Source organism: Dendrobium catenatum, unplaced genomic scaffold (assembly GCF_001605985.2).
Source record: "Dendrobium catenatum unplaced genomic scaffold, ASM160598v2 fragScaff_scaffold_1395, whole genome shotgun sequence".
NCBI lineage: Eukaryota > Viridiplantae > Streptophyta > Magnoliopsida > Asparagales > Orchidaceae > Dendrobium > Dendrobium catenatum.
Window position 1 is genome coordinate 843,286 of NW_021319857.1, and position 72,055 is coordinate 915,340.

At 32.6% G+C, this 72,055-nt stretch overlaps 1 protein-coding gene across 3 annotated transcripts; it reads left to right on the plus strand.

The window, feature by feature from the left end:
* Positions 1-17,114: 17,114 nt before the first annotated feature.
* LOC110099877 (uncharacterized WD repeat-containing protein C2A9.03) lies at positions 17,115-51,881 on the plus strand. Of its 3 annotated transcripts, XM_020827178.2 has the most exons (11): positions 17,116-17,342; positions 33,667-33,722; positions 35,270-35,435; positions 35,718-35,885; positions 35,965-36,051; positions 36,961-37,095; positions 37,254-37,364; positions 48,361-48,452; positions 48,535-48,640; positions 49,203-49,289; positions 51,207-51,881. In XM_020827178.2, the coding sequence occupies exons 2-11, from the start codon at positions 33,718-33,720 to the stop codon at positions 51,618-51,620; spliced, it is 1,371 nt and encodes a 456-aa protein (XP_020682837.1). In that variant the 5' UTR covers positions 17,116-17,342; positions 33,667-33,717; the 3' UTR covers positions 51,621-51,881. The 3 variants fall into 3 exon arrangements, with proteins under 3 accessions (XP_028555652.1, XP_020682837.1, XP_020682838.1); XM_028699819.1 differs by lacking the exon at positions 33,667-33,722 and having other exon boundaries at positions 17,115-17,342; positions 35,693-35,885; XM_020827179.2 differs by lacking the exon at positions 33,667-33,722 and having other exon boundaries at positions 17,117-17,342.
* Positions 51,882-72,055: the final 20,174 nt, after the last annotated feature.

Here is a 72,055-nt window from a genome sequence, read left to right on the forward strand (position 1 = left end):
AAGATAACATAAGAACACCAAATTTTATAATGGTTCGATCCAACTTGACCTACATCTACTCCCTGGAGACTCCTTCTCCAGGTATTGCACTAAATAATAGTGACTCTCCTTTTGCCCCCACAACAAGATGGAGAAGCCCTTACAAACTCTTTTCCACCAACCTGATGAAATAGAGAATCATCTCCTATTACACTCTCCAAGTGATGGAAGCATACCCTCACATCCTTTTTCACCATCTTGGTGAAGGCAGTGAATAATGATCCAATCTTGAAGATCTTCTCTTAAGAGCATCCAAAGAAGTTGGGTAGAAACTTGAAGAAGACAAAAAGATCTTCATTTTATGCAACCTTGAGAATCCCTCACAACTCCCCTTCATTAGATCTCTCACTCTTTACTTATAAAATTTCTACCAAACACACTTTCAACAGTCCCTCTCAAGAGAAATTCAAAGTGAAGGATATATATGACAATTTTAGAACCCTTTATATACAAAACACATACAAACTATCCAAAAACTAAAATTTTCAAGAGAATCATCCTACATTCGTATTGTATGATCATGGATCATCCGGTACGAATAGTAAAAAAAAATCAAGGCTTCATTTGGCACAAACTTGGATGAACTTAGTTTTGTACACTATTAGTCATCTCTATGAACGAATATCATACTACATGAATAGTTTAAAAAATAAATGTGTTTGTTCAGTATGATCTGGGATGAACTTAGTTTTGTACTATGTCAATCATCTGTATAAAGGAAGATAGTACTATATAAATTGTTCAAAAAATAAATGTGTTCATTCGGTATAATCCGATATGAACCTAATTTCATACACTATTAGTCATTTGTATAAATTTAGATCATATTATATGAATAGTTCAAAAATAAATGTGTCCATTTGATACAATTTGGTATGAACCTAATTTTGTACTCTATTAGTCATCTATATGACTAGACATCATAGAGTAAGAATAGTTAAAAATTCAAGCCGTGATTTGATTAACTACAATCTGGAGGAAAAATATTTCAAATTGCACAGTACAATTAGATATCATATAGTACGATTAGTCTTAAAAAAACTTATCACTCTCCCCTTGTGTCACACTTGCTTAGACTCAAGAAACCAAAATAAAGATACACATACTATATTACATGAAATCCTATTCTACCTTATCTTGAAGACTTCAGTAATCTGGAGTAGTATATAATTTCCTTGAAATATTAGTATACATAGAAACAAACAAAATTACCCAATATGTACTAGGAGACACTAAAATTAGAAAAATAATAATTTGTTATCATCAAAAAGTATAATCTAAATCTAGATTTCTGATTTGTAACAATCTCCCCCTTTTTTAAGGAATGAATAATTATTATTTGAATTTCAAGTTAAAGTTATTTTCTCCTAAGCTCCCCCTCAATGAATGAAAAAAAAAATTATAGGGAAAAATAATTTTGTCCTTTTTTTTTAATTTGATTTTTCAAAAAGAAACACAAAACACATTTCTAAAATAAACACAAAACTTTTTTGTTTAACAAACACAACAAACTCCCAAAACATGCAACAAATACACAAGGCAAACAAAAAAAAAACATAAAACCTACTAAAAAAACAAACACCAAAATACAAACACCTGACCAAGAAGACTTCAAGCAAACACAAACTACCTCCCCCTTTTGATATCAACAAAAAGAGGAAAGAGAAAAAATCCCCTTAATATGAAAGCTTTTATGGATGAATCAAAAAGTTGATAAGAAAAATAATTTTTAAATTTGCAAGACCAAAAATAAATTTCTGATGCAAAAAAACTAATATTTTAAATCAAAGAACAAATAAGATAAGAAAAATTGATAATGTTCAATGTTCATTCTAGAAAGCAGAAGTATCAAATAGAATAATTATCACAAAAATAATTAAATAAAAATAAAGTATTTTCAAGTTCAATGGTTAAAATTATTATTGAATTTATGGATTTTCTAAGAATTAGATATATAAAGGAAAGAACTAAATGTAGTATGGGCTCATTTTATGCCTCTTTATCAACTAGAATTAAGAAATTTTTGTTGATGCAATTACATATCTTTTGAATTTGAACTTTAATTGGTGAACATTGTGCATCTTTTTAGGTTGGGCTCATTTTGTGCCTCTTTTCAAATTTAGCACACTTTGTACATCTTTTGACATTTTGTTCTTTCCACAACAAAAATCAGTAAATCATAGCTTGTGTGAATATCTTCCAAATAAAAGAAAAACCTTCTTGTATTAGGAAGATAAAGCCACAATACAAAACCTAATAAATAATAATAAAATCAACACATTGAACAAGAAAATAAAAGAAAAATAAGTCACCTTTTTGCAACAACTATAACTATAAGATAAATGTCTATTAGAACATGAAGATGATCTCCTTATCTAAATCTAATCATAATTTGAATTAATTTTTGAGGAAAAAAATCTAAGGAAATAACTATTAATGAAAATAATTTAAAATTTTTATCCTTTAGATCAACATTTTATATTAGTCAATAATAACTCATAGAAAATTTAAAAGGAAGAAAAATCAACAACAATCAAACCTTTTTTTAAAAATTAATATTTTTTTAAATAACATAGACTTAAACATAAAGATAATACTACTAATCCAAAACAAAAGCATCTAACTAAAATATCATAAGTACTAAATTAATAAAATATACAATAATTAAAGACCAAACTAAAAACTTGAAGGATCTTGATCTAGACGAGGTTGTGGAGGACTGAACTGGGTAAAGTAGTTTTTAATGGTAGCTACTTGAATATTAAGTGAACCAAACTATCCTTTCACCCAGCTTATATCCTCATTGTATCTATAGTCTTCCTGGTCCAAATGAGTCTAAACATGATTAAATCACTGATCTATATGTGATTTAAGGCGATCAAATCTCTGTATTAAATCTTGGTAGAATTAATACTCAAGTCCAGGAGCATGAGTAGGTGTAGGTGCTAGAGCAGGTCTTTCTTCTTCATTAAATTCATCTCCCTCATCCCCTTGATCCCGATGGGAAAGAATGCAAAATGAAGCATCTATAAAATATATAGGCATATTATTTAGGGGATCGGGATGAATAAAATTGTATTTCTTATCAAGGATGTAAGAAATCAAGTATCCTAAGACCACATTCTTCTTCCTTCTAGTAGTAGGGAGTCTGATGTCAGTAAGGTTATTGATGTAGTCCATAATCAACTGGGCTTCATCAAATGGAGTGTTTGACATTATATAGTATGTTACCATACTAAGCAAAGGAGTGATATTAATTTCATCACCAGCTTTAGGAATAATGAAGGTTCTTAAAACATGCTAGTTGATTCTGGCATTTTGATTCAAAGTATGAACAAGGGGTATGTGTTGGATTAAAGGTATACCCCTAAGAGTTTGATTTACATTGGGCCAATCAAAATCATTTCTTGAAATCATAGAATGTGCCCTAACACCTTAAATTCTAAGATGTAAAAATGTGCCTAAATCCTTTTTAATGAGGACTTAACTTATTTCCCTAATTAACATACATCACACTAGTGATCCTTAGTGAAGTATGATTTGGGTATGCCTCTAACCAATTCCTTTTGGGTAATCTTCCTAAGAATTTTTCATACTTTTATGATAAAGTCTTATATGACATTACCAATATTCATTAGCAATAGTTTTTAAACAAAAAAGCATTAGAAGATTTAACATGATTCAAATCAATCATGTAATAATTATTTACCCTATCTCTATGTAACACAACAACTCTATTTTGGCTTATAATGCAGCTTGTAGAAAAAAATTTTATGTTAAAACCCATATTAAAAATTGACTAATACTTAGTAAGTTATATTTTAAGCCTTCTACCAATAAGACATTTTCAATCAAAAAATTATTTATGTTACCAATCATACATGAACCTACCACTCTCCTAATGGTGTTATCTCTAAGTATCACTTTACCTCTATTCTTGACCTACAGAAATATAAATTGATTTGCATCTCTAGTCATATGTTTTGAGCATCCATTGTCTAGGTACCAAATGCTCTCACGAGGGCTTGTATGAGAGCATTTCTACAAAATTATCAAATATTAGACTTGGAAACCTAAATAAATTTGGGTTCAACTCCTTACAATGATAATCCATATGCATGTTTGATAATCCATGTGCATGTTTCATCTTAGGTTTCCATAATAAATGTGTTCTATTTATGAATAGTGCAAGTGTGGGAAATATGCCCTAACATTACACATGAAAAATATTTAGCACCAGTAAAATGATTTAATAATCTATATGAGTTATAATATATTTTCCTAAGTTTTGAACTTGTATGCTTTTGGTTAGGATTATAAATTGTTCAAGTGTGGGAGCTGACTTGTTTTCCTTACAAGATTTCAATTTTATTTAAAGATATGAGTTTGCATTTCCAAAATCAAAATTTCAATCTTCAAATCATGTTCCATTTGATCAAATTCACCTATAAATACTTTAAAACCATTTTCATGTTTTCAAAAGTTTATGCTTCTTATTCAAATCATCAAATTGATCTAGCAAAGCCATGTGATTGATATCTATGTCTATATAATCATTCCTAAGATTTTCATGCTCTTTCTATAAATTCAAATACTCAGTACTAAGATTAGCATGTAATTTTTTAAGTTTCCTGTATGAATTATGAATTTTCTTAGAAACTTTAAATAATTAATCATAGTATAGGTTACAAACCTTCTCTTGATATGAATGATCAAGTTTATATGTCATTAAACACAAATTTATAACCTCCTCTTCTGCTTCTATTTCTGAAGAGTCTAAAGCTGAGTCAGCTTAAAAAACTCTTTACATTCTTTTCTTACCCTTCTTAATGTTAGTTTTCTCCTCAACTTTCTCCTTGTTAGGATTATCTTTGAGATTTGGGCATTCACTCTTTATATGTCCAGGATTTCTACATTCATAACAAATTACTCATTAGTAAATTTTTTATTCTTATTGAACTTACCTTTGTTCCAATGCTGTTGTCATCATTGTTTTCTCTTAAGAAAATTTTGGAATTACTTAGTCATAAGTGCAATAACTTCTTCATCCTCTGGTATTGATTGATCACTTTATGAATCATCAATTTTCAAAGCTATATTTCTCTCTTTCCTTTTGTCACTTGTATTGTATCTTTGATTCACTTCTTGCTCGTAATCAATAAGTGATCCAAGAAGATTGTCAATAGAATATACATTTTGATCCTTAGACTCAGTTATGACAGTTATCATTGCATCAAAATCAGTAAGTAAATAATTAAAAAATTTATTAACTTTTTTGAATTTATAAGTTCTCAAACTAAAATACGTAATGAGGTAATAATCTAAGAAAACCTTGTATACATATCAAAAATTGACTCATTTAGTTTCATCTGAAATAGTTCATAGTCATGTAATAAAATGTTCAACATAGATTATTTTACCTCATTTATTCCTTCATATGTTATGAAAAGCCTATCCCAGATTTCTTTTCCAATTTTACAAGTAAAAATACGCATATAATCCTTAGATTTTAAAGCACAAAAAAAGTGTTTAAATATTTTTCATTTAACTATGTTAAATCTCATTCTTCTAAAGTCCATTAAATAAATTATATTTCAATTCTAAAACCATCAATAATTCTAATAGGTTTAGTATAACCTTCTTATACAAATATCCACATGCAAAAGTCAATAGATTATAGAAAAGAAGACATGCAAGTTTTCTAAAAATTAAAAACAAATGTTATCAAATAAAGGTGGTCTAGTTATCGAATATCCTTCAACAATATTTTGTCTTCCAATATTAGCCATGATCATTTTTCAAAAAGTAGTCTAATCCTTAATTTTTTAAATTGGCTCTGATACCACTTAAAGTTTGTGTAGGTTGTTAGACCATATAGAACTGTTTGAAGGCAAACCAAGAGGGGGAGTAAATTGGTTATCTAAAAATTTCTTTGATTTTTGAAAAACCTTTTATATTTTTTTAAAAAAATTAAATCACTCATCCTGAAACATATAGTTGTTTATAGAAATAATTATCATAGAGGATTTTTTAGCCACAAAATTTTAAATGATGAAAATAAAAAATACGTGAAAAATTAAAGACAATAGAAGAACCCCAAATTTTATAGTGGTTTGGTCTAACTTGATCAACATCCACTCCCTGGAGACTCCTCCATGTAGCGCACTAAACAATAGTGACTCTCTTATTTCCCCCACAATAAGGTGGAGAAGCCTTGACAAACTCTGTTCCGCCTACTCAGAGTGGAAGAGAACCATCACCTTTGACACTCTCCAAGTGATGGAAGCATGCCGTCATGGCCTTTTTCACCCTCCTAGTGAAGGTAGAGAACTTTGATCCAATCTTGAAGATATTCTCTCAAGAGCCTCCACATAAGTTGGGTAGAAACTTGAAAAAGACAAAGAGATTCTCACTTTGGGCAACCTTTTGAATCCCTCACAACTCCCCTTCACTAGATCTCTCACTTTTCACTCAAAAAATTTCTCCCAAACATACTCTCAATGGTACCTCTCAAGAGAAATTTAAAGTAAAGGATAGTTGAAACAATTTTAGGACACTTTCTATAGAAAACACATAAAAACTATCCAAAAATTGAAATTTTGAAGAGAACCATCCTACATTCATATTATACGATGGTGGATCACCCATTATGAATATTTTAAAAAAATTAAGGCTTCATTTGGTACAAACTTGGATGAACATAATTTCATACACTGTCAGTTATTTGTATGAATGAAGATTTTAAGGCATAAAAAGTTCAAAAATTAAATCTGTTCATTTAGTATGATTTTTGATAAACTTAGTTTCATACCCTATCAATTATTTATATGAAGGCATATCATACTAGGAAAATAATTTAAAAAATAAATATGTTTATTTGGTACAATCTAGTATAAACCTAATTTTGTACACTATTAGTCATCTATACGAATTCAGATCATACGTTACGAATAGTTCAAAAATAAATGTGTTCTTCCTATATGATTTGGTACGAACCTAATTTTATACTCTATCAATCATCTGTACGACTTGATATCATACAGTATAACTATTTAAAAAATTCAAGCCAGGATTTGATTAACTACATACTAGAGGAAAACATGTCAAATCATACAGTATAAATAGATATCAAATTATACTATTAAATATCGTATAGTACGATTAGATATTATATAGTACGATTAGTCTTAAAAAAAATTTATCACTCCCTCCTTGTGTGTGTTTATGGTACCAAATTACGATCACACTTGCTCAGATTCAAGAAATAAAAATAGAAATATACAAACTCTAATACAATAAATATTATTCTACCTTATCTTGAAGTCTTCAGCAATCTAGAGTATATGATTTCCCTAAAATGTTAGTATACATAGAAATAAACAAAAATATCCAATATATAGTAGGAGAAATAATAAAATCATAACAATAATATTTTATTATCATTAAAAATCACAATCTCAATCTTGATTCCTGATTCACAACAACTTTCAATCAGGTTATAACTAGTACTTTGAGGCTTCAATAAAGTTATATATGACATTCTTAGGAGAAAAAGGAGCCTAAGATTATCAAAATATTTCCATTGGTTGGTGAGATAACTTAACATTTAGCTATGATTTTTATTTGAAAATGCTCATAATCTATAATTCATGGAGCCTCCAAACTCTCAGAATTAGAATATTAGGACACCATGAGCTTATGTTTTAAAATTTGAAAATTTTTGTTGAGTTATGGGCATTTAAATTTTTAGTTCATATTTGAACAGGCTAATTTCACGCATTTTTTACCCTCTGATCATGGTTAAAGTGTAATTGGATAGTTCATAGTGTGTTAGATGGTCAAATTGCTCAGCTACACTGCTACATCGGGGGGCAGAGTAGCAAATTCTTGATCGTATGATTGCCCACGACCTGATTCGACCATCAAATCCATGGATCTTACGTGTTTAAGTGAGCTTCTAGCCAGGCGACATGTGGCACAAGACATAGTGCCATGCTATCATTTGACCTAATTATTGCTAATGATTAGACATGACGGTAGCAACCATTAAAATGAGTTAAAATTTATATTTAATGCCTAAAACATTGAATAATATAGTGGACACTTTAATTTTAAAATATAGCACAAAACATAAAATGGTAACTATATACCTTCCCTAAATTAGTGGTCAAGCTTAAATAAGTAATAGGGAGACTAAGATAATCTATATAAAAAAAAAACTATGAGTCCAAAATGGAAGGATTGGACTTTAAAATTAAATAACACACTTTGGGCTTACAGGACAACATTTAAGATATGTATTAGAATGTCTCCAAATAAATTGATCTTTGGAAAGGCCTATCACTTACCTTTAGAATTAGTGCATAAATAATTTTGGGTAATAAAATAATTCAAATATGATTTTAATGATGCTAAGGAGTAAATATTAATATAGTTAATTGAGTTAGAGGAATTTAGAAATGAGGCTTATGAGAAAGCAAAATTGCATAAGGAGAAAATTAAGAAGTGGTATCATCATAAACTTATTAGGAAGGAATCTAAGCCTGGATAAATGTTCTTCCATATAATTTAATATTAACATTTTTCCATAAAAATTAAATTCATGTGGTAAAGACCATTTACTATGCTAAAAATGTGTATATTTCAATTATATCAGTTATATTCATGTTGATAGTTTTATTATATGCTTTTATCAATCATTACGATGAGTATAAATGTTTATCAATATGTTATATCATTCTATATAACAATCAATTTAATGCATTATCATGTAAATAAAATCATAAGTATAATTATGAAGATCAAAGCACGACATCCAGCTTTAATATGATATTTTCATCCTTACATCTAATATTTATCATATCTATCCCTCTTCCAATCTCATCTTATCTTTCATTTATTTTTATTAATCATTTATTTCAAAGGTCGCTTTCAATAATTAATTAAGAGTTGTGATCCTCTATCGATTGGTGTAATTTTTTTAATTTGTTATATGCTACAACTAGGATTATACTACCAATATTTTATTTAAAGAAAAAACCAATCAGTCCACCCATATGAGTAGGGTAATATATTTTAAGATCTAACTCATATTAATTATAGTGTTAGCAGCTAGCCTTCATTTCTTACATGCAAATATTATCTTTTTTTTATATATAATGTAAGTCAATATCATATATGAAATGCAGTAATTTATAAAATGTAGGTAAATCTATCAAATTTGTATACTATACATCTACTTTAGAAAATCACATCTTCCATATTATCTAGTGAAAATTTAATATGTTCTAGTCAAATGCTCATATTGTCGGCATCTATCACATACCAAAAGTTATAAGGTGAAAGTTTATTAAAAATTAATATGTTACAACTTTTGCAAGTTATAATTAAATTATAATTGTTAAAACACAAATTAAATAAAAAGTATTGAAATCATAAGTAAGGTTATGGTTTCTTAAAGAGAAATGAACAATTTTTCTAATAGGACGGACTGACAAAATTGACTTTAAGACCTCCAAACACATATTTTCTTTCTCCTTCTCCACTATTTTCCCTTAAATGAATTAAGTAAATGGAAATGAATAGTATGCTAATGGTAATGAAAATAGATATTTATATTAAAGTAATCTTAGGATATAAATATAATTTTTGTTAATTATTCCTTTTTTAGCATAAAATCCTTACAAATTAGATTTATAGTGACTCCTAAAAATTTATTTAACTGGGTCAAAATATGATATATTAAATAGTGGAAGAAAATTTATTTTATAAATCATCATTTGTGGATATAAAAAGAATATAAATATGAAGTCTGAATCTAATTTGAAAGATAAAATATTCCTAGAAATAGATATACTAATCTATATGAAAGATAAAATATTCTTTTATGAGATGATGATGCATTTTGTGTCCTTATGTGTGACTTTTCTATGGGTGTAGGCCCTGATGTATTTTCTTTAAGTGTTATTTTTTTCTTTATTAAGTGTTACTTTTCACTCTTATACATTCATGCTTCCATTTTTAATGCAGGCTCATTGTTATCCATTTCTAAGGTTTACTCTTAAAGTTCTTTAAATACTTCTTCTTACTAGAGATACTCTTTATTCAAGGATTCATGCTTCTCTTCTAATGTAATATATTTTTCATTTAAGGACTTATTCTCTTATTATAATGAAATATACTTTTCACTTAATGATTCATAATTTTTATCAAATGCAATATGATCAATCTTTAAGTTTGAATAATTATTATTAAATTGGTATGCTCATCTTTCAAGGTGGAATATTCTCCTTTAAGATGTAGTAGTACTTTTTCAGTTTTATATACAAATCATGCAATTATTCTGATAAAGATAATACTTCATCATAAGATAATTTGTATACTTGATCACTTTTGGAGTCACCAACATTTTCATTAGCCATTAAGCATAAGTTTGTTACCTCCTCTTCTATCTCAATTGTTGCAAATCTGGACCCAAGTACTGTGATTTTGATGATAACAAACATCATTGTTTCTTGACTACTGTTATTCTTGCATATTTATTTTAAGTCTATAAGTTGTTCTTCCAATCCTTTGGCATTCTAGGGTGATCCACTCTAGGAAATTGTATTCCAGATGTTGCAAAAGTTTGTCTCCTTCACAAATAGGTATAACTTGATGTGCCTTTGATGCACTTTCATGGTATCAGTTCTTATATATATATATATATATATAACTTTAAAAAGTAGGTACATTTTTTAATAGAGTTTCACTACCCTTTCCTTTTATAATTGCTACTGCGCTTTCACTACACTTTTGCTACCCTTTCATTATGTTTTCACTATGCCTTAGATGTGTTTTTTTTTTCTAAAAAGAAAAGCACCTTTAAAATGAATACAAAGAAAAGTGCATCCGAAGAGGAGTAAAAGTACAACAAAAGGGGACTAATAAAGTAGTAGCAAAATGCACAGTAAACTGTGAATTAATGTGCAGCAGCCAAAGCACAAAAAAAGCATAGTGAAATCGCATAAAAAATGTAGCCTAAGCACACCAAAAGTGCAGTTAAGTTGCATTTAAATCATAGTTAAAGCGAAGTGAAATAATGGAACAAAATATTAACTACGCTTTGGCTGCGCTTTCCTTTCTTCTTTTACTTAGTTTTATTCTTAAATTTTTGCAAATGCCTCCATATGTTCACCCAATTATTTATCGTTGCAACCTTCTAAAATGTTTGTGACTCATTTTTCAAAAACATTCACAAAGATGTTGAGAACATTTTTAGGACTTTGAACATCTATTAGTTTTTAAAGTTTCCACCATTCCAGTAAAATATACCTCTATTATACTAGCTACTTAAATTCTTGGATACCTCTAAATAAGGCTTCAATATCAAAGGTCATTTGCTGAGATTCACATCTAATGAGGTGGCTCAGCTCACAGGTTAGATTTCAAAAAAGAAATTTTCTACATACTTCAATTTTTCCATTTACTTTCTTTAGTTAATTTAATAAAAAAAACTTCTCACAGGTTTGCCCAATACAGGTTCTCAGATCATATGGAAGAGAGATCCAGTTACAGGAGTTTTATCAATTGATGTAAAAAATGAAATGATAGAACTAAATAGATCAATTGACTAAGCAACTATGTTAAAGACTTTTATAATTTTTTTTTTATTTCTTAATTATTTTTTCACTTCAATAAATTAAAACCCAAAGAAATCTTATGTCTATAGCAAGTAATGTAGATGAGTTCTCGTCTATTAATTGGGCTGGGAGTATTAGGGAAGTTTTTGTTCATGAATTTAATAAAATTGCCACCATGTTTTCTAAGGAGAAGCCAATTGGTTACATAAATGGTTTTGTACCTCTCCTATTAATGAGTCCTAAGTTCATTTAAGTCTAATTCTTCTTATAAATTCTTTTTATAATTCATTACCTAATATTACTTTACTTTGTCTTTTACACATAGGTTCCTAGAGCACTTATCTCTTAATACCCCTAAGTACCCATATTTAAGTCCACGTTTTCTTAGATGGGGGGAAATACATACATTTCTTATTCTGTAGAGAAGGCTAAAGATTCATTTGCTAACTTGAAGGAAAAAAAGGTACATATTGAGATTTATCCTGGAGTATATTTACATTAAATTTTTTCCTTACACAATAACTAAAGTGTAGTGAATGCGCAAAAAAAGTGCACCAAAAGGTCAGTGAAAGCGCAGCTAAAATGCATCAAAAGCGCAAAACATTTAGTGAAAGCATAGCGCTTTTGCTATAACTATAACTACACTATTGTTGTCCCAATATCTAAGATTAGATTTGCTAGCATTAGTATAATTTTTGTGCAGATCTTTCATATCCTCCAGGGTGTTACTCAAGAGGAAGCAGAAAATAAGAATGCTTATATAACTGCTATTGATAACCTCCAAATTCAAACTTCTCCTCAATCTCCTCACCCACACCAAAAGGATTTTCCACCCATGGCCCTCTTTCTCCCCTACAATTCTACCCACACCCATGGAGACCCCCCTCTAGCTCAAGGTGAGAATTGGGCTAGTGTTCAAAAGAAATTACTTGGTGCCCGCCAAAACATTTGCAAAATAATTTTAGTGAATTTGGGCACCAGGCTTGATCGACTTAAATAAAAAGTTAATTCTCTTGAACACAAGCTCATCCATCATATATGAAATGCATCTTTGTCATCCTCAACTATATATAAGGAAGCACCCCCCCCCCCCCACTTATACAATAAAGAAAAATAATAAGAGATGATATGAAACCTCCCCCAACTCCACAATAAGCATCTCCCAACTTATAATATAATTTTTATTGATTTATTTAAAATATTTCCTCAACCTGCAAATAACACAATGGAATATCTAGGGAGGGATTTCCTTAGTATAGATAAGCAAAAATTTATGGATGATTTCTTTAAAGTATTATGACAAGTAAGATTCATTCAATTTAAATCATTTACTTCAATTTAAGCTATTAACATTTTAAACTTTGAAACCGTAGAAAAAGAGTAGCTAAAGCACAATAAAAAGGGTCAAAGGGTAGTGAAAGCATAAAAAATCACAAATAAAGTGCAGTTAAGCTCTAGCTCTATCATTGAACTATACTTTAATTACATTTTGACTGCGTTTACCACGCTTTTGTTGTATTTTCACTACACTATATATACGCTTTACATGCATTTTTCATTATATTCACTAAGTTTTTTTTTTTTTTTGCAGGGGTGACATTATTTTTTCTTCTGGTAACATTGTGATATTGAGAGCTAGTCTTGATGACTTAGTTACTAATAATACTTAGATAACAACCATTTAAATGCATTTGCTTTATTGTTATATGAAAAGAATAAGCTTGTAACTAACTTGTTTCAACCCTTCTTATTCATCTCTCCAATACACAGGGTTAGTATTTATGTAAAATATTATATATATATATATATATATATAATTTTATTTTCTCAATATTAGCAATATCTTTATTAATTTCTTACAAATATACAAGGAATATAATCACTCTGCCCAATTATACATCCACGTATGAATTAGGGTTCAATGAAGGAAAACAATCTTCTAATTCAACCCATCATCCACATTAAGTATTGGACCCTTCATGTATGCAAGCTAAAGGGAAAAATTTAGAAATTTTATGATTCCTTAACTAATCTGCAACACAAGTAAATTCTTCTAGCAATCAAAAGTTAAACACTTATAGTATGTTAATTCTTTTCTCGATATGGCCAGTGAAGTAATATTTGTTCTTTATTTTGTTCAGATAATATATATATATATGAGACACGAAAGGATCCTTTTAATCAAATATAACAAAATGGAATATACAAAATATATGTGGACTTCTAGACTAGACGAACAGTGTTGATTGCAGAATATTAATCTACAAATATATGGAAAAAGTTATTCTTTAAAGAAAACTGGATTGGATAGAGGAAGAATTGTATTGTTTCTATTTTTCCTATTGATTTTCCTCTTTTTGTGATGTCAAAAGAGGAAGAATTGTATTGTTGTTGTTATGTTGTTGTTTTGTTATTCATTTGTTGTTTATATATGTTTATCACCTAAGGGGGAGTTTAGAGGAAAGCAACTTTTTGAAAATATAAAAAATAACAATATATACCATCATAAAAAATGAAGAGATTATTGCAAACATGATCCAAGCATTGTAATTTTAATGATAACAAATATTATTTTGTCTGTTACAACTTTCTCCTATTTCTATGATATTCTATTTTTGTTTTGTGCGTACTAACGTTTCAGGAAATTAGTTCATCATTCACTTGTAATTTTTATCAGCTCAAGATTGGTAAACTAGGGTTACAATTTGTACTTTTAAATTTATTATATATTTTTCCCTTCTTGAGTCGTATCATGTAATTGGGCGGATATCTTTGCTGAGTAACCTTACACACACATATGGGGAGTGGAAAAATATTTTTTAGAGTGTTCTTTTTAAGTAATTAGTATTGTATAATTTTGGTTTTGTACTATACAAATTTGTTTCATATTGTATGATTTTAATTCCTGCTGTACGAACTGTTGTGCTATGTCAAAACCCTACCAGCTAGAGGTTAAGAAAGATACTAAATATAATACTGATTGTACAATATAATTTGGTTCATATTATATGCCTTAATTAAAATCTTTCTTAATTAACCCTTCAATCTCAGGTAATCAAATCATGGATAATTATTATGATCTATCGTACTGTACAATACAATTTGTACAATACAATTGATAGTGTACAAAATTGGTCGTCCCAGAGATTATACCGAATGAAATCTATGATTTTTGTACAAATCGTATTGTATGATGTTCATAGTGCTGGACAATTGACAGTGTACAAAGTTAGCCATCCTAAGGGTCATTCCAAACAAACAGAAGAAATTTATATAGTTCGTACAGTATAATATTTTGGTCGTACTGTACAAAATGTTATAAAGGATGAATAGTTCGTCTTCACGAGCTTGTTTGACGAGTCTGAATTACACTAATTGTACTATACGAATAGAAGATAGATCTCTTGAAAATTAGAGTTTCTTGAAGCCTATAACTTAAGGTTTTCTAATACTTCCATTAGGAAATCTTTAGCTATTGAGACTTCTTGAAAGAGAGATTTGAGGGAGAGAAGATGGAGAGCTTTGTGAGAAAAGAGAGGGAGATTTTGTGTGGGAGATGTTGTGAGGGGATTCACAAGGTTACTCCAAGCAAGAACCTTGCCTAGTATCTACAAGCATATGCCTGTATTCTCTATGGTTATAGAGAAGAAGTTCTTTAGCAAAGATTGTGGTTCTTTGACCATCACCTAGAGGGTGAAAATAGAGTCGTTCTCTAAACATCCCTTGAGGATGAAAAAAGAGTTGTGGTTCTCTGTCCATCACTTGGAGGGTGAGAATAGAGTTGAGGTTCTTTACCTGTAAAAGAGTCATGGTTCTCTGTCGTACCGGGGTGGTGAAACAACATATGTACTGGCTTTTCCACCTTACTGTGAGAGTAAAAGGAGAGTCACTACTATTTAGAGCAATACTTGTAGAGGGAGTCTCCAAGGAGTGGAGGTAGATCAGGTTGACAGAACTACTATAAATTATGATGTGTTCATTATGATTATTTTCAACACTTTATTTTTAGCAATTATATGCGTGGTTGAAAAATATGATTTATTTCATTGTTAAGAAATTTACTTATTTATGTATCCATTGTATTAATTATCGTGTGTGTTTGAAAATGTTTTAAAGAATTTCTTTTTTCCTAAAGAATTTTTTTTAAATATTTAATTCACCTACCCTCTTGGTTAGTCTTGGGCTAGTTCTTAGAGGTTTAATAATCTTCACAAACTTTTAATGGTTGCTCCGGACTAGTTACGCCCTTGCTCCTCCTATTGCCTTAGTGAGTCTTGAAGCCTCTCTTAGAAGAGAGGCTTTTAGGTCAAGTCCTCGAGGTACTCTACCTTTTCTAGGAAGGAGAAAAGGAGCTGAGGTTCTCTGTCTTCTCCAAGAGGGAGAAAAAAGGAACTGAGGTTATATGGCTTCTCTATGAGGGAGAAAAAAGAGTCAAGGTCTATTGCCACACTAGAAGCATGACATAGCGTTAGACACTCTGTCGCATCAGGTTTGGAGAAAATGTGTATGTAAGGGCTTCTCTATCTTGCTGTGTGAGCAAAATAAGAGTCACTTTGCAATTAGTGCAATACCCGGAGCGGAGGACTCTAGGGATTGGACGTAGGTCAATGTTGACCGAACCACTATAAAAATCTCGTGTGTGTTTTTTCTTTTGCTCTTTTATTTTTCTAGCATTTTATTTCTGTTATAACTGCTTGGAAAAATTGGTAATTATTGTTTCGTTTCATAAATCAATATATCATCATAGTTAAATCAATATTTTTGATTAACATGTCTGCTTCCGCAATTAATTAAAATTTGGTATTTTCAATTTCTAAAACTTTTCAAAAATATTGTCGTTGTTATTTTGAAGTTGATTTTTTTTAAAAAAATTACCAATTCACCTCTCCTCTTGGTGAGCATCAAGCTAGTTGACTAGTTCCTTAAGGTTTAACAACTTTCACGAACTTTCAAACTTGGGATAATTTAGAAATTTACTGATAAGTTGATACCCTCAACAGTTCCAAAGCCAAATTAACTTCTAATTCCTGAACGTTTCCTTACCTCATTTCATCATTTGTGTCTTTTGAGCATTCCACCTCCGTGAATATAGCGTAAGTTATTCCTCATTTTTTTCTTTATAAGCAAGTATCAAAAGTTCTAAATATTTAGATTTTGAAGCTTTCATGGATTTTTTCTTAAAATGGAACGCCTCTTAAAAAAGTATAAATTGTAGGTCGGATCAAGTCGATCAGGCTGAAAAGTCAAATAAAAATGAAATACAATTAAAAAATTCACGTGTCTCATCCACGAGTCAAGATTTAATTGAAGTCCAAATACAAAGCTATGTCCAACTCGAGAACAAATAATTTCTCTTCAAAATGTCCCATAAACTAAATAGAAGTTTTCAAGTTTACAATGAAGATGATTTGACAAGCGTCTGCCATTTTTTTTAATTAAATAGTGATGCCGTGGGCACTTTAGTAAACTGGCGAATTTTATTGATGGCTGGTCAGTCTCTTTCTCTGTTCTGAGTTTGGACGAGCCTTAAGGGGCAGAAAGCCCTAATTGTTGAGATTCGGCAGGGTCTTGGATTTCATCAGATTTATACAATCCATTACCGGTTATCGTCATCTGATTCTAAAGTTCTTAGATGCAGATCGTTGCCTTTTGTGAGATCTAATTATTTGGAGCCTGCAACAAGTAAGAAAGGCGTCAAATTTTGCAGAATTTCCGTTTCATGCTGCTGTTTTAACTTTTGGGGTTATGGAATATTGATTATTTTTGGTTCTCTTTTTAACGTAAGATTTTTTTTAATATAATAATAATAATTTGTTTTTTAATTAGAGATTTTCTCCTCCGGAGATTAATCGACGGCTATGAAATTTCTGTTATGATTTTCTGAACTGCGGTTTTGAGAGAGAGATCTTGATGTTGTATTGACGCTGTAAAGCTCATGTTATTTGTTTTGGATATAAAGATAGCAACCTTTGATTCATTTGGGAATTTCATGTAGGTATTTTATGAAATCTGAAATATGGCATTTGCTTAGCCAATTTTTGGATGGTTCATGTTCACATCCACTGAAGACTAGTTCTTCTTTATTTTCTGCATTCTCTGAATGACACTGCGAGATGGACAGTAGGCAAAGATTATAAAATCATATACTTGGATGTTGAGAAGTTTGATTGTCTATCTATTTTTGTAAAGGTTGTTTATTGGAATTTCAATGTGAGAAACCTCAATTTCCCTGTTAAGCTACCACTTTTCTCCTCCCGTTGATACTTGTGCTTGCCAATCAATCCAAAACTCATCCACCTTTTCCACGAGTGTGTCACACTCCAACCCAATAAAACTCCTACAATGTAATGGACCAAATTAAGCTGAGATGCAACATATTAGAACTTCAATCAAGCATTTCTTTAAACATTATATTTGTATCTTTCATAAACAAGCTCCTCTCAGGACTAGGATCTATTTAAAAAGTTATCATTGTCTATTTGCATCACACATAGAGCCAATAATAAATCATTGAAGAATAATAACATAATTAAGAAACATAGACTGCCATTTACGTGATTGTACTATGGACATCCAAAAAGATTCATTTAATAATAAGCATGATCATCAATTAGGGTACATCTAGAAAATTTACATGTAAACCATAATTACAAAAGAGATCATACACAATCAAATGTTACCTTTCAGATTATTAACCAAAATGTGATATATCACTACTTCTCAAATACTTATCCTTTCTTAAATCCAAAAACACATTCATATACAATAGGTTAAGCAATAAGCCCAATAGGTTACATGAATCTTACTATTAAATTTAGTGTACACAAAGGCATTAATTTGTATAGTTTCAGCTTATGTCATTGATTTAAATTGTAATTATAGATGCAATTCTTGTTATGCTCATGTTAGGACATCATATTCATGTTCTTATCATGCCATAGTAATTGCAATTAATGCTTAAATATTGAGAAAACAATCATGTAAATATGCATGTTTATCATTCATATAAAACTTATGATAACAAAGTTCCATACTTTATGTGAGCTTTGAATTGGTAATATATTGCATATCTTATGCCATCTTATTATCTTATAATATAGTAGTCGACATAGTAGACCTTTCTCAATATATACCATTGTCATCACTCTGGTGTCCATTGATTCACTTTCATGACTTTTTGGTACTAATTACCAAAATAATAAAAAATCGTTAGCAATATAGCCTATTTTGGTGCATAATGCCAAAATCCTCCCTTGTACACCTTTAGAGCACCACCTGCTCTAACTTAACATAGAAAGTTTAGCCAACATGCCCTCTTGCGGGGATCTTTGTAGATCTGCTTAGCTGTGGAATTCATAACCAACTCTTCGTTGCTATAGTAATGTAAATGTGGGCAAATTTAAACATTTTAATTGTGAAATCATTGCAACATTGAGAAAATCTCGTTTAGAATGGCATATGAAGAATACTAAAAACACATGAGAACAAGAATGATCGAATCATGAGGTAGGAGGATTGTATTCTATCTCATGAGGAATAATTTATCTAAAAGATTTGACTTCTTAATCAACCCCTAAAATATTCAGATGCTTCCTCTCTCTAGCTCATCAAACTAGGTGCATAGTGCCTCTTCGTTGCTATGAAAGGGAATAAAAGGAAATGGGAAAAAAGGTAGAGAGAAGAGAAAAAATATGAGTAATAAAGTTTTTGTAAGCAAGCTTCTCTCAGCCTGATTTAATATTAAAAAATATTCCATAAAAATATGCTTAAAATTGAGTGTTTAAAACAATGATGAAAATTGTTTAAATTGTACTGGCCTATAACAAGTATCATACATTGTGTTCAATGGATTATACAAATTTTTCATAATTTGATTAGACATGCAGTCCTTTTTAGATATCAAAACTGTTGAAATTGCACGCATAATATAAAATTGTTAGAATTGTGTGTACAAAATAAAATCATATTTGTAGAAAGTTTCATAAATACATACACATGCATAAATTATATTTGGTGAGTAGTAGTTTCCTAAATGGGTAAGCATTACAATTTCCCATCTTAAGAATAATTTCATTCTCAACATTTCAACTCGTGTAATAGCCAATCAAATAACTATGGGAACAATTGCCTCATCTTAGCTTTCTTCTCCTGTGATTTTTCTTTCTGTTTTGTGCTTCCATTATACTTCTACCATAGGAATCCGCTTAGCCTCAATCGCTTCAAACCAAAATCCAGCTTTCTTTCACATTCCTTTGTGAGTGTTAAAACTTGTTGTACATCAACTTTTGCTTCTGAAACTTTGTTTGTTGCATTTTGTAATCTAAAAGTGATAAAACATGAAATACATTCTAAACCTCTTTCATATGATGTGCAGATCAATCTTTAAGCAACTTTGTGAACTCTATCAATCTCCTTGAAAGCTAATATACATTGGCTTAATTTACGATATCTTCCAAACGTGCTTCTATCTTTCAGCGAGCTCACTTTCTCAAACAAAAAGTCGCCAACTTCAATGTCATTGGCTTTTTGCTTAGATTCATAATATTTATTTTGCCTACTCTAAGCTATCTTTAATGTGGTCCTAATAATGTTGATATTTACAATTGCATCATCCGCAAACATTTCACCTAACAATCTCCTTTCTCCTACTTTTAGTGTCCATATGTATTGAAGAATGTAGTCTGTTAGACCGGTCCATCCAGTCCGACAGGATCGGCTTACGCGAACAGAGGCAGAGTTTTTCGCCTCTTGTACGCGCCGAACGCACGCACGGCAGGTGCGAGCTGTTTAGGAAGGAATTTTGAGGGAATTAGGAGGGAAATTTGAATATAGAGATTGTTTAGAGATTTTCTTTTGATTTGTATACATTAAATAGTTTGTTTTCCTAGGGTTATGACATCTTGAATTTGGCTGAAATTTGAGATATCTTAGATTTAGGTTTGCTTGTGGGTTCTTGCGGCGTCTAGAGATTTGGGAGAGATAAAACCTCCTCTCGAATAGAGGATCAATTGTATCTAAATATTTTCTGTTTCCATTTCATCAAATAATACAAATTATCTACCATTTTCCTAGTTTTTTGTGGATTTTTGTGAAGAATTCTTGTTGTTTTTCGAAGACTGATAGGAAATACTTGAAATCTACAAGTGTTTCCTATCAAATTGGTATCAGAGCCATTTTTGGGACCTTTGGTGAGCTGTGTTGGTGAATTTCAGCGACTGTTTTTGGGATTTTGAAGAAGAAAGTTGTGTTTTTGAAGGTTGAAGTCCAGATTTTTATTTCTACAAAAATCCAGGCATCAATGGCTGCTAAGAAACTGGATGCGTTGGAGGAAAGCCTCGAAGTGGAGATTGGACAAATGAAATTTAAAATTTCAGATCGCTGAACTCAAGTTTCAGATTTAAAAAAAGATATTTCAACTATCAATGATAAGTTCGATTCGAAATTTTCCATCTTGGAGGAGATGTTGAAGAAAGTGCTCGAGGTCCAAACCAAAATATCGCCGTCGGAGGTGAGGGAAAGCGCCAACAGCCACGAAAGTGGGGAAAATCTGAAGCCAATTAGACGAAAGGAAGATGAAGAGGTGGAGATTTTGGAGGGAATAGAAAAAATTCCTCTCTTAGGACTTATTCCTAGGAAGGAGTCTGGTTGAGGGTATGTAGAGAGATATGAGGGGGTTGGGCATGAGTGGAAGGATGTTGAATTTGAAAGAAGAGGGACTGAATTGAGAAGACGAGGACCTGATTATGATCGAAGAGGTGTTAAATTTGAATGGATAGTGGTTGAATATGATTGAAGGGGTGCTGAATTTGAAGGGAGGATGTGGGTTTGTGATGAAAGGTTTGGGTATGAACGTAGAAGGAATGATTGGGGCACTTGGGAGGAATCCTCCCTTGGGGAAGGGGAAATTATGAAGGGAACAGAGGGAAAGGTGGTGATCTGAGGGTGTGGAAACTGAAGATGTCTATCTTGAGAGAGATGAAGCACATGGGTGGATCTACAGGGTAGAAAATTACTTTACTATTAATAGGTTGATGGAGGAGAAGCTGACGACAGCCAGGATGTTCTTGGAAGGGAAATCTTTAGCATGATACCAATGGAGGGATACGAGGAAACTGATAAGGACCTGGAAGGAGTTTAAGGATTGGCTATTGGAACATTTCCAAACCAACAGGGGAGGGGACTTCTGCGAGTAGTTCTTTGCTTTGATGCATGAGGGGACAGTGATGGAGTACCGTGAGCAATTTGAGTACCTTGAAAGTCGATTGGATCGGCTTCCAGAGACTTAATGGAGGGGAACTTTATGAAGGGACTGAAACCAAAGATCCGCGCAGCAGTCAGAGTGATGAGACCTCGGGACTTGGGAGAGTCTATGGAGCTAGCTCAGCTGGTGGAGGATCAGTGGCACCTGAAAAAAGGAGCAAGAGGCAACAGTTTAGGAGGCTCGTACAGAATGACCACCACCTTTTTGGCAATCAAGGAGCCAACACCAGGTACTCTTAGGGATACTTCGAAAGAGAAGACAGCCGGAGGAAGATCTAGGGACAACTTCAAGAAGCTTACAGAAATAAAATTATAGGAGAAGAAGGCGAAGGGGATCTGTTTCAGATGTGACGAGAGGTATACGCTTTGGCACAAGTGAAGGACCGAACTCTTCAGATTCTTACCGTTTGTAATGAAGAAGGAATGAATGAGGGTCTTGTCTTTCCACCTTGCAAATAAGGTGGATCTTTGGGAGGGGAGTATTGCTAGATCGGTCCAGTTGGTCCGACAGGACCGGCTTACGCGAATAGAGGCAGAGTTTTCCGCCTCCTATACGTGCCGAAAGCATGCACGACGTGCATGAGTTGTTTAGGATGGAATTTTAAGGGAGTTAGGAGGAAAATTTGAATGTAGGGACTGTTTAAGGATTTCATTTTTATTTGTATGCATTAAACAGTTTGTTTTCCTAGGGTTAGGACATTTTGAATTTTGCTGAAATTTGAGATCTCTTAGATTTAGGTTTTCTTTTATTCTCTAGCGGCGTCTAGAGATTTGGGAGAGATAGATCCTCCTCTCGAATAGCGGATAAATTGTAGGTATTTTTCGTTTCCATTTCATCAAATAATATATCTATTGTTTTCCTTGTTTTGTGTGGATTTTTGTGGAGAATTCTCGCTGTTTTTCAAAGAATGATGGGAAATACTTGAGATCTACAAGTGTTTCCTATTATAGTATTAACCACATCCTCCTCCATCTTTATTTGATGATAACCAAACCTCGAAATCTATATTAGAAAATACAGATGCACTTTCAAATTGTTCAAACAAATTATCTGTCATGTATAATGGTACTATTTCTTAATTGTCACCTAATTCAGTATCAATAAATATATATATACATACACACACACACGAGCTTCCTAGGGTGACATATATGATTTGATAAACCTTTATCTACCAACTCTTACAACTAGACATTTAACACCCATAATTCTCTAGGGGCTTTCCTAAAAAGAGTCATCTATATTTGCAGTACTAAGTATCAACCAATAGAATATTCTACTTTTCATTCAAGAGATAAATTCACCAACATATCGAAAAATACATATATGAATTCTTTCACTTTAGTTACTTCATCTAACTTTCCTACTGACTTAATCTCATCTTTCTCATGTGCAAGTCTATGCTCTATCAATCTGAATCGTTGAAATTAGAGTAGAGAACACACTATATTTCTTTGACGGCATATCTTATGATTATCACTAAAAAATAATGTCATCTTTTTCGTCCACTATCTGTGCTACATATTTACTTAGCCGACACATTCCGAATGTCACTTGAATTTAGTCAATGATAACACTATCAACTTAGACTTTAACCTTTAAATAGATATGTATGTATGATATATGCAAGCATAACTTGCTACCATATAATTTTAAGTAAGCAACATAATGGATAAACCATTATGTAGTGTAACAGGAGGAAAATATAATAATTTAAATATTGCACATAAATGAACGAATTGCCAACATTGGAATCAAATTGGATTATACTCTGATGTTTAAAAATGAGATTTGTAATTGTTTCAACATCAATAACATTCTTAATTCATGTTGAATCAAACTGGACAACAGTTTCCATCGGATCAACTTCAGTTTTGGTGAGAAACACTTGGGAACTCAAGTGTTTCCTATCACAAACCATACAACCTATTTGCGTAGGTGTATATGTTGTTGGGGTCTGTTCCATTTGAAAGACTCAATTTTGTTGCAATCTTCCTCCACCTCTTTTTGTAGAAACCTCACTGTATTTTCTTGAATTAATTGTCATCTATCTCCACTGCTGCATCAATCTTTTAAAAGGACAAAATTGAGAAAAAATATTCATGTAGTCGACCCTACGTAGTGGGACTAAGCCTTGATGTTGTTTGTTATCTCCACTGCTGCATCAATCCTTTAGATTTGAACTCTGACTTGCCTTCATACTCTTGCATTTTACAATCTTTGTTTTTTTGATCCACTTCATTGCATCCAAAATATTGATCTATTGCAAAGAAACACTTACCCCATATGTTCCTTCCCTCATACTACATTAATGCCAACATATCCTCCAGTAACACTTGATTTTTCCTTGATTCTTCATGTCAAAACTTGGATGCCTGCCCATTAAAGCTACTCTTAAATGTTTCGTAATCAAATCCCTCTTGCCAATCTCCCATTTATGTAAGGCGTGAAGAGAGAGAAGCTCCACAAATTGAGGAAGGATTTGGAAGAAGTTTTTCGGTTGCATTCTTTGTAAATGGAGGATGGTGGCCGGTCATCCTTGGATGACCGGAACACCAATTCTCTTAGATCTACCGCGCGTCCAACTTTGTTGGATACAAAAGGTAGTTTTACATTCAATCGCAGCTTTTCTAGTTTTTTTAACTCTCCTCTAGTGAATAGAGAGGGAGGTTTGGCTTCTAAGAAAAAATCTTTGATGGAGAGTGGTAAAGGAAAAGAAGTTTTGGATGCTTTGAAAAGTAAGTCTTGCTCATCCTTGCCGGTTTTTATCCCTAGAGCTAATGATTTGGAGGCTTCCACCTCTGGTGGCACCGATCACAATTTGAATAATTCTAATGTGTGGATTAAAAAACCACACATTAAAATTAATTCAACTAAAATTCATGAAGGAAGTAAAGATGCTAATGTGGTTAAACTTGACTTAGAAAATGAAAAATCCAATGTTCATGTTCTAAGAAATTCATTGGTAGTGAAGATCATTTGCAAAAACTTGCCCCTCTCAAATTATGATTTTGAATTAAGGAGGCAATGGGTTAAATTTGGAGGATTTCATATTACTTCACTTGGATTAGATTGGTTCCTTTGCTCCTTTCAATCTCAGGAAGTGATAGAGGAAGTTCTCAATGGAGGTCCTTGGTACGTGGGAGGTTTTGTCATTGGACTAGATAAATGGACTTCCAATTTTTCTCCTTATTCCTTGGATGGGATTTCTTCTCCGATTTGGGTTCGTCTTCCCCACTTGCCGTTACACTTCTGGGACGAAACCAACATTACGAGAATTATTTCGAGTATAGGGACTCCATTATTATTGGATGGCAACATGTTTAGATGGGGGAGAAGGGAATTCGCTAGAGCATGTGTTCGGGTAAAATTGAACTCGAAACTCCCTAGTGGTATTTGGGTTGAAGGTATTCATGGCAGATTTTTTCAGAAATTTGAATTTGAGAATTTATCTTCAATTTGTTTCAAATGTGGAAGAATTGGACATAAAGATGTGGTATGTCCATATGGTTCTCAAAATCTTGATTTAATTGATAAGAAAGTTCATAAATAGAATTTATTAGTTGAAGATAGATCTTACGGACCTTGGATGCATGTCAAATTTAAATCTAATAGAAAGATTAAAAGTGTTAAGAGGGATTCTCAATTAAATCATGGAGCAGATTTTCAACTAGTTCGTCGGATTTCAGAACGCCATCCTTTGAAGACAGACCAAAATTCAGTAGAAAAAATTGTTGAAATCAAGGGAGGAGATGAAGTTGCAGTTAGCCTAAATTCAAATTTGTTGGTTGAGCCGGTTATAGCTCATAATACAAATATTGAATACAACCAATCAGGTTCATTGATTACTGAAATTAGAGATAAAATTACTGAAGTTAATTTGGTGATTCCATCAGATGAGGTAGATTATAATGGAGTTCAACATAACATGGCTGAAATTTCGGGATTTCAAAATTCAAATTTTGAAATCCCACAAATCATGGAGGCAGATAAGGTTGTTGAGGAGCTGAAGCCGGATTTTACTCCAACAAATCCAGCTGGACAAATTGCTATTATTCCATCGGGGATTGCTGGGAATTTGGATATTCAAATCCCACAAACGATGGAGGCTGTTAAAGAGAAATTTGAGGAGCAGATTTCGGTTTTGACTCCTAAGACTGCAAATAATTCAGGTAAATTTGCTAATAATGATAAAATAAGAGATGGCTTTTCTAATACCATCTCTCCTTCTTCCACAATCAGTTTGAAGTTCAAAAAAACTATTTTATTAAAGAATAAAAAAGGTTCTTCGTTGGAGCTAGTTTCTTCCGGCTCTAAACATAAGCTGTTCAAAGAACTACAAGAGCTAGGACCGGTGAAAGATCAAACTAGGAGGATTACTGATCACAGAACGAAGAATGATTTGAAAAGTTCTTCTCAAACATTTCAGTAATATGATACCCGAAATTCTCATTGCAATCTGCAAAGTCTTAAGAGACATTAAGTTGGGAATTCTAATCAAAGAATTTTCCATTTTTATTGCTTGGTATTACAAAATAGATATTTGGAAAAGACATCTAAAATACCTATTATTGTTTTTCATAGGTGATTTGAGATTGTCTTATCATTTTTGTATTTTTCTTTTGATTTTCTTTAATAGCTGTTTTTTTCATTTGGCATTTTTGTTTTTTAAACTTACTATATTTGTTTATGGGATCGTTACTAGATCCTATTCTTTAACTGGATGGGAACTCTGGGATACTAACCAATCCTCGGGTTGTTTCAAATTATTGGTATCCCCTGCATCTCAACGGTTTCAAAATAGAAAACAGTGGGTTCCATTTCAAATTAATAGGTTTAATGATAACAAAATTGCTTTCAATAAGGATCCTTTTTCTCTTGATCAAGGATCTTTTAGTTTTTTATTTTCTAGTTTGTATTAGGTTGTTATTCCTTTATTTCTAATGCAACTTTGCATTTTCTAAAAAAAAAAAAAAAATCTCCCATTTATGTTGTTCAATGGCGCTGTCAACATCTCTTGCTATTTCTACTAATTCAACAAGCTCTTTGATTCTGAAATGATTTAAAAGTACTCTCAAGCTATCCTTCAAACTTCATAAGAACTTTTAAGACTTCCTCTTGGGGTCCTAACTTGATTCGACATTTTCCACCTTGCTGATGTTGGGATGAACTAGTCTCCAAAAACTTTTATGATCTCCACCCTAGTGATCATAGAGTTTAATCTCCTTTGCAACTTTTCCATCTGCTATCCTATCCTCTAATGCTTTACTTCCCCTCCAAATAAATATATAGCCATGGTACCTTCTGAACTTCAAGGTTTCTCATACTATTATAGATTTTTCTCCATGCATAACAGCTAATCCTTAGTACCCTTGGGCTTTATTTTGAATAGAAGCAACTTCATCTCTGAAATGTATTCAAATGCATGGCTATCTTATCTTCTCTGCTAACAGACTGGGATTCTCTAGTCTACTTGCAAATTTCATCATAGAGTGTAAAATGTAAAATCGACAATTCTCTTTTCCAGCCACTTTCTATTCCCTTAACAAACCTTGCCTGAAACTTTGACCATTTAACATATCTTGCTCTTGTGTCATATGATCACTAAACTACCACCACCACCTCCACCATCTAACCAATTTACATATGCTCATAACACATACAAATTTATTGCTCAGTAGGCAAACAAGTAATTTCATATTAACACATGCATTGTAACGTCATATTAAGCTAACCATTATCTACAAAGCAACATATGACAGAGGTTTTAATTCAACACTTCTAAATCCATCACTTTCATATCACTTTTCTATCACACCCTAACCTATTGTGAAAAATACATCACATTAAGATGGTTAATGCTAAAATATATTCACATTAAGTTGGATAAGTGTAACAAACAGTTCTTTTTTTTAGTGGCGGCACATATCTAAATTTAATGTGAATATTTTTTAACATTAACCATCAATTGTTTCAATCTTGATTTTTTTAGCAATATTTGACAGTTTTAAATTTTTTGATTTTTTAATAAAAATAATAAAGAAATTAATTACACCAATTTATAATTATTCTGGTTTAATGTTTATATTCAAAGACCAATATATGATTATTCGCTTCTCAATATAAGTCTCAAAGTATTATTCATCTCTTAACATCAATTTCACAACACATACAATGAACATAAATTAATATGCAATCCTCAAAATCATTTTCAAGCACGTTCATTTAGTTGGATAAGTGTAACAAACAGTTCTTTTTTTAGTGGCGGCACATATCTTAATTTAATGTGAATTATTTTTAACATTAACCATCAATTGTTTCAATCTAGATTTTTTTAGCAATATTTGACAGTTTTAATTTTTTTTTTATTTTTTAATAAAAATAATAAAGAAATTAATTACACCAATTTATAATTATTCTGGTTTAATGTTTATATTCAAAGACCAATATATGATTATTCGCTTCTCAATATAAGTCTCAAAGTATTATTCATCTCTTAACATTCAATTTCACAACACATACAATGAACATAAATTAATATGCAATCCTCAAAATTATTTTCAAGCACGTTCATTTAAGTTGTAAATGAATCTTGTTTTTTAAATTAATTGCTTAAAAAATTTCTGATATATATAGATAAAATAAGTAAGAAAAGAAATAAATGGGAAATAAAATATTTTAGAAATTATCATTTGATAATTAAAAACTGATTGAGTATAAATATTTTATTTTGACCTATTTGATTTATTTGTTCTTGGCTTCATAAACTAGGTGGGCATCATTCAAAACTATTACAGAATTAATGAGTCAAAGATGATGAGATGAGCCTAAGTATTAAAATGGAGAGAGGGGGCACGTGACCCTAGAACCTTATACTTGTATTTAAATTTAAGCTGGGTTTTGGAAGTTGAGGAGAACCTCAAGCAAGTCTTCCTTTAAACATTAGATTGATATATTTTATGCATAAGTTTTGCACAAGATCATGATCCATCTAGAAAAATTGCTTGCCCATTTACATCATGCATAGAACATCAATAAAACTAATGAATCATCAAATAACAATAATTGTGGAATTAAGAAACATAGGATTTCGTTTATATAATTGTTCAATTTACATCCAAAAGGTTTCGATTACAATAATCATGTTGATCTATCAGGCTACATCAACAAAATATTCATGTAAACATTGATAACAAAAGAGGTCATACACATATCCAAACTAGTACCTTTAAATCATCAACTTACAAGAGATCAAGTTCTACATAGGTTCTTTCCCTTTCCTGAGACCAAACAACACACAAATACAATAGGGTGAGCAATAAACCCAATGGTTTACATAAACTCTATTGTTAAATTCAATGCACAGAAATGAATCAATATGCATGCTTGTAGTTTGTCATTGATTAAAATTGTAATCATGGATGCGATGACTTCTATGGGTTTTTATAAAATATTATACTCATTTTCTTATCATTTATAGTAATTGTGAGTAAATAACACTTGCATCACAAGAAAACAAACTTATAAATACGTATGATTGTCGATCATATAAAGTATTTTATAACAACATTTCATACTTCATATGAGTTAAGTATTGGTATGACTTTGCATATTTTACATTGCCTTATTATCTTATAATATCTTAGTTGACATTGTAACATTTTCCATCATATCTACTGTCATCACCATAGTACCGTTGACTAACTTTTGTGTCCTTATTGTATTGAATTAATGAAAATTCATCTATAATACAACCTGGACTCTTAATGCATAGCACCAAAATCTTCTCCTGTACGCCTTGTGAGCAAAGCCAATCAACTTATCCTCTAGCATGAAAATTTATAGATTTGCCCAATAGTGCTATTTATAACCTACATTTTCCATCACATGTACATACATTCTTTGCATTCATAAAATCATCAACCATGCCTCACACATTGTCTGGCATGTAACACTATAATAGCCATGTCATTTGCATCAGAATATACAAGATTAAGTTTTCATCACCATGGTCATGCTAATCATATAAGTACTAGTAAACTATATGGACACACATGCTGATAATTCTGTAGAAATTTGTCTAGACTCATGGAAAACACATATGATTTTTTAGGAAATATCAAGAGACATGCAGAGACATTTGTAAAGTAACGGCCCTTTGATTCCACCATCATGTGTGCTATGTATATGGTGCATCATGTGTGTAATATATGAGGCATATGGTGACGTGATTAATAACCATCACAATACAAACATACACGTTACTACATACATAGTGTAAAATATTGTTAGAAACACAAAACTCTTTAATTACTTGCCAAAATTCAGTGGATTTGCATTGAAATGCATGTGAAAAAATATCAAATTTCAATGGTGAAAGTTGTAAGAACTTGTTGAAAACATTGTTTGATTGAATGTTATACAATGAATATTTGAAAACGAATACCAAAAGGGGAATCATCAAATTCCAAGGTAGGTGGACAATTGCCTTCGTTATGAGGATCAATAATCTCTAAAGGATCCAATACTTGAATTGATGTAATGAGGTGAATAGTGCCTCATGATTGTCATGGCAAGGAATAAAACGAAATGGAAAAAAAGGCTAAAGAGAGGTGAGAGGAGAATAATAAGAGAGAAAACTCATGTAAGTTTCCATCTTTGCAATGCAATATTTGTTAAAATTCATAAAAGCATGCTTAAAAATACATTTAGTGTGCGGCACAATGTAAAAAAATATTCACTAAATAACATTTGACAAATCTTGAAAGCTCAATTTTACAGGCCTACGACAATTGTTTTGTACCATAGTTCATTGGATTGTATGTTATTTTACTGACTTTTTTGTATATTTAATGATGGATCATATGTATGATTGTTTAAAGAGCAAAATTGTTGTAATTACACTGTTATATGCATACACTAAGGTTTAAAATTGCGTAAATAAGCCTCGAGGCATTTTTCGTCTATGAGGCGAGGTGTAAGCCTCGAGGTGGTTTGAGGCGTAAGCCTCGTGGACGAAGAATTGCGTAAATGCGAATTTAAGTATTCTAGCAGGTAAATAATAGTAAGAGTCTATAATATAATAAAAACATCTAAACGAGAAGTGAACTTAGTGGAAAATAATAAAATAGATGCAATATATGCATCTTATAGCATAATTCAAAGTACACAACTACAAATTAAAGTCTATCAGAACTCCCAAAGTACAAATAAGAAAGAACATCTAAAATCCAATCATGTCCCATCACTAAATGGGTCTTCAGTTGAGCATTTTCATCTCCAATTGTATCTATGAATGTCAAATCTTCATCATCTTCAATCTTACCCACTTTTCTCTTCCTTGTTGAATAAGAATGATTAGTGTACTATTAATTGCATATATTTTAAATGTAATAGCACATAAGAAATTGTGAGATATATTTGGTTACTTGTTGTGCTGCAGTACTAGTGGATGTGTGTGGTGTGGTACTAGTGGATGTACCTGCTTAATCTGCTTCACTCCTCAAGACATCCACACTTATATCCTCTAGCTGCATGTTTGATAATGGAAAATATGTCTCATCATTTATGAACCACTTATTATCAGACACCATATCATCACACACCAAAGGGTTCTCATCATTCTTCAACCCCTTAGTCCTCAACCTCTTATCTTTCAACTTCTTGTTGTGCATAATATACACAAGGGAGTTCATTCTAAGTGTTGAAAGTCGATTTCTTCTCTTCGTTTGCACTTGATTATATGTGCTCCAGTTTCGCTCACACCCAGATGAAGAACAAGTGAGGCACAAAACTCTAAATGCAAAACTTTGTAACTCAGGGGTTAAATCACTAAATTGGATCCACCATTCAACTATTTTCAAAAAGACAAACGACAATAAGAACATATTAAAGTGTTATGCATGTACGATTACTTTGCAAGAATAAGCTAACCTGGAAAGCGTTTGACAATAATTGAAAAATCAAATATTGAATTTAAAAAAAAACCTAAAACCGGTAGTAGAGGTGTTGTAGAGGGCGGCCGGACACTTGTTGCTCACCGGTGTGAGGCGGCGCCGGCGGGAAGGTCGGCCGAGGGACGCTAGGGCGGGGTTGTGCGGGGCTTTGCTGCTTCATGCGGGGCTTTGCGGCTTCGTGCGGTTTAGGTCGGCCAAGGGACGCTAGGGAGGAATGAATAGGGTATTTGATTAGGCACTTAAGTGAGTGGGACCCGTTTGCTTGAGGCGTATGCCTCCCCTGTTATTGCGCAATGCGCCTCTGAGGCGCGCCTCAGGTTCTATGAGGCGTACACCTCTCCTGGTCTCAGAATTGCTTAAGCAATAAGGCACCTAGGGGTCTAATTGCGCAATTTTAAACTATGGCATACACAAGTATCACATTAGTCAAATATGCATATAAGTAATACTGGATTCATAAAATGTTCAATAAGTATGTACGAACGCATGGTGGGTCATCTTATGAAAAATTGGTGGCATTGGGAGGATATTATTAATGAAATTGCTCTTTCATTAGTATAATTATTTCTGCTTCGTGGTACTAACTTTAATGTGTTGTCATAAGAAGTATACACCTATTCTATAAATCTATGAAGTGGTAGCAAGAGTTTTCATTGTTCAACTGTTAAATGCACCTCAAGTGTATGCTAATCATCTTCACAGTAAGCCATGGAGTTAAGAGCTTTCATTACAATAATATGTTAAATATTAGTAGGAACCTTGCAAAGGTTTTCTTTCATTTGTTCACCTGGACTGCTGGGCAATTTTAAATGTGATCTTATTTTATCAAACTTACCATTTTAGGGGATTAGTAAGCCATCTCAGGCTTTTCTTAACTTGTGCTTCTTGAAGAAATTTCCCAAATATTGTGCATAGCTACTTCTATCATATACACAACTGAACAGCCGACCTAAAAATTCGAACCTGTAGGTTTCACCTAAAGAATTAACTTTCTATCCTAGCAAGCCCCCTCACGTGCAAAGCATTTGGATTTTGCATGCATGAATCAAATATGACAACTTTGTGCTGGGTCCATATGTTGAAATAAATGAGCTTGTGAGGATCAAACTTCAGTCTTTTCTTCTCGTACTATAATTTGTATATTGTTTTCAGCCAACTCTATAACTCATATTTGTATAAGTGGACACCAAACATTTCACTTTCTATCTAAGCAAGTCAATGGTACCAAAAATCCTTATCTTGTAAAAATACATTTTGTACCTTATTTACTATTACTTGTCTAGTAGGATATTTGGCCAATGTGAGATTTGGGGAGGGGTATACGCTCAATCTTTCTAGTGATTTCCCCATGTGAGCTCCATGGTACTTACTAGAAAATTATCTTAGCTCCATTCATGTTCGATGAAATACTGCTTGATTAATGAGTGATGGCTATTTCTAGGATAACTTTGAGGTATCTCTACACCCCTACGCTCTTTATCAATGCATGATCATTAAGTTCCTTAGCTATGAATGTGATTTGCCAAGTTACTATTTAACCAATGAATTTTTTACCCATTGCCTAATTATTTTATTATTATAAACTAGAACAAATTCATGGGCATTTCCATTTTGCAATTGTGAACTAACGATAAAAGTATCCATCCCCACTTTTAATTAAAGTCTCAAAAAGTGGACTTTTTAGCTGAAAAACAAGAAATACAAGGAGTATTCTCATGAAATGTATGCTAGAATAATAATTCATGAGATTATATATCATATGATAATTTTAAAATTTTCTCATTTGTAGCATGAGGCGGCTTTTTATTACAATACAAATGGTGATGATACAAACTAGAATATGAGGTAATTATAGTAGCAACCATTGAATTTGAGATGTTCTATATAGGAGTTTTTCATATTTCTCCATATCTTGAATTACTGATTTCACCTTTAAGTATATGAAGAATCAAAAGATCTTACTCATTTACTAATTTCAGGTAAATCATAATGTGGGTTGTAATCTCCAATGGCTACTTTAATATTAGAGAATCTATGGAGCTACCATCATTTGCATTTTGTATTTCTATAGCATTACGTACTTTTACACATTGTAGATTATAGGTATAGGAAGTGCATTTAAGTCTAAAATGAACTCTTGGGAATATTTCTCCAAATAACAAAATGACGGACATATTTATCCAATTGCAGCTAGTGTGAGGCATATCAAGTAAAATTTCTTTTTGTAAATTGAAAACTCATTCTACCATTAAACAAATAAAAAATTTGAGAGGTTCATTTTGATATGGAGTCCTCCTTTTTATGTTAGGTTTTGAAAATCTAGATTGTGTGTGTATATTATACATATTATTAGATGTGACTTGCCTCTTTTTAAATAGAAAGTAGTGTTTCCTACTAAATTAATAGAAATTCAAGAAAATTGAGAGCGCCCCATTTTGAAATGTTCTCTCCTTGTTTGTAGTTTTGCTTAGTTCCAAAAGGGAGTTTTTTCTTCTCATTGTGGCATAAGATAATGTATGTAATCAAGCTAGCACTGGCCAAGATAGTAAGAGAGGGAGAGGTGCGGTGGCAAGAATTGAAGAGGACATTATGGCATAACTGCGATCAAGACTTTGGGAGGGAGGGGGGAGTTGGTGCATAAAATAATGGCTATTCATGTGCTCCACGGCTGGATTGAATTAGGTTATATTCTGCTGCAGCCTATTGAAATATTGAAGGAAAATGCAACATGGGTCTATATGGTACACATGGAAACATAACAGTTGATCTTGGCCCATATCTATATTGTTGTTTACTATTTCTAAGTTGCATCTTGATACCAGTTTGCAATATCTTGTTGCAGTCCTTTCAACTTTCTTCTTTCCTGTTATATGTTTTGTTTATTGCCTGATATTTGTTATGGTTAGTGGTCTATATTTTGCATGCAGATTGATAATTTGTAGGCTCATTTAGTCCTGCACCTATTGAAATATAGAAGGAAAATGCAGGATGGGTCTAGATATGGAAAGAAAAAAAATTGCTCTTGTTGATCTCTATAGATCTCTATAATTGCTTATTATTTTAAAGTTGCGCCTTGAATACCAGATGGAAACATCTTGCTGCAACCCCCTTTTGCTTTCTACTTTCCTATTGTCTGGCACATCTTCCATTGGTTTATAGCATCATGAGCAGTTGGTAGGTAAAGATACTCATGCCAGTAGGGAAGGTAACAGAATATATGAAAAATGCTTTGAGATATGTGTCATGGTTTAATCTCAAATTTTGATGTGGCGTCTTACTCACCCTTTATTTTCTTAAATCATTGCTTCATCATATGTATTGTTTATTGGAATTAAAGATGATTTTAGTCATCATTTCTATTTGTGCTCATATTTTTAGATATTTATATACAGAGGTAGTATTACTGCTGAGATGTCACATCAAGGGAGTGATGTTGATGAAGTGGTCGATGAATATAATATTGGTGAAATGGGTGATATGGATGATGAAGGGGATGATGATTACCATGGAAGAAGAGGGGAGTATTCAGATTCAGATGATGAAGAGTTCGAGCTATCTGTATGTTCATATTCCATTTTTTGTGTTTACAACTTTACTAGAATCAGTTTGTTTATCTTTTTATTTCGTTTTATTTTATGCCCTTTATGCTTTATTCACCATAGGTGTTAGTTTCTTTTAATTTTCAGTTTTCAGATTTTTGCTGTTGTATATTTCCTGGAGGCTGAGCATCGACTTTATTTATATGTTTTTACTGGAGTACTGTACTATCTTTCTCTACTCCACATGCAACTTACATTTCATAAACATTATGGCAGTTTACTACGACCTTGTCTCATGCAGAATGGCAGGATAACAGATACTACTGCAGCACAAGCAAGAAGGGGAAAGGATATTCAAGGAATACCTTGGGATGGGCTAAACATAACAAGGGATCAATACAGACAAACTAGACTAGAACAATACAAGAACTATGAGAACATTCCTAATTCCGGAGAAGCATCAGAAAAGGTTTTTTTTAGTCACAGTTATAATTTTGTTGAATTATATATCCATGCGTTTAGTTAAATTTTTTATTCATTTGGTATAGGGATGTAAAGCAACTGAAAAAGGTGGCAATTATTACGAGTTTAGCTGCAATAGTAGATCTGTTAAATCAACTATCCATCATTTTCAGGTGAGTGAAGATGTTCTACTTAGACACCAAATCCTGACTTCAATATTCTTTCGTTGCTCCAAATCAGATTATGTCCTTTCTGGGACTTTAATATTCTTTTGTTGCTCCAAATCATATTATGTACTTTCTGACTAGGTTTTCAATCTTTGACTTTTATATTCTTTTGGTTATGATATTTTCTTAAGGCATTGCTGAAGTATGCCTGATAAATGCAATGTATAGGAATTAGTAATTCCAAGTGTAAAACAAAGGGCAAAATAGCTTGCATAAATACACCAGAAATGGTATGGATAGTATAGATGTTGGAGATTTCAGCATTTGATTTCACCATATATTTATTGGCATAGTTTTGTCATAGTCTGGCTGAAATTTCTGATTTCTTCTTTTTAAAAATGGCAATCTAATTCTGAAAGTCTTATAGACATCTTTTGTGTCGTGCGTGCTTGTTTCTCTGTTGTCAAGTTATGTAATTTTTCTCCCATTTTATATTTTTTTTCAGAGACAGTTTTTATCTTCTACTCGACACATATGAATTTGAGCTTGTGCTGGAAGCAAGTGTTTTAAGGGCGTTAAACTCAATGCAACTTTTGAGTTTGTACTCAACGGGCATTACTGGAAAAATTGATTTTGTTATTTTTATAGCAAATGCTATCTTTTGCTTTATTATAAAAATTATCATACCTACACATTTCTTTATTTGTCCCTTTGAAATTCTATTTCGCCTGCAATCGTGTTACTTTGCACTTGATACTTTTTTGTGTCGTGTTACTTTGCACTTGATACTATTTTGTGTAGTGCAAGGAAAGATTTAAGCTTGCCTGTATGGTTTCTTTGTCGGGCTTTAAATTACTTTTGTTGATGTTTCTATGGCAATATTATTAAACTTAACAAAGATTCATGTATTTGCAGCTGAGGAATTTGGTATGGGCTTCATCAAAGCATGATGTATATCTCATGTCACACTTTTCTGTGATCCATTGGTCTGCATTAACTCGGGAAAAAAATGTAGTTATGGATGTTGCAGGACATGTAGCGCCATGTGAAGTATGTGTTGTATTTATTTATCGAGTTATGTTTTGCTTATCTTTTTGGTATGGTCATTTTGTTTGATTAAGGTCACTTAAGATAAAGAGTTTCTACTCATTTATGGACATCTTCCAAGTTAATATATATTTATATATACATATATTTTTGGGTTGCAGAAACACCCCGGAAGTTTATTGGAAGGGTTCTCTCAGACTCAAGTCAGTACGCTAGCTGTGAAGGACAAGCTGCTTATAGCCGGTGGATTTCAGGGGGAACTCATTTGTAAAGTAATCTCCATTTAAATTAGTTGTTACTGCTTTCATGAATTATAAGAATTTAATAGCAAGTTACAAGCAATTGAAGAGTCAATCATGCATGAGGGTGGGCAATTAAATCCCCTTACTCAAATTTAAAAAGTTGCGGAAGACCTGTTGGAATTTTAAGAGAATAACTAGTTGCTCTGCTGCTACTAAATTATAGAATAATTCATTGTTGAACAATTCCAAAATAAGGAAAACAAAGAAAAAAATTAAAAAAGTTTAGAAAGTAAACGAAAAAGAGGAACGAAAGGAAAAAAAAAAAGGATAAATCAGAAATATGGACTCAGCTTGGACTCAAGCCACAACACCCACATAGGCTTGCTTGCTCTTGCAGACCAGCTTGCACTTGCTTTCCTCTAAGTTGAGCTGTGTGGGTCATCATCATCCACATGTATTTTCTCTATTATGATTGGCAATACATAAAGTTATGATATGTTTTCATTTATGGATGAACCCTAGATTGTAATCAATGATAATGATGCATTTTTATGAAATGTTAATTACTGAAATTTTCTATGATCTCATTCACAACTAATTGGAGCATCTCTGCTATTTGACAATGGTCTTCAAGAGAGCTAAATTGTATTCTCACCAAAATAATCCTCTTAAATGCACATTTGGAGGGTAGTTTGAAAATTTTTGGAGCCTTGTAGAGCACCACAGGAGTTTCGAAATGGAACCTTTGAAAATGAAGGCTATGATAGGGATGCTTTCACAATAGACTTTACTTTATTTCACTCGTACATGATAATGCCCCCTTTAAATGAAATGAAGCATGCTAAGGATTTTTTGACGGTTTGAAATGATATTTGATTCATCTCCAATTCTTGTGGCATGGATCCCATGGAAGAATTCTGATAGGAAACACTTATAGATCTCATATAATTCCTATCAATCTTTGAAAAACAGTGAGAATTCTCCACAAAAACCACACACAACCAGAAAAACAGTAGATAATTTGTATTATTTAATGAATGGGAAACGAAAATTATCAAGATACAATTGATCCTTTATTCGAGAGGAGGATCTATCTCTCCCAATTCTTTAGACGCTACTAGAGCCCAAACAAAACCTAAGAGAGATAAAATTTCAGTCAAATTCAAGATGCCCTTACCCTAGGAAAACAAATTATTTAATGCATACAATCCAAAATGAAATATCTAAATAGTCACTGCATTCAAATTTCCCTTTTACATCCCTCCTAAAACTTTCCTATTCCGACTACTGGAGCCCGCGGTTTGAGCGGCATGCAAGGGAGGCGGACTAGTTCTGCCTCTATCTCCGCGAGCTGGTCCAATTGACCGGTCTAACAATACCCACCTCCTAAAGACACACCTTGTCCCCAACGTAAAAAGATGATACTCTCCTCAATTTTCTTGTCATCACAAACGGTGAGAATCTAAAGAATTCGGTCATTACACTTGTGCCCCAATGTATAGCTCTCGTCACATCTGAAACAGAGCCCCTTCGCTCTCTTTTCCTGTAATTCCATTTCTGTGAGCTTCTTGAAGTTGTCCCTAGGCCTTCCTCTTATAATCTTCTCCTTCAAAGTCTCACGAAGAGTATTCGGTGTTGGCTCCTTGGATGCCAAAAAGGTATTGGTCATCCTATACGAGTCTCCTGAGGTGCTTCCTCCCGTCTCTCTCTCCAGGTGCCTTTGATCCTCTACCAACTGAGCTAGCTCCATAGCCTTTCCCAAGTCACAAGGCCTCATCACTTTAAGCGCTGCTCGGAGCTCTAGTTTCAGTCCCTTCATAAAGTTCCCCTCGAGTACAGTCTCTAGAAGTCGGTCTCGTCGACTGACCAGGTACTCAAATTGCTCACTGTACTCCACCACTGTCCCCTCTTGTATCAGAGCGAACTGCTCATAGAAGTCCCTCCCTTGCTAGTTTGGAAACGTTTCAACAAGTGATTCTTAAACTCCCTCCGGGTCCGTATCGGTTTCCTCGTATCCCTCAACTAGTACCATGCTTAAGCTTTCCCTTCCAAGCACATCTTGGCTTCCGTTAGTCTCTTCCCGTCTGTCAGCCTATTGACGGTAAAGTACATTTCTACCTTGTAGATCCACCATGGGCATCCTCTTTCTCAAAAATAGACATCTTCAGCTCCCTCACCCTCAGATAACCTTTGTTCCCTTTACCCCCTTCATAATTTCCCATTCTCCAAGGGGTGGTTCCCCCATGTGTCCTAATCATCCCTTCTACGTTCATACCCAAACCTTTCATCAAATTTTCACATTCTCTGTTCAAATTCAACACCCCTTGGATCATAGCAAACCCCTTCCCTTTTAAATTCAGCTCCTCTTTGGTCATAATTACCACCCATTTCCCTTTCAAATCCCGCCGCTCTCCTCTCCAATTCTGCACCCTTTCGTTCTTGCCCTGTCTCTTCCCGCCTCTCCCAATACCCTCTTCCCGGCCCCTCCCTAGAAATAGGATCTAGGGGAGGTAATTATCTCTTATCCTTTTCGAATCTCCACCTTCTGATCTTCTCATTGCCTTATTGGATTAGAGTTTTTCTGCTTCGTTGGTTGCCGGAGACTTTCCTTCTAATTACACCGTTTTGGATTGACGCTCGAGCAACTTCTTCAACATCTCTCCCAGGATGGAAATATTTCCATCCATCTTCTTATGGATGGCTAAAATTTGACTTTTGACCTCTAAAAGTGAGTTTGGAGATATGAAATTTCAATTTCAACTGTCTAATCTCCCTTTCAAGACGTTCTTCCGAAGCATCCACTAGTTTGGTCTCTATCGATATCCAAATTTTTGTTAGCCTCAAAAATATGTATCTCGACCCAAAAAGCAGTAAAAAACTCTTTTTTCAGACAAAATTATGTCGCGGATATTCACAAAAATAGCCCCAAAAACAGTCCGGAAAGTTTCTCTGATACCAATTTGATAGAAAAACTTCTAGATCTCAAGTAATTCCTGTCAATCTTCGGAAAACAGCGAGAATTCTCCACAAAAATTCACACAAAATCAGGAAAGTAGTAGATAATTTGTACTATTTGATGAAAGGGAAATGGAAAATGTCATGATACAATTGATTCTCTATCGAGAGGAGGATCTATCTCTCTCAATTCTCTAGATGCCGCTAGAGCCCAAACAAAACCATAGAGAGATATCAAATTTTAGCCAAAATCAAGATGCCGTAACCCTAGGAAAACAAACTATTTAATTCATACAATCCAAAAAGAAATCTATAAACAGTCCCTACTATCAAATTTCCCTTTTACATCCCTACAAAAACCTTCCTATTCTGACCACTGGAGCCCACAATTTGAGTAGCACGCAGGGGAGGCGGATGACTTCTGCTGCTGTCTCCGCAAGCCGGCATGTATGGACTTGCTAAACTAGTCCAATGGACCGGTCTACCAAATTCTTTTTGGATGATTTGTTAGGGGGCATAACTTTTCCAGCATAATGGGAAGGGAAAGGTGAATGTACTCACTAGATCAACGAAGGCTGGTGTGACTGGAATATAATTGGCTTGATTTTTATCTCTCTCTATCAGAAGAATTCAGTAATATTCATTTGGATCAGTTTAAGATTGGTTTCTATCCAACAAGTGCTTTCTTTTTTAATTTTACTTTAGAGGAGTGATAAAAATTCTGATAGTTTTGGGCTTAAATTTTATCAAAATGTTATTGCGCGACCCATTTTTTGCTGAAATTGACTCACTAACAGTATGCAGAATTTTTTTGAGCATTTGATGAAAGTAGCATAGCTAGGATTTGATTCTTGGTTATGCCATCAGTCATACCCATTTCATGAACCAACCCATATGGGAATTGGTTATAAAAAGATCATCTGTATGTAATATGCTTATGCAAATACTAATGATTGTTTATTACAATTTTCGTTTATAAGATTATTCTAATTAAAATCTCTCAATTTTATACCTAGAATTTTATTTAGTCTTAAAGTTGATTGAAAATCAAAGTTTGTAGGTAATATTTACTTAATATTGTAGTATTTATTTGTAAAAAAAGAAAATTACTTAAACCAAAATTGAACAATAAATATTTTGAAACTATTGGTACCACGAAATGATGGCATGATAAATGAATCCTAAGTCTTAATATAGTTACTAGTTCATTTAGAAGCATAGCTATGCATTTTTTCTGTCATCTAGAAGCTGCAAAATTTTTTGTTGGACTTATCTTAAGGATATACTCACTTATATCTTATGACTAGAGTTAGAGTTACATTGATTGACCAACTAGTTAGATGGACTGTGTTTTTCCTGCAACTTAACATCATGTATACATCTTAAAGGATTTTGAAATGGCAATCCTTTATGTTTATTTGGTCACTTTTTTATCCCATTGTCTTTCTGCTCAAATGATGAGTTGTTAGATGGTAGGACTTAAGTCTTGAGATAGTCCTTGAGGTCACAACCTTCAAAGTGGTCTCATTAATTTGACCCTTCAAACATTTAGTCCCCCTTAGATATGGAAAAATGTTAGTCTTATCCCTATTTTGTAATAATGTGGCATACTGTGATAGCTTATTTAATCATGCATGGATTATAGGGTAGAGGACAAAACTTTAATAGCAAGCATAGGGCCTGCAATCTTGAGGAGAATCCACGAGTTCCTTTATTTGTTGATTCTCATCTCATGAATAAGCTGCTGGAGTGTGGCCATATATGCTAATGATGGGCAATAGAACAGGAGGCTATTGCCCCTAACACGAGGAGGTGCACCCCTCACTATATTGTCATAGCAAAGCACAGGGTGTCAAAATAGTGTGCACTGTTGATTAGAAATAACGCTAAGCACTATTGTCCTTATTGAGTGTACTATTAGATTTCTCTAATTTATTACTTGAAATTAATATTGATATTCTTTAATTTCCTTTTTTTTTTCTAATTAATTTTGTTTCTCTTTTTATTAAGGCTAAGCACACACCTGGTCCTAGTCTTGTTAATATTGATATTTTAATATTTTTTGTCAAAATAGCATGCACTATTGCTTCTTTGCTTGCTCTCAGGTTTTCCTACATACACAAGCATTTTCTTATATTACAAGAGTATATTATAAATAAAAAAAATAAAAATTCACATATAGGTTTTTGTCTAAATCATAGAAGCATTTTTCTTTTATCATTCATCATAAACTACATGATTGGTCTACTTATAGAATAAATGCATGGGATTGTAGTTGGGGATTGTTACATATATATGATTACATATAAATATATCATAAGTTACATTCATCACTCTTTTTTTTCCTAATTTTGAAAAAAATTTCATTTCAAAATTATTTTCAAGCATTTTGTTACATCAACAACATCAAGGCTTTATCCCATTGTGGGGTCATCAAGGCTTTATCCCATTGTGGGATCAGTTATATGAATCTTTTTTCTCCATTATGTTATGTTAAAAGTCAAATTCTAATTTAAATCTAAAAAAGAAAGGTCATTTCTAATACTTTCGAACCCCATCTTTTTAGGTCTACCTCTTTCTTTCTTTCTTAACATAAGTTAAATCTAATACATCTACCTTCCTGATGGGGTCATTGGAAGGCTGCTGTTTTATGTGACCAAACCATCTAAGGAGACTCTCTCTAATCTTACCTTTCACCAGAGCTACTCCAAAATTTTCATGTATATGCTCATTTCGTATCCTGTCTATAAGAATAAAGCCACTCATCCACTTGAACATCCTCATCTTTGTAACACTTAATATTATGCTTCTCTTTTAATGGCCAACATTCTGCACCATAAAGCAGATCTCACCACTATCTTATAGAATTTTTCCTTAAGTTTGAAGGGTATTTTTCTATCACATAACAAACCCGATGCATTCCTCCACTTCAACCATCCAACTTGAATTCTACTAATAATATCCGCATCTATTTCACCATTACTCTGAATAATAGACCCAAGATATTTAAAACGGATACTCTTATCTATAATGCATCGACACTTTTCCTCAAATAGATATACAGTGTCTGACACTATTGGACACAACATGTGTCCGACGCTCCTCCGATACGTATCGGATACGCCAACGACGTGTATGATTAAACAAATAATAAAAATAAATCAGGCACGTGTCTAAAATATTTTATGAAAATTTTTTAAAATATAATTTATCATATCTCAGATTTTTATTTAGTAAAAAAATAAAAATTAAATTTCTTTTTTCTTTTCCAGAGTCCCAAATCAATCGCCCACACTCAATATCTCATTCCCTAAATATTCTCATTTTCATTTCTCTTTAGTAGGTTGCGGCTATGGTTTCACAATAATGCTCGATGTCATATGAATATCGATGTCTAATGTCATCACAACATCTGCATTTCAAAATTATTTCATCATCAAAGTTTGACGTTGTTTTGACATTGACACTCGATGCCGACAATTTTTACACCCACATTCACTCCACCATGCATTCTCGACATCTCATCTTTGTCTAATGTCATTTGAACATCGACAACTAACGTCATCTTGAGGTCGATGACGAGCTCTGTCTTGGCATCAATGTCCGATGCCTATTACACAACATGATGGCCGACCGTCGAGAGCATTATTGTCTCCCCTCTTGATGCCTAACACGACATCGATGTCTAACTCTTGACATCCTAATTATAAGCATAAATCTTAGTTGAATTACTTATTATTTCTCAATTATTGTTAATATTTTGCTTATTCAATTTTTATATTTAAAATATAAAAATTATAATACCATGTTCAACCCATGTTCATGTCATATATTTTCAATAATTGATGTGTCTTGCATCCGTGTCGTGCGTATTTGTTTCATCGTGTCCATGTTTATGCATCATAGAATCTTATTAATGACTTGATTGTCCAAAGTTACAAATCTCCACTAGATCTATTACTACTAAAATTACACTCCATGTACTCAATTTTAGATCCACTCAAATGAAAACTTTTAGACTCTAAGTTTGACCTCCATAATTCAAGTTTACCTTCAACTCCCTCTATAGTTTTATCAACAAGAAGAATATCATGAGCAAAAAGAAACCTCTTGTAAATGTTTAGTGAGAACATCCATGACTAAAGCAAATAGATATGGGTTTAAGGCTGATCATTGATGTAATCCAACTGAAATAGGAAAATACTTGGTCAAAACACCTTGTGTTTGAACACTAGTAACAACTCCTATATGCATATCCGTAATGACTTTAATATGAGCTTTATTAACCCCTTTCTTTTTTAGAACTCTCCATAGTACTAACACAATGTATTAAAGGATTTATGTCATGATTATTTGATAAGTTTTACGCTGACTATCAACTAGCTAACACAACTCTCCACTTTTATCATCCAAGACTTGGGACATGACAACAACAATATTTTTCAAGCATTATGTTAAAATACGTTTATTTTATTTAATTCATTAGTTTCATTTATTAGGTAAAAAAATGACAAATGTCAGATTTTAGTCAAACTTTAAGAAAGATTCATCATGGAAATATGCTATCTTGGCTAAATGATACCGGTTGTGTAACATGTATTTTTTGTGGTAAAATTATGAAAGGAAAAATTCTTCATTACTAGTAACATTTATTTGGGGTTATAGAAATGCTAAAGCTTGCGCCATCAACATGTGGAAGATGAGTTTCAGGAGTATATGAACAAGGTGTTGAAAGATTAATTTAATGAAATTCCACATATTTATATAGATGTAGTAGATGTTTTTGTTATAAAAAAAAAGAGTAGATGTTTTTGACAAGATGGATAGTGACATTTTATGATAGCTTTTCAGTAGTAGAGATATTCGGACAATTTGGCTTATCTCTTTTGTATTAGACCATCAAATAGATGCTGTGAATCAAAATCAAGTATTTCCAAGTCTAAATTTAATGATGATTTCTATTCTTAAAGAACCAAAGGTTGAAGTATCATTGAATACATTTTTAATTGAGGATCCTTTTGAAGTGGAGAATCAACAGAAAGGTAAAATGTGAAAAGAAATAGATATTGCTAGGAAGGAGATGAGGGAGAGTAGTTCAAGTGTTTTGTTGATGTATGTATGTTGCCGGCATTTCTTTAATGCAATTAAATATGATAGCTTTCCCACACCAGTGGAGGTATTTAGATGCTATTGTCTTTGAATGAAAACTCAAAGCTATGATGAGGTACGGTTTCATACTTGAAAAATAGATACAACGCAACAATTGCTGCAACATCATAAAGAAGATGGTCTTAAAAATGGTTATTCACTTATATTTGATGCTTGGATATCTCTTAACGGAATAAGTTTTAGTGACTTATTGGTTATTTTTCCAAGAGGAACTACATTTATTTGATTGATGCTAGCTTTTATTTAAATATATTTGAAATTCTAAGCAAGTATATTGAAGATATTGGACCAAATTGTGTCATTCAAGTGGTCATTATAATGCCTCATAGAATGTTCTAGCAGGTAAGTGACTGTTAGGGAATACTTGAGGGTATTCAAGTAAACTCTATCAAGAGAGAAGAAAACAACAAACGAACATGATTTAAATGGGAAATTTCAGCAAAACAGCACCTTTGGTTGAAGAAAATCAACTAGAATGAAGAAACAAAGCAAGATACAATTCATCCTCAATTCGAGAGGAGGATCTTCTCTCCCAATCCCTGGATGAAATCTAGTGCCCAAGACTCCAAGGCAAGAACTCCCAAAATCAGTAACAAAACAAACATAACTCTAACCCTAAACAACACATACTATTTAATACATTAATTCCCTAATTCAAATCGTAATTTAAATTTCCCTCCCATGCCTAGCCCCCCCACACCCCGCACCCCCCTCCCTCTCCTCTAATTGGCTCATAGTGGGGCCCAATTGTTTGGATGGCAACAACAACAAAAGAGATGACATTTGTCCGCCTCCGGTAAACGAGAGTCGACTGGGCCAATTCGGCCTGAACCAACCTAACAATACTGCATTCCCAAAGAACCACCTTTTTCTCAAGGTGAAAGGAGGGAAACTGATGCTTTACCCTCTCATAAGACTTAGGAGCCTCATAATCTTGAAGATCCTTCCACTTGATCAACACCCCCTCCCTCTCCCTGGCACACTCCTTGTAACTCGAAGGGTTCCAACATCACCTCCAAAGTCCTCTATTAATATCACTGGTAACTCAGAATTGATTGCATGCTCCCCAATCACCCTCCTTAGTTGTGAGACATGGAAAAAAGGGTGTATGTTTGCTGTTAAAGGCATCTTCTATACCACCAACCCTATGCCCTCCAGTACCTTAAAGAATACCCTCGATGGCTATTCCCTTCCTTCAACAAATCCGCTTTAATCCTTCCCAACTCCTCATCCCATGCAGTTTCCTCCTTTATGGCCTCCCATTCTAATACCAACCAGATCGAGCCTGCTATTTCCTGCAACTCCCCCATGCATCTGGACAATGCATTTGCTGCCTTGTTCTCCATTCTTGGCCTATACTGTATTTCAAGTTATACCCCAGTAGCTTGGAAAATCATCTTTGATGCTCTTTAATCACCATCCTCTGCTCCAGCAAGTACTTCAGACTCAGCTGATCTGTCCTGACAATGAAGAGCCTATCTAACAAGTATGGTCGCCACTTCTGGATGGCTAAAACAATGGCTATTAACTCCCTCTCATATAATGATTTCAGCCTGACTCTAGCTGTCAATCCTTGTTGAATTAAGCAATGGGTTGCCGGCCCTGTATGAGTACTGCTCCCAAACCATAACCTGAGGCATCTGTCTCCACTATGAAAACTTGGGTGAAATCTGGTAGGGCCAAAATCGGTACAGTGGTCATAGCCTTCTTTAAGCTCTCAAAGCAGCTGTGGCCACCTCTCCCCATAAGAATTCATCATTCTTCAATTGTTCTGTCAGTGGCCATGCTATGATGCTGTACCCATTCACAAACCTCTTGTAGTATCCTTTTAATCCCAGGAATCCTCTCAACTCCTTAAGATTTTTGGGCATTGACCACTTTATCATAGCCTCAAATTTAGCCTGATCCGCTGCCACCCCCTCTTTATAGACAATGTGCCCCAAGTATTCCACACCAGCCTAGGCAAAGCAACATTTCTTCAGATTTTTCCTCAGTTGGTGCTTCTGTAAATCCTCTAGCAACCTCCTCAAATGCTCCCAGTGACCCTTCTCTGTCCTGTTATAAATCAGGGTGTCGTCGAAAAACCCCAACACAAACCTCATGAGGTAAGGCCTGAAGACCTTGTTCATGAGGGACTAAAAGGTGGCTGGGGCTTTAGTGAGGCCAAATTGCATCACTAGGAACTCATAATACTCTTCATGAGTTCTAAAAGTAGTCTTTGGCATATCCTCTCTTTTCATCCTGACCTGGAGGTATCCTGACTTCAGATCTATCTTGGAGAACTGTACTAAAACGGAGTTTTAGTACAAATTTTTTTATTTTTGTCTAAAACTCTGTTTTAGAAAGCAATAAAAAAGCCGTCCCAAACGAAGCCTAAATCTGCCAAGTCCTAAGTGGTTTACTTCTACAATGCATATTTATGAGCCTTTTGGGCATTTGCTATTGTTTTATTTTAAGGGCTTGTGCTTGATGTATGAAGTGATTCTTTTTGAGAGATTTTTGGCTGGACAGGCTATCTACTTTTCAACGAGCATATTTGTATGTTGATTTTGCTTGTCCAGATTTCAGAACGCTACTGTGATTTGATTCCTGGTAAAGATGCGTAGTTATTTTTATTGCAAAGTTACATCTCAATTGTAAATTTGAGGGTTTCTTCAATATTCACGTTCTTTACTCGTTTTCAGATTGCTGGTTTGTCCATATATTTAAAAAATTTCATGATTTCACGTAATTTCATTTCACTTGTTTAATTTTGAGTGTCTTTTTTCCTTGTGTATGACTGTTTTTGTTGTCTTATCAAAATTTCTCGACTTTTTGAATTTTAATTTGAATGTGTTTGGATAATGATACTGCAAGAAGATTTAAAACAAAATGTTTTTTTTTTCTCTTTGTTGAAAAGCAGTATTTAGATCGTGAAGGAATAACCTTTTGCTGCCGGACAACTTACGATGAAAATGCAATCACTAATGCTGTGGAGATCTATGACAGTATGAGGTATTTCCTATCCTTCTGTCTTATGTATGGATGTTTTCTTTTAACATTTCTGAACGGCTGATACAGCTTTCAATTTTCCTAGTGGTGCTGTTCATTTCATGGCATCGAACAATGATTGTGTAGTTCGAGATTTTGATATGGAGAAGTTCCAGTTGTCCAAGCACTTCCGTTTTGATTGGCCGGTGAATGTAAGCTATGCTATTGTAGTGAAGTTGAAACTAGAGAATCTTATTGTCATAATCAGTTGCAATTATGCCATATAGAAAGAACCGCTATTATAGTCAATAAACATCTCCATTTAAGTGTGTATATATATATGTCATAAAATTCTAATATATTTAGATATCTAAGACTTAAATCCTTCCATTTACTTATATATCACTTTAATGTCTAGATCACATTAAAATATATGTTTGAAAGTATGCTTTACTTAAGTTAATATAAGTGGTATTATTAATATGATTTAGAAATTAAATATAAAGATTTAGGTGTTCGATATATAAATATATAAAAATTTTACGATAAGTACGGAATTCCCCATTCCTTTTTTGTCTGCTGAATTTTGTGTAGAGATGTTTAAAACCTACTGAGCAGCAATGAAATTAACATGAGGTTTTTCTTTAATTATAGCAATCATTCTATTCTGTTTTCAGCCGTGTACATTATCTTTGCTTTTTTGTTCTCTTCAAGTCTGAAAAGTTTGTGCATCTCTTTCTCACGACTTATCTGTATATTTTCTATTGTTTGTAGCATACAGCAATTAGTCCAAATGGAAAACTTATTGTCATTGTGGGAGATAGCGCTGAAGGATTGCTATTAGATGCTCAGACTGGGAAGGTAATTTCTATTCATATCTTTGTTGAATTTTAAAAAAATGCTGGATACAGTCATGACCATGCAAAGTGTGGTAGTATAGGCTTTCCACCTGATTCCAACCTATGCAACATGAGCTTGAGAATAAATTCCTTGATAATGTATGGCCTGATGTAGTATTGCTTTCTCAAAGAAATGGGCTCGGATAGTGAGTTGTCTGAGCTTGCCTAAGCAATATATATTATTGTGTTCAACGTCAACATAGAATCTTTATTATAAAAATGAGCTGAGTATTAACTTGTTTAAGTTTGTTGTTCATTTATTTTCAGAGAGGTTTCAAATCAATGTTGAGTCAAAATTTTAAATGTTATTGAAGATTTAATTTAATTTTATCATAGTCAATCCATAATCATGTTCTAATAAAGCCTAATCATAAATATATGAAATTTCAAATAACCTAAACATATAATCTTACCCATAATGTTCTTCTAATCAAGCCTAATTTAATATAGTGATATTTCAAATAACTAAAACATATAATCTTACTATCAAATGTAGAAATCAAAATGTTAGTGAAGAACCAAATTTACGTAAAATCAAGTCTTATTATTTCATCAAAATAAAATCCCTTATGACACAATTTTAAAGAAATGCTACGTGTAAGAAAATTGATTTGAGAGCATTAAATAAGGCATTAAGTAAGTTATTGCCCCATTTATTGAGAATTTTATCAAGCTCTTTGTGAGCGATTTCTTGTGGAAACAACCATGTTTACAAACGTAAATGAGGGGTAAAATATTCTATGCATGTTTATTTTTACTTCCAAAATCTTATTCTAAGAGGCTGTTTGGCTGCAAGTAGAATTTTGCCAATCCTGTAAATTTGGATGTACTAAATCCTGTGGGTTAAATGTTCTAAATTATTTGGTATGATAGCTACTAAATCCAATTGAATTCAGGTAAACTATTTGGCTATTTCTTTCAGGATTTAAAAATTTGTATATTTTTACTTTGCTTATATTAATTTTAATTAGTCTAAATAAATAATAATTATCCAATTAAACCTCTAAATTAATAATTAATTAGTGATTTATTAAGTTAATTGAATAAGAATTTATATTTTGATAAATTAAATAAAAAATAAAAATAATATCAATTAAGATAATAAATTATTACTTAATTAATATTAACTATTAATTGTTTGGTTAACAGTCAACACATGCACATATTAGTTAATATATGCGTCTAAATAAAATTTTGGAATATTGATAATTTTAATTAATAAAATTTAATATTCAAATTACTCAATAATTAATAGTTTATATGATCAATTATAATTTTTAATTGTTTGGTTAACAGTCAACACATGCACATATTAGTTAATATATGCGTCTAAATAAAATTTTGGAATATTGATAATTTTAATTAATAAAATTTAATATTCAAATTACTCAATAATTAATAGTTTATATGATCAATTATACATAATTAATTTTATTTGATCAAATTAAATCATTAGTAATATGAATTTATTTATTTATTTAATATTAAATTTTAAGATTAAAGATAACTTTTTCTATTTTTCTTGTTTGTAAGAAACACACGGATTTAAGTAAAATCTGGCGAGTCCATGGATTTATTAAATTCAGGATCAAAGGATAATGGGGACGAATTTAAGTTGTCCAGCCAGTTCCCAGATTTACTAATCTGGGATTCAAGGTACACTGGGGAAGAAACAAGATTTAAGATTTCGTAGGATTTAAAGTTGTTATTTTTGCTGTTTGGCAGAATTTAGGCTAAATCTGCTGCCAAACAGCCTCTAAGATTGTTCAATCATATGAATAAAAACTATATAAATGAGTTTTAAAATGAAGAAATATAAGTCTTGCACTAAGCGCGCTGGATATATTGACCCATAAACACTCGATTTTCTATCTTCCAGACCATCCAAGATCTTCATGGCCATGTGGACTACTCATTTGCGTCAGCATGGCACCCTGATGGTTCCATGTTTGCAACTGGCAATCAGGACAAGACTTGTCGGCTATGGGATGTGCGCAACCTCTCCAGCTCCGTCGCCGTTTTAAGAGGCAACCTCGGAGCCATACGATCGATCCGTTTTAGCTCTGATGGTCGGTTCATGGCCATAGCAGAGCCAGCAGATTTTGTTCATATTTTTGATGTTGGAAGTGATTATAGCAAACGGCAAGAACTTGATTTCTTTGGTGAAATATCTGGCATGTCATTTAGCCCTGACACTGAGTCTCTCTTTGTTGGTATATGGGATCGCACTTATGGCAGCCTCCTTCAGTATAACCGGCGACACAACTATTCCTATCTTGATTCCTTTTTTTGAGGTAAAATTTAGCTGCAGGGTCTTTGAAGCTTGCTGCTGTAGAATCATCTCAGACTTGGCTTGTTTTGCCTTAGAAAGCAGTGCAGATCATATGATATTAGTTCAGGCTTAGAGGTGGACGTGCCAATGATACTAGAAAATCATCTTTGTCTTCTCAATAATGTTGTAACCCTGCTGAAATGTATAAAGAAATGTTGTACAGTAGTTCTTAGAGAGTGCCCTCGAAGTAGAAATGAAATTTCATTGTAGATTGATCTGGGACTTCAGTGTTCTTGTAAACTTCTACAGTTTTTAGTTGCAGCATTTTCCAACTTTTTTGTTTCCTTTCTTTTCAATTGAACAGCAATTCCAAGAAGGTTTTCTGTTTTGCATCAATTCACTGTTGTGGGATGCATCAGTTGATATTAAAGCCAAATTCATTCTCTTCAGTCTATTTCCTCATATGTGTAATTTTGGTCTCGTTTATTTTGATTGTTTTTATTATGGTCGAAGAAGGTTTAAGAGTAACTTCACTTTCATTTGGATGGAGTGACGACTCAATATGGAGAGATGATCTAATGTGAGAAAGAAATTATTAAGATACTACGTAAGTGTATTAAGTTTATTCATTGAATGTCTAAAAAACATGTCAATATAAAAAATAATTAGGAATCATTTGATATCATTTTTTTATATTTTTTTCATTTTGATTTAAAATAGAATATTTTTGGTATATTTAAAATATGTTATTTTTATTTTTATTAAATATAAAATAATTTATATGGTAGTTTGGGGTTGGTCTGGGATGGCTGCTAGCTGTAAAGTATGATGATGGTTATTTTTTAAAAATATTCGAGATGTAAAAGTTATTTTGAGTGTTAAAAAATTTATTTATTTTAAAAATAAAAAATAAAATTATATTCTAAATAAATCTTTTTATTTAAATAAAAGAAAATACAACAAAAAATTATCTCAAAACTAGCCATAGTATAGTTTGCATCTATTTTATTAAGCTTGTGTTGAAAAATGAGCTTATTTATTGATGCACGTAATTAAATTTTTTATTATTTGTTTCTTTTAGTTTTTAAGCGTTTTGAAGGGGAAGGCTTGCTTTTTTGCAATTACTTTATGTATTATAGTGCAAGATGAATACTCTAAACAAAATAGATTAAGATAAGATTCAAACGTGGGGAGGATCTTGATGCTTGAATGTGTCATTTTGTAGTGGTGTATTTGGATGTATAAAAGGTTTTTGTTTTTGGGGGCTAGTTTATAATTGGTTTTGTTTTATTTTTGGGGCCACATGAAAGGGTTGAGGGTTGGGTATTTCTTTTAATAATTTTTGAAAGGTAATAAATTTTCATCACTAGTTACTAAAAATATTACATTAAAAAGTTGTTAAAAAGAACTTCTAACAAAGTAACAAATAAAATACATTGGGTTAAGATAACATGAAGTTAAGAGGTTACTATCTATCAAAGAGAAGAGACAAATCCATCTTTAGATATCGGCTAATTAATGAATGACAAAGTCATCAAGAGAGTTATTGTGTCTAACTTGAAATCTAATAAATCTACCCAAATGCAAATTAAAAAAATATTTAAAAAAAAATCCTATGCTTCTTTGAGAAAATACAAATTAAAATCTTTTATTCACTACTTTAGAAAGTTTTTTGGTAGAATAGCGTCTTCGAACAAAAAGCTTTAACAAACTAACATTTATATAAGAGCAATCATGGGTGGCATTCGGGAACACGATTTTAACGTCATAGGGAGAAAATTGAGTAAGAATAACTAGGGAACCTCAATATACTAATATATAACTTTCACATATATGACTCTTGAAGTATTAATAGGCTCAATAACCATAGTTGATGATATCGAAGATGGGAGAGCAAGGGGGATATTGCATCCTACATATACTCAGAAGAGGAGTATGCTATAGAGTATGAGAGAACTCTAGGGGAAGAAACAATAAAGAAGCATTTTTCATTAAGGTAGTAGGATCAATTTGATCATTAGTATTTACACACACAAACCTTGTATGTTCATACCTTGATCAAAAGAACTATTATGAAAAGTAAGTCCTTTAGAAAAAGATTTTCTCAAATCCAAATAAGTCATGAAGCAAATAACATAATCATGACAAAAAACATAATTAGACTAATAATATGTAGGTAAACCATTAAATTTCATTTTTTTGCCTATGATCATGTAAAGAAGTGCCATTGCATATTTCTCTTACCAATGGGTAAAAATATTTGAACAAGAGCATACAACACAGATGGTCAATATAGTTTAGAAATAACAAAATTCACTTATACGTATTTATTGTTATCATCGTGAATATAATATAGATTGCTTAATATGATGCTTATGAAATTGAAGGAAAATAAAAAATACATGTGGAGCAAGAGGCTCTTCAAAAGTGTCAAAGTTTTTTTATATTATAAACGATGAGAGAAAAATTTTGAGTAATCTACTTTCAAATATAGTTTGATAAGCACAAGGCTACAATTAAAAAGTTTGATAGAGACATCATAAATTACATTTAAATCATGTGATAATCTGAATACTATCTAGCTCTCATCATAAGAAAAAATGAGAGAGAGCATACTATGAATGATTGTGGGTGACTTATGCATAATAAACTATGAGTCACATTAAAAAATCATAATAAAACAAGTAAGCAAATCTAGCAATAAAGAACTTTTTGGCTAAAAAATATTACTGAAAGAAAACTATAAAGAACCCTTAACCTAAAAAAAAAAAACAAATTAATGAAAGAAAATGGGGGAGTAATATGCTTGGAAGGTGGAGCATCTATATCCTAATTATATCAAATAATAGGAACTTGTGGCCTAGCGTATAATGAGATTTTCATTCAATTTGATTGAACCTCAGACCAAAAACGAAGTCGAGTACGAAGTTTTAATAGTAGGGCTGGAGATTGTGATCGATGTTAGAATCAACATCTCAAAGTCTTCGGTGATTCTCAGCTTATGATAAATTAGGTCCTCAACATTTATAAGGTTGGCAAAGTTGAATTGGACCACTACCACAAGCGAACTCTCGAGCTTATAAAATAAGTGCCAAATGTTATAATTGTCCGAGTTCCTCGAGGTCAGAATGTTAAGATAGATTGCTTAGCCAAATTAGCCAAGGATGTGGCAAATTCTGACGAGGAGATGCATATACTAATTATGATTCACGACCATCGGATCTTAGAGCCAGCAATTTTGTAATTCCCGCAGGCAGAGGGAATACCGGATTCAAAAACCAGCAAGATAAAACCCCGATTGATCCTTAACCTCCCCCACAAGTAGCTCTTGAAAATTAACCAGAGGAATATCATGTAGTCAAGAAGCATAAAACTAGCAGATGCTTGGAGTTGTGGCTACATTACTTAGACATTAAGGGAAAAGATTTGGAGGCAACCTTCATCGACTATTTCAAGGAAATCAAACTCCCAAAGGATAAATCTCTAACTGCACAAATTTGAAAGAGGGCATTGCGATATACATTTGTCAATGACATATTGTACAGACGAGCTTTTGATCAAATGTGGCTAAGGTGCCTAGGGACCAATGAAGCTGATAAAGTGGTGATAGAAGTCCACGAAGAACTTTGTGGAGTACATCAGTCAGGTCCCAAGATGACCGCTAAAATCAAGAGAATGGGTTACTATTGGCCGACCATAGTTAGAGATTGTATCGAACACACAAAGAGGTGTAATGAGTGTCAAATCCATGATGATGTTATACATCAACCGCCAAATCCTCTGTACCCAACAGTAGCGTCCTGACCATTTGAATGCTAGGGTAAAGATACATAAAATTGCCACACATAAAATTGCACCGATAAATGGTCGATATTTAAAGAAGTACCACACATAAAATTGCCCAAGAAAATGTTGTGTTCAATATGTTATGTATTTTATAAATGTTTATTATCTCATATACATTTTATATTTTGAAATTCTCTTATATAGCAAGAATGCATTTCAAAATTCCCTATTAGACTGGGGGCATTTTAAATATTATTCGGTTGACATTGTATTGTGTTCCAAGATCCCTGAATAAATATTTAAAATCTCAAAAATATAAAGCCTATCCAAAATATCCCTACAAGATAAGGGGCATTTTAAATATTCATTTGGGTCGACATCATGTTAAACGCCGAGATCTAAAAATAAATATTTAAAATCTCAAAATCTCAAATTTATTCTACTTTGAAATGTCCCTGTGAGATAGGGGCATTTTAAATATTTATTTGGGTGGAAATCGCACTACATGCCGAGATCCATGAATAAATATTTAAAATTATCAATCAAAATATTCTTTCATGCTGAATAATACAATGATTTCTTTTTTAAAGTATATATAGGTGATCTTTTAAAAGATCGAGATAATACCTTCTCCAATAAACCAGGGTTCAAAAGTAAAGAAAGAGACTTTTGTGGTTACACACTCTAATAAATTGAGCTAGAAAAGCTTTGAAGTCTTTCGACAGCCTGAAGCTTAAGGTTCAAATAGGTGTAAAAGGCCAGATCTAACACACTCATATATGGCTGGATCACTAGCAGCTATGTCTACTCAACACGCCATAAGAATGGCCATAGTAGTGAAACCCCCACTTCGGCAACCCATCAATAGGGTTTATAGAAAGTATGAAGGCTAATTTGTCTCGACAAGTTCAAATATTTGTAGTCTACCAAATCCTCCTAATAGACCAGAGAATTAAAGTTTTAGTAGAAGGATGAGTCTCGAATAACCACCAAATACTCGTAGGTTTTAAATCTTCAATCACAAAGAATGACTCTAAATCTGCTGACTTCAGTAAAAAATCAGCATTGGGAAGCACAATTCCCATAACTCAATTCTAAAGCCTGAATGGGTGTAAAAGGTTAAATCCAACATGCCCAAATATGGCTAGATTGCTGGTAGCTCCATCTACTCAATAAGCCATAAGAAAGGCCGTAGTAGAGGAACTCCCATCTCAATAACCAGGGGATGAAGAGTTATCAAATTCTAGCTCTCCCGATCTGATGAACTCAAGTGACTTAGATTAAAGTCTCCTCAAGTGGTTAAGGATCAGGATACTACCCATGTTTGGTACTATCAACTAAGTCCAAAACATGAAAATTCTTCAACAAATCTGTAAAGCACAAAGTGATGATGGAAGGAATTATTCTTATATAAGTCCATCAAAGCACAAAGCAAATGACCGAAGAAAATATCCCAAAGTTCATGAAAAGATTATGGCTGAACTAAGAGGATTCTATCATCAATAAGTCCGTTAAGCACAAATCTCTGGACTGATGACTACCCGCCACCGACCTAATGCAGACCTAAAAGGTTTAGGTCATTGGCCTCTACCCCTTCATCAAGCACGCCAAATCTAGAAGCATGGTGCTAAAGGTATAAAAAACCATCTGACAAGTTAGTAGAGACAAATCAGGTGATTCTTCATCATTATCTGCAGCACAAAGCACAGGGCAGAAGAGATCAAAATCTCATGAATCTATCTAAAGATATAAAGGAAGCATTCTGAATGACACCTACAAAAGTCCATAAAGACTATGGGCATTTTAAATATTTATTTAGATCGACATTACGCTGTATGCCGAGATCCCCAAATAAATATTTAAAATTTTGCCAAGATATAACCAGATAATGGAAGAATGTTGAGCATATACAGAAATGCTATAAATTAAAGTGAACATTATGATTAAAGAGAACAAATGGTGGTGATTCTATCCACTAGAGTCAATCTACGAAGTTATACTCTAGAAACCTAAGTACAAAGCACTCTATCACTACCCCGTGGATCTTGATTTGACTAAAGCCAACCTTTCAATCCCATTTAAAGATCTACGAAGATACAGATATAGATTCTTATAGATCTATAGAAAGAAAATCTTAGTGTGACATCCAAACAAACTTTTGGAGATCCAATAAATCAAAACCTTAGTGTGACAACCAAGAAAACTTTTGGAGATCTTCTAAATAAAAACCTCCTTCTTCCCTTCTGATATATTCCCATCTACCCACTGTAATCCCGATCGAAGGCCATCTCTCCTCTAAGACTAGCGCCATCTCCGACCTCATCACCTCCACATCTCAATCGAGTCCTTCCTCAAGATCTTACTTCCATCCATATCTAAAACCAGAGCCGCTGTCCTCTCCACTTCCTCTGGCCTCTAGGCTGAACCCAGCTATCCCTGTCCTTTCTATATCTAGGAAAATTCATCTCGACGCTTGCAACGTGTCGAACAACCGCCCATACGTGCTTTTTTTAGCATGGTAGAATGAAGTTTGTCATGGTGCTTGTGGCGAGGAGGGTAATCCCCTCCAAAAGTCCTATTTTTGGCGTTTGTAGTGTGTTGACGGACTCCCTATGCACGCTTTTTTAGCATGGCGGAAGAAAACTTGGTGCGAAGCCTACGGCGAGGTGGGCGATCCCTGTTCACGCTTTTTTTAGCACGACGGGGCAATAAAGAACTCTTTTTTTTTAAGCTTAAAAAAAACCATGCACATCTTTCTTGGAATGGTGGATGACAAACAAAAAATTACCACTACGGTGTCTTACAAACACCAACCGTGCACATATTTCTTGATGTGGTGGGTAGGCGGCCTCTTGGTTTTTTCCTTAAATGGGGGAGATGCCGGGAGGCTATCAAAATTTTGTCTGAAATAAGATAAGGACTTGGAACAATTGGGAACTTATGGACTTGATGTAATTGATTTAAATAAAATCAAATCTAAGTTAATATAAACTTTAAATGAACTTGAAAGACAACGTAAGCTTGAACTAAACTTGAATGAACTCATTTTGAACTCGGACTTGAACTCTACAAGAAAGCAGGGGACTACTTGAACTCAAATGAGCTGAACAAAGAACTAGAACTTGAACTCATCTTGGATATAAAATAGAATTTGCAATTTGACTACAAAGACCAGGACTTTGAATGTTAAATGTTCAAATCAAACAAAAAGAATACAAATGCTATTAAGACTTTTAATTGTTCAAATGAACATCAATAATAAAATAGAGGAATTATGGAATTCAACATAACTTGAGGCATATTTGCAAGAAAGAGTCAAATGGAGAAATGCAGTAGTATGCACATGCTTAACAATACAAAGTTTTCAATGAGCATTAAAGAAATCTCATTCCAGTTGAGAAGCTAATTCATCATGCATGGCTCGAGTCATCTTCATACACCAAGGGATTTGTCACATTCAAATTGGACAATCTACGAGCAATAATATAAAGATCTTTAAATGAAGATCATCAGACTGGTCAAAGCATAATCATAAATGAACTGAATTATTATAAAAATCATGAGTTACTTTGATTAGTGCAAGTAATAACGTGCTTACAAGTGATTACAAGAAGATTATAACGAAGGGAAATAAGTAACTACAAATAATGATTCTAATCATTCAAGTATATCCAAATAAACACCATACAAGAAAATCTCAACCATGCAAATAGATGTACAAGGACTTGTGGGCTTCCATGTAATTTGCTTGAAGTGATTGCATTCAAATGAACTTCATGCAAGCAATACAACTCAAAGGGAGCTCAAGGATTTGTGGTAGAATGATATGTTTGATCAAATAGACAGCTGAAGTGAGTGAATAGGGATGAAGGAATAAGATGACATCTTCATCACAAATAATGATTCAACTTCAAGAAAGTACATCAACAAATGAGTCCAATACGTAGTGAATATGACAGATTAATGATCAAGATTTGCTGAATAAGTCTTAAACAAATACAGTTTGCAAGTAGCTAACATCATTTGACCTCAAGCAAATATGCCAACTTGTTTGTAAACAACAAGGTTGACAACCATTCTACGAATTCATTTAAGGAGGATTCAATGAATGCATTCAAGAAGACTACGATGGATGCATAAGCAAGTGCAAGCAAGAATATGACCCTTCCATGATCAACATAAGTTGGCATGCAATATAGCTGCTACACATACAAGACACCCACGCTCTAACAAGTCAACGTAGTAGAAGGCGACGAATGTCACAACACCTCTATAATAAATCATTGTCCAATGTTGAGCACATACGTTGATTTGTTACAAGCAAAGATTGATGGCTACAACAAATGCAAACATCTACGAGGTGTTATAGAAGGTTTATTGTATACCCAGTGTGCCAACCACAAACAAAATGCAAAATAACTACATCGAATTCAAACGCCTGTAATTCTAGAAGACTTGTATGCAAAGCAAAGACCATGAACAAAAATGTCATGTAAATGCAATTGTCTGCAAATATAAGTAGGAGATTTGTTAATTCACTATAATCCATCTATAAAGCAACAAGTAATGAATGATAATCTACCTGTAAATTGCAGCACACAACTCAATCCAGAAGCAGCTACAATACTCCACATGAACTGCAACATTCATGCAAGTGGACAGAAGGCGTTTACAAATATTTCAAGAATGCCCCCCTCACGTGCACCGTAGTTTATATATATATTCAAGGCCTATAAGAATGAGAATTCACTAACAAAGGCATAAAGCCTATGAAATCCAATCCGCTATCGGCAAGTTGATAGGGTCGACAAGGCTTAAGCTTTAAATGGAAAAAATCCTAAACACCCCGATGATGACCGTGTTGAATCTTTATCTCAACTGGAGGGGTTCATAAACCATTTCAAATGCCTCTTAAACATCCAAACTCCAAAAAAATCCCATAAAATCCAAAACATTTAAAATTGAAATTTAATCATCAAACCACTTTAAGCAAAAAATTCATCCACCCTCCACAATAGTTTGCCGGGGTGGAAAAATTAAAAATTACTGTAGCTCACATTGCACTAATGCCTAGTCGAAATATCACTAGGATCAATTCTCGAATAATCTCCTACTAGTAAGGATGTGGTACGCGTCCTCTGACCAGTGATTTTGCTGCTAAATGACACCGCAGGACCCATGGCCCTTTGAATCGAGTCGTTTTGCTGCCAAATGGCACCATGAAATATTGGTTATGACCAGAGCCAATACGCTCCATAGTTGCATCAAATCCTTGAGATATGTATGAATAGGATATGATCGATAGGGCACAAATCCCTCTATTAGCTAAGGTGGATTTAAATTTGTCCCCTTAGGCAAATGCCCATCTCAGGTCTACAAGGCCCCCTTGGATGAAGCAACCCGTGGCTGCTAACAAGGATTATTCTGTCAGGTTGGGTTGACTACCTCTTATGACTGAGTAGACCAGGGACCATGATGCCCCGGGACAATGGATCCATGGTAACTTGATCATGAATATCATCATTCCCCCACCATCCGCTTTAAGTGCAAGATGGTGAAATTTATATTTTAAATATCAAATCTTCTAACCCTTCAAACTTCCAATTCACAAACCCATTACTACTACTATATGCCAGATAACATGTATCTCTATACATATCTGATTGATGACTAACCTTAATCGAAAGTTCTATCTTGTTACCAAGAGGGGTAATTAACTATATGGGCTTGCACCTAAACCAGAACTCAGATCATAAAGTCCTCACAAAATGAGGGTGAAATCTCTAGGTAGTGTCTTATATACAAACCCATCTTCCTTCCAAAATCTACACTGGAACTTAAATCCATTAAAACTCCCTCGCTAAAAAAAAAAGCAAATAGTGTGGGCAGAGGCCAGGGCCAAATTTTTGGAGCTCACAATACCTCAATAAATGCTTTAAGGTACCCTCCGTTTCTTTCGATGGACTGATACAGAAGAATTTTATTTTCCCAAAAAGGCCATAAATTTATTTTCTAAGCTAAAGGAATAATATGTATGAATGAAGATTTATCTTGAAGCACATTTTAATTATTGCCCCTTATATATGAAATTTACTAACAATATAATAATTTATGTGAAGATTTTGTATATTCTCTAGGGAATTACCCAGGACAAAGTAGAAAAAACTATCTGTTGACTTCACTTCCATTCATCACTCTCCCCAATAAGCCCCCCTCATTCTCCTCAGTAAGCCTCACCTCTAACACTAGTAAAGGATTAAACTAACATCCAGGAGAAATGGTGTACCCCCCTCTAACACCAGCTCTGGATTGGGCTACCACCCAAGACAAATTTCTAAGTGCCTTAACTCAATATGCAGAAGATTGGACAATGCAATTGAAGAGAAGTTGGGCACAAGGCTTGATAAACTATAAGTGAAGGTTGATTCGCTTGAATATAAGGTCATCCACCATGTTGCATAATTTAAATATGATCCCAAAAAACCTCATGCATCCTCATGCTTTTCCTGCCAGCAAGTCCCCCCCCCCTAGCTATCGACAATAAGGAGGATGCCCCAAATCCTATTATCGACATCAAGAAAGAAGCCCCAACTGAGGCAATTCCACCTTCTTTCTATAGAAAGAAGGAAGCCTTAGTTGTTGCACTCCCTCATTCTGTAGATAACAAGGAGGAAGCCTCCCTTCCTCTTGTCGACAATAAGAAGGAAGTCATTCATTTTATAATTTCTCAGGATGAGGATATGAATAAGGATAAGGATATTATAGTATAAGATAAGAAAAGAAAAGGTAAAAAGAAATATTAATAACAGAAAGAAGAATAAAATAGTGCCCCTACCTGTAAAGGAAGCTCCCCCAACAAATGCAATTTCTATGGATGAGCTTCCAACTATTCCTATACTCGCACAATAAATAATGGAATTTGAGGGTATGGATATGTTAAGTAAAGAGAAACAATTGTTTATGGTTAAAAGCTTTGAAAAGTATTATGACAAGTAAGTTTCATGTTCTTAGTCTTGTTTAGTATCTTCCAGGTAACTGTTTTGACTATGTATTGACTGCATATTCACTATTATTAAATGCATATTGATTGCATATTGACTGTGTATTCACTACGTGTTCACTACCTATTTGCTACATATTCACTGTGTATTGATTAAATATTTTCTATGTATCCATTACATATTGACTATGTATTGACTACTATTCACTACATATTGTTTGTGTGTTGACTATGTATTAGCTATATTTTCACTATGTATTGACTACATTTTCAATGTGCATTGATTGTGTATTGGCTTTATTTACAGGAATGGCCTTATACTTTCTTCTGGCAATATAATAATAAGTAGAGCTAATATTGATGACCATCCAACAATTAAATACTTGGATAATAACCATGTAAATGCATTTGCTAAAATTTTATCTAAGATAAATAAACATTCCCCTAGTCTGTACCAAAACTACATATACCACTCGACAACGCATTGGATTAGTATTCACATAATAAATTATTTTTAATAATCTTTGCTCAGGCATTAGCCATATCATTAGTGACTTCTTGTAGGGATACAAGCATTACAATCATAATATCTATTTGTATGTTCAACATATCAATAAGGTTTTAGCCAAGGCAAGCCATATTCTACTTCAACCAATATTCCATAATTAGCACTGGACCCTTTTGGTGAGGATGCTGAAGGAAAACAAGTGTAAAATTTTCAATTCCAAACCTAATACGTAACACAAGGAAGTACTTTCTGACATCATAAGTGAGAGCAGAATGGCATACCATTTCTTTTCATGTGTATCCATTCAATTAGTATGTGTTCAATTTTTTTTTTCAAATAAAAAACATATATGAGAAAATAAAGCATTTTTAAAAAGTTATATACAAAAATAGCCTATCCATGTTGTTCGTGGTGTGCCAACCTAGACAAATTGTTTTGATTGCGAAATATTTATCTGCAAAAACATGAAAAAAATCATTCTCAATAAAACTAAAGTGGACTGAGATATTTATACAGATTGGCAAGCATAAATGTTAAAATTTATGGCCGAATTCACATACACCTTTTTTTGTACAACTATCTATTAATATTGATTCATATATCATTTTATACACTTTTTATTATCTTTGATTCAAATATTGATTTGTATATCATTATGTACACTTTATATTGTAATTGTTTTCCTATAAATTTATAAGATATGTGTAAATTTTGTACATATATTTATTCTTCCATTAATAAAGTTTCATTAATATAATATTGCATTCTTATAATTCTAAATTCTAATAATATGTTGTTATTAATCAATGAAGTAAATAGCTTGGACCTTTTAATTGTATTTTGACTTCATTTAATTGATATGTTAATACACAACATATACATATTGAATACGTGATTAAACAGTCCATATGCAACCAATACATAGTGAATATGCAGTTAATACGAAGTGAATATGTAGTCAATACGCATTGAATATACAGTCAATATGCAGTTCAAATTAGATACACAAGTGGAACAAAATAGAACTCATAAAAGTTTTATAACTATGGAACATAATTTTAGAATTGGTTGACACTCGAAACACAATTGATAAAGAGTCGATACAAGTGAATACACAGCCAATAAGAAGGGAATACTCGATCAATACCCAATTAATATGTAATAAAAATATATTGAATACACAATGATAAGTAGTTAATATGAAGAAGAAAATATACAGTCATTTCTACAAACAATGCAAAAATGCAATAAATACATAGAAAATACGTAGTCAATAAGCAACCAATATGCAATGAATACACAATTAAAAAAAGATACATGAATGGAATAAAACACAACTCATAAAATTTGAAATCTATGGAAAATAATTTTAAAATTGGAAAGCAATCGATACACATTCGATACAGAGTTGATACAAGTGAATACATAGACAATATGTGGTTGATATGTTGTGGATACACATTCAATATGCAATGAATATGAAATCAATATGCAGTCAATATGCAGTTAATACGTAATTAAAAAAGAAACAAAAAGAAAAACAAAACACAACCCATAAAATTTTGAAAAATGTGGAATATAATTTTATAAATACTCAATATACATTCGATACATAGTCAACACAAGTGAATATGCAGCCAATACACAGTCAATACACCATGATTACACAATCAATAAATAGTCATTACATAGCCAATAAGCAGTTAATATGTAATGAATATGTAGTCAATGCATAGTGAATGTGAAGTTAATACACTGTGAATACACAATCAATACATAGTGAATGCACAAAAGGTATGCAATGAATACGTAGTCAATACATAGTTAAAAAAAGATAGACAAATGAAACAAAACATAACTCATATATTACATGATAATGAACAATAACAAGACAATGAATAATGAACAATGAACAAAAAAACTCATTTTATTATAATGAATGAAGAATGTCCCCATTATTATTATAATAAATTATTTTTAATTTTAATAATAATAATTATAATTAAATTTAATAAAATTGTCGCACTTAAGTAAGGATATCCTTAATCATTTTAGTGTATTTTAGCCTTGGCTCTTTGGTTGCTACCTCGATTATGAATTTTTCATTGAAGTAATCAGGCATGTTTGAGACCTTGATCTGACATGAAGGTGTAGAGATTTCTATTTTATTTGCCTTCATGTTAGATTTCTCTATTAAAGAAATTAATCTTAATAAAATATATATTATCTCATAATATATAATGAAAACAATTATTAGGTAATTTAAATCATAATGTTAGGCTTATTCTTATTTTCATAGTGTCCTTTTAGTCTTATGTTAGAGATGCCTTTTGGATCACATTATAGTGGTTATTTCCATTTTTTAATGCCATCCTGTGTATTTCTTAGAAACTTCTAGTTTTTCTCTTGTCATATAGAATCATGTTGATATTTTAAGCCATGTCCTTCATTACAACCAACATGCACTGCTCAGACTCTTTATTCTCCAACACTAGTAATGAATAATATAACGCCACTACCAGCTTAAGAGTTTTTCTTTACTATACCTATGAACATGCATCCTAAATATATATATTTTGAGCTCTTTCTAACTAACGTATGAGCAGGTACTTCTTAGGAATTTTTATAGTATCCAATTGCCTCAAAACTCTCATGTAGTGAGAGCACAATAAATATATTATCTCAAACTTCATATAGTTGCATTGGAAGATTCCCTCCTTTGCATGAAAATGAACACTTAGTTCTTATTCTCTGTGTACTTGATAAAGCACATCAAAGAATCACTTGAGATAAAGTCTATACAAATTCCACCCACGCCATATAAAAATTATTCTTTTAAAAAATGAATATAGTTTTCTTAAATAAAGTAGTTTGCTTTAATAGTGGACTACATTTTATTACATGTACTATTTCAAAATGGATGCATTTATAATCCTCATCCTATTCATTTTGATTCTAAGTCACCATCACCCTCTCTAAGCCTGGAAAATAATCAGTTATATAACTTCTGGGCTTTGAAATGCCATGACACACATTATTAATCATCTCACTGCAATGTATAGATAGAATACCCATACTAAAACAATCCTTATTGAATGTTATTGATCACTTATTCCATAATCTATAAAGTTCCTCCAAGCAATCATGTTTATGGAGGTTCCCTTATGTGATTATTTTAGCCCATGTTATCTCAAACTCTTCAGAGTCACATTTTCTCAAACACTTATAGAAAAGTCCTTCGGAGGACTTTATTGATGTTATTGAAGAACTATATTTTTGATGGAACCCTTTTAGAGATGTGCCATTAGAAGAGTCTATGGAGTGTGTGAGGTAATGCAACTTCTATGGCCCTAACTGTTGCCTAGTCTTGATCAATAAATATTTTTAGAAGACATTTATTACATATTATTTTTATAAATGTTCTAAATAGACACATAAATGATTCAATTATTTCCTCTAATAAAAAGGCTACCTCTAGTAAAATGTTCTACCAATGATTTTTAACCCCGATATGGGGTGCATAGACTATTTTATATTTATTAATTCTATAACTAGAATTAAAAATCACCATATCTCTAAAGAAGTCATAGTCGATCCTACCCATCCCATCAACCTAAATATTATTTAACAATTTATCAAATTCATTATTTTGGATGTACCATCCAAATATATTATCATTAACTTGATAATCTTAAAATAATTCAATCAATGAATTAGTGCCCCCAAATTTTATCTTTACTTTTTACTCTTTTTGAATAACATTATATGCATCCCTCTTAGAGAATCTAACATTCTTTATACCTCCAACTTCATCTTCAAGGTAGGAAAATATATCAACAATTCATCTACCTATTTGTCATTGATTTAAGAATTGAAGCTTTATCATCAAAAAATATTTCTACATGATCTCAGTAAATATTAGTCTGCTGGCATAGCCAATTCATGATTGCGGCATTTAATAAATTTTTTAACATTCTAATTACTAGCTTCATCTACTGTAAACCTAATATTAACTAAACATCCCATTCTGATCTCTATTTTTTTATATTTCTTTTGAAAATTCAGATCAAGTCTCTTCATGAAACTAGACTTTAAACAGATAAAGTCATTGTATTTTATCTTTTTAAAATTTGGCCAGCAAGTAAGATGAACTTTGCGAATACTAAAACCAGCATTATGGTCATGATTGTAATAAACCTCATATGCCTCTTGCTCATTCTTATACACAGCCTAAATAATATGCAATAAGTATGTAGTAAATATGCATTAAATACATAGTGAGTATGTAGTCAATATGACGTCAATACACAATCACTACATATTGAATACGTAGTTAAGTATACATTAAATATGTAGTAAATACCTAATCACTACACAATTAATATGCAGTGAATATACAATCAATACGTAGTGAATACATAGTCAAGTATGGAATGAATACACATTAAATACACAGTCAATACACAGTGAGTACGCAATCAATATGTAATCAGTACGAAGAGAATATGTAACTAAATATGTATTGAATACACAATCAATACATAGTCAAGCATGTAGTGAATACATATTGAATTCACAGTGAGGATGCAGTTAATACACAATGAATATGCAATCAATACATAGTCAATATGAAGCAAGTACATAGTGAATATGTAGTAAGTATACAATCAATATGTAATGAATATGCAATCAATATATAGTTAGTATATAATCAATACACAATCAATACGTAGTTAATATATATTGAATACAAAACAAGTATATTGTGAATACACATCAAATATGCAATGAGTTTGCAATTAATACATAATGAATATGTAGTTAATACTCATTAAAATTATTTAGAATACATTGAATAAGAATATGAAAATAAAACTTCTAAGCTAACTAGGTATTATTATGTATTGACTGCATAAATTCATAATCTGAACTAATAAATCACTACACATGTTTAGAAATAAGCAGTAAATTAAGAGTAAATAAGTTGTAAATATGGAGTAAATACGCACTAAATATATAGTAAATATACATAATTTTTCAAATAAGCAATTTATATATAGTGGCTACAAGCTTGTTTAATGTCAGTGTTGATTATTTATTCGCTATCTACAAGCTTGTTCATAGTGTGTTGTTACAAGAACACTTAAAAACTTGGGAGAAATTTAAACTTCACTGATAAATTCAAACCAATAGCACCTCCAACTAAAGTAACTTTTGCTTTATACCCTAAACCTATCATTTCTTCAGGCTACAATTTTTTAACTTCAAGTTTTCCTCTTTCTGGACGTCCTCCTCATCTTATGGGCATATAATATGCTAGAAGAATGCAATGTCTTCCTCCAAACCAGGCTTCATCTTCATAAAAGTTTTATATATTTTTTCTTTCCCAGCAGGTATCAAAAGTTTCTTGAGCTAAAATTTAAAATATTAGAGAGTTTTCCAAATAAGTCTTTACCCTTCTCCTTGCTTAGGTGAGCTTTAAGATTTGGGAAATTATACTTCAGATGTCTAAGCTTCCTGCATTCAAAATAAAAAACATCAGAAGAAACTTTAGAATTATTATTATTATTACCCTTATTCCATTTCTGATGATGCATTGGCTTTTTTCTTAAGAAGCTCTTGAATTGTCTATTTCTTATGTCATCATTAAAAAAAAAAAAGAACCATTGTCAGAATCATTAGCCTTTAAGGCTATAATTTTCACCTTTTTCTTCTCACCTGTACTAAGTCTCCTTTGGATCACTCCTTGCTCGTAAGCAATGAATGATCCAAGTAAGTTATCGATAAATGTTCAAATACTTAGATTCAGTAATGACAATAATTTCTGCTTCAATGAAAGAAGATAAACATCTCATAATCTTATTATTTTTTTTTTTTTATATTTTTTTAGTTCTCTTCATACGGCATGCATGGATGTAACAATTTTTGTAAACCTATTATACATTTTAAAAATAGATTTGCTAGATTTCATGCGAAAAAGTTCAAAATCATATAGGAGAATGTTAGGTCTAGATTATTTAACTTCATTTGTACCTTCAAAAGTTATGCATAATATGTCTTAAATTTCATTTCTAGTGGAAGTGAAAACACACATATAGTCTTCATATTTTAAGCCACATAAAAAATAGTTCAAGCATTTAACATTCAGTTGTGCCATATTTTTATCATCAGTAGTCCAATTAATAATAAGAATTTTAGTTTTAACACTATTTACTACTCTAAAAGGTGCAAATTAACCTTCCCTAACAAGCATTCACATGAGATAATTAATTGATTGTAAAAATGTGAACAACGAGTTTTCAAAAAATTAAAAGTTATATTATCAAAAAAAAAGCTAGTCTAGTAATTGAATAACCTTCCATGGTTTTTTTTTTTCTACAGTTAGTCATCGATGAATATTCAATAGTTTTTTGAAACTTGATTTTATGAATTTCACTCTGATACCACTTAAAAGTTCATGAGAGGTGTTAAACCCTAAAGAACTAGTCCGAGGCTAACCAAGAGGGGATGAATTGGTAATTTAAAAAATCTTAAACAAAAAGAAAATATTTTTTGATCTTTTTAAATATTTTAAAACAAAATAATAACCCTTGATGCAAAAGAAAAATAATTATCACGCTAACAATAAAATCAAATATTTCAATCACAGAATAATTCAAGGAAAAGTACAAAAATAAAATGCAGTAAAAATAATAAGAAAGAACACATTTAATTTTATAGTGATTCTGTCAAATCTGACGTACGCCCACTTCTTGGAGACTCCCTCTCCAATTGTTGCACTAAACTGAAGTGAATCTCCTTTTTCTCCAACAGCAAGATGGAGAAGCCCTTATAAAATCTTTCCACTAACATGATGAGGTAGAGAACCTTAAATCTTTTTTCTCCTTCCTAGAGTAGGTAGAAAACCTAGAAATCCTTTTTCACCCACCTGGTGAAGGCAGAGAACCCTGGAATCCTTTCACTCCCTCCAAGAGTAGATAAAGAACTTGGATATAATGCTGAAGAAGATATCCTCAAAGCTACCAAGGAACTAGAGGAGCAACTTGAAAAAGATAATAAACACCTTTCTTGGAGCAACCATTGTGATTCCCACTCAATTCCCCCTCACAAGGATATCTCTCTCTGAAGTTCTCCCTCTTCATTCTCTAAGCTCTCTCTTGAATCAACTCTACATCAAAAGATTAACTCAAGGGTTAATATAATTTCTTAAATAGAGAGACTCCAAAAGAAGCCCTAGTTTTTAATTCTACGCAACTGATCATCCTGTATAATTATTATAAAATAACATTTTAGCTAGGATGTCACCTTTTCTTTGTATGGTCAATATAAGTATTTGTACAGATCATCTAGTACGATCTTGTGATCATCCTGGATGATTAGTTCAAGATACTAGATTAATCATCCAGTATGACATGGGATGATGGGTGGCAATCTTAATATTATCCCGTAACCATCTCGGGATGTTTAGTACGATTCACCTGAATAATTAGAAGAAAATTATAGTTTTTTGTCTTAGATGATTGGGGATCATCCTACAAAATATATTTGATCATCCAGTATGATCCAAATGGATCATCTTATATGATATGATTTAATAATTTAACCATAATTATTCCCCTATTCACTGGATCAATTTAGGCATGATTTTCATAAATCATTCAAGACGATACATATCATCCTGTATGATTAAAACAAAATTTGAAAATTAAAACATTACCTAATTGTGATTGGCGACTATTTTTTATCTTCTAAACTAATCATCCTAGATGATATGGATATTCCAGTATGGTTAGTTTAATCACTGAAAATTAGCATATATGCCCTAATTAGAGTTTTAATTTTTAGTTGATCATCCAGTACAATTTTAAATCGTCCTGTATGATTAAGTCAAAAATAGAAAAATACTTTAACTCACCAAATTTCTCCCCTTGAATGTGTGTGTGCAAGGTTTACTTAGCTTAGGGTCCACCATTTTGAAGATTTGACTCAAAAAAGGTTAAATATATATATATATATTGAAATGAAATTATAAGTAGACTCAACCCTAATCTATCCGATCTTGAGATGATTTGCATTGCAAGTGATTTTATGTACCTTAAAGGTTAGTAAGCAGGATAAACAAAATAGATATGTAATAATAGTTGTGGTAAAGAAATAATAATGTTTGTTATCATCAAAATTATAGTATTTCCATTTTAATTTACAACAATCTCCCTCTTTTTGATGATGATAAATATTGTTGTTAAAAATTTCAAATCTAGCAAGAAATATATTTTTTAATTAAAGAAAAAAAATTGAGACATAAAAATAATAGTAGTAAAATAAAGTAAATTTCACTAAGGACAAAAGCAAATAACACACTACCCCCCATTTTGACATTATAAAAAAGGAGAAAAATAATATATGGAACAAAATACATAAAAGAGAATTAGTACAAACAAAGAACAAAACACTAACAAACTAATAGAAAAAGGAACCCTGATCAGGTGGAGGTGGTGGTGGTGGCTATTGAAAGTATGATGAAAAGAAATAAACTACTCGCCAAACCATGCCATATCTTGGTCATACTACTGCTACTGTTGAGCTATATATGCTTCAAACCAAGTTATGTCCTGATCATGTTATTGTTGCTACTCGGTGACATATGACTCAAATCTAGCTTCCCACTTGTCAAACCTCTAAACTAGTTGAGCAATTTGGGAGGGCTGGTAGATAAGGATAGGTGCAGGAATATTCCTTCCTCTTTTTTTATAGCCTCATCATGCATAGGGATATGACATGGAAGAAGTTATTTAAGTAGAAAAAAGTGAGGTGATCAGGTGGGCCTAGATACTGAAGGTTGTATTTAGTTTTGAGTATATAGGCTATGATATTTCCTAAGGCTAGATTTGGATTTCTTTTGTGGTCGAGATCCTTAATGTGGGTTAGAAGATAAGTAGCATTAAAATCTTAATGAGCCATTATATAGTAGGTGGTGAGTAACAGGATGGGGGTAATATGAATCCGATCCCCAGCTTTAGGAATTATGGAGGTGTGAAGAATATGCTGGAGGGTTCATACATCTTTAGTAAGGAACTAGTTACATAGTCATGAATGGAGCCTCGAAGAAGTGTATTTGCAGGGCCCTGTTGACCTCATTTTTGTATGAGGTCACTAAGACCC

Excerpts from the sequence above, each read along its gene's own strand:
- LOC110099877 (XM_020827178.2), top strand. Across the intron at positions 35,436-35,717 it reads ATGAAGAGTTCGAGCTATCT|AATGGCAGGATAACAGATAC; the intron begins GTATGTTCATAT and ends TGTCTCATGCAG. Across the intron at positions 49,290-51,206 it reads TAGATGCTCAGACTGGGAAG|ACCATCCAAGATCTTCATGG; the intron begins GTAATTTCTATT and ends TCTATCTTCCAG.